This window comes from Alligator mississippiensis, chromosome 1, assembly GCF_030867095.1.
Source record: "Alligator mississippiensis isolate rAllMis1 chromosome 1, rAllMis1, whole genome shotgun sequence".
NCBI lineage: Eukaryota > Metazoa > Chordata > Crocodylia > Alligatoridae > Alligator > Alligator mississippiensis.
This window is the reverse complement of record NC_081824.1, coordinates 324,934,597-325,006,685: the sequence shown is the minus strand read 5'-3', so window position 1 is coordinate 325,006,685 and position 72,089 is coordinate 324,934,597. Positions and strand designations below refer to the sequence as shown.

Below are 72,089 nucleotides of genomic sequence, written 5' to 3'. Positions count from 1 at the left end.
ATTCCAGCTCATTTATAGCTTCTGAATGGTTCTGATAACGTACAACCGCTCAGATTCCTTTTACTTCAACTGTCCTTAGACTGACCAATTAGCAGTACAAGCCTTGCATTCCTCTGATAAGGTAATTTTAACTACGCCACAGGGCCTTACTACTTCAAGGCTTTGCTAGATTTACTAGGCCTTACTTTATACAAGGCCTCACTACATCTTAAACTTTAATTAGGCTCTTAGCAACAACATACAGCTTAATATCTAAACAAATATAGAAAAACACTTGATATAATCTTCATAGAGCCTTCAGCAAGCACCTGTATCACACAGACATAATTTCAGCTGTCACACATGTATGAATATATACACAGGGCTAACTACACAGTGCTAAATAAATATATATAGTTGGGGATAGTCCTGCTTTCAGCAGGGGGTTGAATTAAATGACTGCCCGAGGTTCCTTTCAACCCTAACTTTCTATGATTCTATGATATCTCCATGGCATAATTGTAATAGTTGCTACTTACGATATTTGGTATTTTTTATGGAGCCCAGGTTCTGAACTCATGCAATAATAATTCATTTTCATTTATTAAGAAACTTCCATCTTTGTAGTCCAGGTATATGCTCTTAGATGTATGAAACCTTCTCAGAATCTGGGCTAAGAGCAGGAGAATCACATGATTTCACTCCATGTCAGGTAAAGGAACAAGGCTTGACAATCAGATCAGGAAAGGCATTAGACGTGGGGCTAACTGACACCAAGACAACACTATTTGGGTATCATAATGCTGTTTCTCATGGTCTCCTTATGAACGTATGCACCCTCCTACATATACACATGCAGACATAGACACAGATTTCTTTTACAAAAGCTATCTTAACTTTTGCAGTTATTAAAGTACCAATCTGTGAATGGTTATAAGAAAAGGTATTGTAAATGACATCCACATACATATACCCAGCATCTAGTGAGATGAAGTGGTTAGAATATTTCAGAAAAGCAACTGGTGTGTTTTTGTGGGCTGTTGCGGTGGGTTCAGTGTGGTTTATTACGTGTCATTAAAGGTTTCACACACCAGTGTACTTTTGAATAGTTTATTGTTTGTAAGACAAGAAGCCAGGATCATCATGACTAAAGACTTGTCAACACACAAAACCTTATATTTAGGTAGTGAAGGTTGTGACAAACCAACAGAAGCCAAGAAATTAAATATTAAAGATAGCTATCTGATCTTTATTCAAACATTTTGACTATGGATTTCTCCACCGATGTTAGATGTAGTTAAAATCTACACTGTTTGTCCTGGTCTGATGTCCCTTTTTGAAAACAGATACTGATAAACTGGAGAGGCTTCTGAAAAGAGCATAAAAAAGTTATTCTGGGAAACTTGGCTTGCAGTGAAATAATCGAACACCAGTTTGGTTTATCCAAAAGAAAGATAAAAGGTGATCAAAGTCTACAAGTTTCTAACTGAGGAAGAGCTCTCTGATCACAGTGTTTTTTATTTTAGCAGACAAAGACATAACAAGGCAGAAGTTTGACAAATTCAGAATGGAAATAAAGCACACATTTCTAATGGATATAATCATTAACTGCCTACTAACATGGTGGATTTTCTGTCACAAATGGCTGTGTTACACATTAATTTGAGGCAGCTCCTAAAGCTCTTAACTCCTAGATTGTTTACACATTAACACCTGAAACTAGTTTTAAGCACAGTTAGTCAGCTTAAAGTTTATGCCACTCCAAGGCAGGTTTATCTCTGATCCATACCCAGCTTGTGTTCCATTAATGTGTGGCCACTCCTCACAGATGAGCCACCCAAGCTGCAGTCTTTCAACATCCTAGGGTGCAATGTCCCCTTCTCTACCCTCCTATTTTGTGTAACAAACTTTCCACCACCCCCTCCCACCCAGGGGTGAAGCCCTGTATAAACAGCTTGCAGAGAACATGCCAGCCAGCTAGATTGCAGGCCATGGATAGGTCCAGGCGTGGAGTCTGGGTGGTAGTGGGGGAACAAGGCAGAGGGCCAGATTAAATTGCTATGAACTTAGCAGTGGGGTCCCTCAGGGCTCGGTCCTTGGACTGATACTCTTTAATGTCTTCATCAGTGACTTGGACGAGGGAGTCAAATGTACTCTGTCCAAGTTTGCAGATGACACAAAGCTATGGGAAGATGTGGACACGCCAGAGGGCAGGGAACAGCTGCAAGCAGACCTGGACAGGTTGGACAAGTGGGCAGAAAACAACAGAATGCAGTTCAACAAGGAGAAATGCAAAGTGCTGCACCTAGGGAGGGAAAATGTCCAGCATACCTACAGCCTAGGAAATGACCTTCTGGGTGGCACGGAAGCAGAAAGGGATCTTGGAGTCCTAGTGGACTCCAAGATGAACATGAGTCAGCAGCGTGACGAAGCCATCAGAAAAGCCAATGGCACTTTATCGTGCATCAGCAGATGCATGACGAATAGGTCCAAGGAGGTGATACTTCCCCTCTATCGGGCGCTGGTCAGACCGCAGTTGGAGTACTGCGTGCAATTCTGGGCACCACACTTCAAGAAGGATGCGGATAACCTGGAGAGGGTCCAGAGAAGGGCCACTCATGTGGTTAAGGGCCTACAGACCAAGCCCTACAAGGAGAGACTAGAGAAACTGGACCTTTTCAGCCTCCGCAAGAGAAGGTTGAGAGGCGACCTTGTGGCTGCCTATAAGTTCATCACGGGGGCACAGAAGGGAATTGGTGAGTATTTATTCACCAAGGCGCCCCCAGGGGTTACAAAAAACAATGGCCACAAGCTAGCAGAGAGCAGATTTAGATTGGACATTAGGAAGAACTTCTTCACAGTTCGAGTGGCCAATGTCTGGAACGGGCTCCCAAGGTAGTTGGTGCTCTCCCCTACCCTGGGGGTCTTCAAGAGGAGGTTAGATGAGTATCTAGCTGGGGTCATCTAGACCCAGCACTCTTTCCTGCTTATACAGGGGGTCGGACTCGATGATCTATTGAGGTCCCTTCTGATCCTAACATCTATGAAACTATCTATGAAACTATGAACTGGGACTTGCTTCCCAGGACAGGGGCAGTAGCTCCCCCAAAAGCACCTTCCTTCACTACTCCCACTTCCCAGCCACCCTAGGAAGCATAACCAGAACTCCCCCCACAATCCAATCCCAAATCATATTTTATTAAAACACAAGACCTTTAATTTACTTCCTCTTTATTTCTTTTTAATTATTTTAAATTCTTTTTATTTTATCCTTTAGTGGCTGACTTCCTTCATTTCACCACCCTTCCCCCACCCCATTTCCTTTCTACTTCCCACTTCATTATCTACCCCCATCCCATTAACTCTCTGCCTCCCAGCTTTATGGTTCTGCCCCCACTTGATCCCCTCCCCCCTACCTAAAGCAGAGTTAGAACGCTGTCCTAGCCCACCAGCTCTCTAGTGGCAACTCACAGCTATAGCTCCTAGTCAGGACCTTGTTTGCCAGCCCCTTTATAGGCAAGTCACAGCTGTGAAAGGGGAAATAGTCAGAGAAAGTCTTTAGCCTTAAGGTGCATAGGCGACATCTAGGGTGGCACACAGGGGGGCCATGTGCCCCCCCCTGAGAGCACTAGTGCCTCCCTCAACAGTGAGTGCTCTGGCTGGTAGGGCCCCCCCCCGAAATTGGCTCTGCCGGTGGTGGAAGAGCCGGCAGTGGAAGTGCTGGCACTTTCACCACTGCACTTGGCAACTGGCTGCTGGGGGACCCCACCCCAGTCATGACCTGCTGGTGCCCCCCCGGACTCGGGAGGCAGCAGTCGCCCATGTTAAGGTGTGACTGATCCAAACTTGAGCTAGCACTAACACTTATCAGCATTTGTTCAGCTCAAAGTGCAATGTGTAACAAGGTCCAAACTTCTTAAATCCAGACTAGATATCTTCTTCTGAAAGGTTCTATCTTAAACAGAAGCTATAAGCATAATGCAGGACATTCTGTAGCCTGTATTATATAAGAGGTCAGACCTTAAAATCAGTATATCTAAAACCTCCCTTCATGACCTGAACATTTGAGTGTAGAAATGACTGCCAGAAATATTTTATTTTTTCTGTGATACAAAAACCATAGATTTTTCAACACAAATCAGATCCATATTTTTTTCAGATTATTCAAGGAACTTCAGGCAGTTCTGTCCCTGCCTCCTCCTTGCTACACAGTCTATACATGGCTTTTAAAGCAGTCCATTATTATGAAGCAGAATAACATACAGCATACAATTATCCATAAACAAGACCTGTAGCTATTGAAATAAAATGGGAATTCACACATTGACTACAGATTCAGGCCTAATTGAGCAAAGCAAAAAAGTTTGTTGTCTGACTGGAACATCAACAACAACAAAATGACATTTTAAAAGAATGACAACCTTGATCATTCTCTTACAAAAACAAGCGGAGAAAATTTTCATCATGCTAATTTTCCTATCTAGGAATCAATTAGCAGCTGTCTCCACGAAAAGCTGCTCATAGTTCCGAAGGACAGCTCCATCTGTCTCTTCCTGTATATGAACACCACTATAAAGCTGGTTCTGGGGAAAAAGGGGACTTAGTAAATTATGGCAACTGACATTTTTTTATGATAATACAGTTTACTGAATGAGTTCTATTAGAGTTGTAAGTCCGACAAACACACATAATTATCTCATTTTTGTGTTTGCTAGAATTTTCATCTAGCCACTCAGAACTCCGCTCAGGGTCACTTAAAAGTCACAGAGCTTAATTGCTTTGCTTCTTCAGCTTTTGAATTTCTTCAGCTGCTATCTGATGTCCTTGGGGCCTGTGTCCTGCTGCTTTAACAGGGTGCTTGCAGTAGATGAACTCTTATGTGTCACAGTTACACTGAATAATGATGGGATATTACTTTCCCTGTAAACTTACTTTCTTGTGAAAGCCTTTGAATTTTAACAGGCAAAGCACCTGACAACTTGCAGTCATGACAAGCCAATCATGGCATTACTAGGGCATCAGCAAAAGGAACAATGGATTCACAAAGTTCACACTTAGTTCGGTGAGTAAATATGTATGACAAAATTTTTAATGTATTTATCATGAACCTTTAACCTCCTTGTCTTTCTTCTACCCAGTAGCTTGGGATGACCACTGTACCAGTTAATCACTGGAGAGGAAAACCAGGCACCAACACATTATTTGTCAATCCAAATAGGATCTAAACTTGCTTTATTGAATTCCCAATACATGAGATTAGGTCATTATATTTCCATTTTGCACACAGTGTTGCATGTAGACACTTATTTTTGCAACTGACAATTTTTAGTTTCCAAACTAAATGCAGTGGGATGGGTCTAAATGCCTCACAAGCAAATTGAGTATACACAAAACACTTTTATACCATCTTCCTGCCTGACTTCTAAATGGCCTGTACTTCATTTGAAAGTAGATGAGCTTGGTTATCTTTTCAGTTCATGAGTTGCATTCAAGTGTGACAGCAAACTTCACACTGGCGTGGCGGCCCTGCATACATATTGCATATCTGTTAAGAAAGTATTTGATCACTTTATGTCATGTCATAATTTGTTCAACTTGTTTTCTGAGGACCAAACAGCCAGATGGTTAATTCCACTTAAAAATGTGTGGGAGGGAAGGCCCCAAGGAACTGTGCTTCTCACGCAGCAGGCTGAGCCGCTGTGCAGAAGTTTGGATTGTTAACCCAGTGAATGTGCCCAAAGATCCTTTTCAGTAACACAAAAACCACAGTTTCTCTATTAGCATATCAGAGGTGGAACTGTGGTGGGAAATGGTTCAAGAAACAAAGGATGTAGCTCCATGTCATTGTCTGACTGGGGCTTACAGAAGCAGAAAAAATGATAATTGGCCATTTGCCGTGCAGTGATAGACAGATGTTGACATTTTTTTCCTGGGGTGATCAAACCCCACCCCTCTGTCCCAAGTCCAGAGGAATGTTTCCTTGTGTGCTGCATGAAGCATTTATATGGGGAGCTTTCAAAGTGAGCTGGTGTAAGTGACAGCATTTGCCATTTACATACAAACAGGTACACCACAGACTGGGAAACTGACTGAAGAGAAATTACTTTTTTTGGACCCACGTTAACTCATGCTCCAAATAAGATTTTAATTCAGATTTAAAAGGATAGGTTGCATATGTCATTTAAAAGCCGACACCCAGATTGCATTCCCTCATGAAGACTCTGTGGGAAGGGGTCAGAAGGGCAGGAAAATGCTACAATTTCATTCACTGATTTCCTTGCCAAGGAGAGATATTTGGGTCTTTGTCGAGGCAGTCTCCTGCAGATCTGAGCTGAAGGAATTCCTTATCTTAATGGAGGCAAGAATCACTAAGTATATACTGCCACTCAGCTGTGCCCTCCTTCTCCCTCAGTGTCACTGTTGTCTGAATCCCCTCCTGATTTGTTCAACAGTAGCCACCAAGGGCTCCAAGGGATACTAAAGGAATAAGCAGCTCCGGGAACAACAGTAAACCCAGCTGGGACATTTATAGACTTGACAAGAAGACCTTTGTGCCACTACCCACTTGCTTCCCAAACTATGCATCAGGACACGCACGTCTTCTGTATTGTCAAAACATATTTTTACCCACCATCAATTTATCCCATTTTCATTTTCTTCACGTTTCAGATTCTTTGCATAATACAAGGTCTGAATGGAACTATATTTGGACAGCAGCTGTTTAGCTCAGTTAGAGCCTGGTGCTAATAACACCAAAGTTGCATGTTTAGTCCCTGGTTGGACTAGATGACCTCTTGACATCCCTTCCAGCTTACTTCTCTATGATATCCAGTTGAGTTGCAATTAATGTCTTTCTACACCTATGGATCTTAAAATCTATTGCTTTTTCATAATTCAAAAAACTTTCTACTTCCACAGTTGTTATTCAGTAGCCATATTATAGTCAATGGCCCTTTCATAGCAGGAGTCTAAGTCATGGTGTCAGGACCTTGAATCAAGAAAGTCTGAGTGTTGCTGATGAAATGTATCTGGGATACTTGCACTGTTCACAGAATTCAAGTATAGCTTAAGCACTAGGGCTGCACAAAATTTCGCTGGCAGTTTTGTTTTGACGCTGTTTCGACTCATTTCAAGCTTGAAACAGCAAAATCAAAATGAAACAGAGCTTCAAAACTGCCTTGAAATGAAACGCGGCAAGTCGAAATGTTTCAAAATTTTCAAAATGTTTCACATTTCAAAGCTTAAGTTGGGCTTGCCTGCAGGGAAACAGAAACTAAAGTAAGGAGAGGGAGGTGGAAGTGGGGGGAAGGAGTGCTCTCATTGACTGTGTAGCTGGTCAGTGACTCTCATCCTTTCCTGAGGTCCCTTTCCATCCCAATGCTCTGGGGGAGGGATGGAAAAACTGCATAAAAGGCAGCATTGTTTGAACTGCCCTGCTTTCTGCCTTGGTATCAGTTGAGTGAGGGTGCACCTTAACACACACAGTGTCACCCACCCATGTCATGACTGTTGCCTGTCAGCAGATAGAGATGCAGGGCCCCAGAATCTAGACTCCCCCTACACCTATCTCCTTGACAGCTGGCAGGCTTCATGGCTGCAGCAAGGTTCCCTCTAAGGTGCATGTGTGAGTGGCCACGCACAACTAAAAGTCTGGCTGCACACCAACTTTTCAAGGCCGTGCACCGGGAGAGCAGCTGAAGGTAAGCTCCAAGGTGAGGCAGGGGCGGGGGCCTGGCATGGGCTCCGCTGGCTCCGGGGAACTGCTCCACTCCCCCGCATCACCTCGGGGAGTGAGGAGGCACATGGCATCAGGGCCAGGGAGTGGAGCAGTTCCCTGGAGCTGGTGGAGCCCATGGAGCAGTTTCTCAGAGCCAGCAGAGCCTCACTCAGGGAAGGCAGTGGCCACTCCCCAAGGTGAGGCAAGGCAGGGATGGAGGCTGAGGCTGGGGGCTGGTGCAGGCTCTGTTGGCTCTGGAGAACTGCTCTGTAGGCTCTGCCGACTCTGGGGAAGTGCTCCACCCCCCAGCCCTGATGCCACATGCCTCTTTGCTCCCCGAAGTGATGTGGGGGAGTGGAGCAGTTCCCCAAAGCTGGTGGAGCCTGCACCAGCTCCTGGCCTCTGGCCCCAGCCCCCAGCCCCAGGCCCCAGCCTCCAGCTCCAGCCCCCAGGCCTCAGCCCTCAGGCCCTAGCTCCCAGGCCCCAGCCTCCAACCACAACCCCAGGCCCCAGCCCCCAGGTCCTGGCTGCCAGCCCCAGCCCCCAGCTTCCATGCCCCAGCCACCACTGCCTGCCCCAGGTGAGGAGTGAGGAGCTTACCTTCGGTAAGTGTCCCATGCCACACTGAAAAGGGGAGGCAGGACTGAAGTGGTGCACTCATGGACCAAAGTGGCATGCAGGAAACATTGCTAGCAGGCCTGCAGTTTTCACCCCCCTGTACCCCAAGACAGACACAGTCCTACAAGAACCCATGTCATGAGTTTTGCCTGTCAGCAGCTAGAGGTGCAGGGCCCCAGAACCCCCCTGTACCCATCTCCTTGACAGCTGGCAGGCTTTGTGACCTCAGCAGGGGCTACCATCCCTGCAGCTTTCACCCTGCTGTGCCTTAACACACACAGCGTCACCCATGTCATGAGTTTTACTTGTCCACAGCTTGAGGTACAGTTTGCCCCAAACCCCTACCTACACCTATCGCCTTGAAACTTGGCAGGCTTCATTGCCTCAGCAGGGCCTAGCAAGCCTGCAGTTTTGACCCTGCTGTGGCTTAACACATTTGCGTGACATGAGTTTTTTGCTTTCAAGACTTTGAGGTGCAATTTACCTGAAACCCCTGCACCTATATCCTTGAAACTTGGTAGGTTTGTTCCCTCAGAAGGGGCTATCATGCCTGCAAGTTTCATCCAAATCAGGCCAGAAATGACAAAGTTATAGGCTGTTTCCAGCTTCCCCATTATAGCCTATGGGTGAAATGTCAAAACTGTTTCGATGAAACAAAACAGAACAGCAGTTTCAAATCAAAACGAAATTTGAAACAAAATGCTGTTCTGTCAAAACGTCGAAACACAAGTCAAAATGGAACAGTGCCATTTCGCACAGCCCTACGAAGCAAGGCTAAATAAAGAAAAGATCAAAACCGCATGGATCCCACTTTCATGGTTCTGTGGGGGTGGGCAATTCTAGGGACTGTACAATGCAGATATCACAATCAAAAGGAAAGCAACACAGACTAGCAATTTTGGCAAAGATTCTCAGATATTACTGATGAACTAAACAAATATTTGTATTTTGCTATGCTATGTTTTGACATAGCAACACAAAATGCAACTAAGCAATCTGTATCATTTGAATGTGGTCATTTGATGTGTCACAGCCCTAGCTCTGCTATCGTTTATGATGTGACTCTCCACATGCCATGCTATCCTTCAGGTCTTGGCTATTGCAATCAATAAATTCTCTTTTTTCTTTTCTTAACAGGATATATGAAAATGACACTTAAGTAAACCTATTTAAAATGCTTATGAGTGCAATAAGCCTATATTGCTCACAGATGGTTGCAGCATTACCTGTAGAAAGAAGTCACAAATGGGGACACAGTTTAGTGCCTGGATTTTAAGTATCCCCTCACACAGGTCTGGGGTGCTTGTGTTCAAATCATTATGGAGACAAAGGATTGAACTCTCAGCCTGAGTGATGATAAAGAGATGTAAGGTGGCTGCTGTGGTCAACCCTTAGTAGAAGAGAATTCTCAGCTGGTGAAAAGACATTACAGTAAGTTTCTATCACCAACTGTCCATAAGTGGCATGTTTAGAAGAACAAATTGGGGTGCCAAGGACTGAGGAGGAAAACCATACCCAGCTGACCCAAGGCTTATCCAGAGCTGAGAAAGGAGTTGTTTCAGAATCAAGGCTCTGAGATCACTTCTTCCCTTTTCCCTGTGCCATGATATGCTTTGTACACAACAGAATCTGTGAACTCACTATGAAATTCAGATTCAAGTTCAGGTAATTTGGAATGGTGAAAGTTCTTAGGAGTCAGGGCTTTGGTTGAAATCTGCCTTCAGCTTTAAAGATTTGTGAAGAGCTATCATATGCCTTATTATGTACAAAAATACACTGTATGAGTATAAAAAGGGGTTCAATTTGTTGGTTGAATTATAATTAGCCTGTGAATATAAAGAATCATCATTTTTCTCCCCAATCTTATAGGGGAAGGGGAATAAACAGTTGATTTACTTCATATACATTTAGCTCTCTCACACACTGTTTCTGTTTGTACAAGTAACCCTTTCTGCTGATTTGCAAGTAAAACTTTGAAATGAGCTCTCTGTTCCCCCAAATAAACATTAACCATCAGTAATACTGAGGGTCCAGGGAAACTTTTATATTCTATTGCAGGTTTAACTCCTGCACATTCCAGAAGCTCATTATTTCCTATCAAAAAATCCCACTCTGAGCGGATGCATCTACATATTGCTGTACGATGATGTTGCTATGGCACCGTGCTTTAGTACTTCCTTTTGGAAGTACTAAAGCATGGCACAATATGGGCAGTTACTGTGCTGTGTACATAGCGCATGGGTAGATTTCTCCGCTACATTGCCATAGTGGTGCACTATACCTGGGGAGCACAGTGCTACAGCGACGTAGCTGGCAATCACATGTAGACAAACTGCCTATTTCACACTTAGGTATGGAAGAAAGGTACTGGATGGTAGAGGCAGCAAAACAGCCTACCACAAGGGAATATGCTCCCAGTAATACTCTTCAAAATCTATGGAACAATCCAGCTAGACTCAGAAAATGTCATCTATGTCAGCAACCTAAGTATCGCTGCCTAGATCGAATCCACATTAACAGCAATTCTGTCTGGGCTTTCAGGGTCCCTCTAGATGTTCAGGGAAAGATGTGATAAGATCTGATGCAAGACCCACAGAGTCATACCTTCTGCTATGTCACACATGCATGGCAGGAGGCCTGATTGTTGGATCCAGCATCAGATCCAATCACACCTTACTGGTGGTGCAGGGGGAGCTCAGGATTATGATCCTGGGCTCGCCTTGCACTGGCTTCCACTGCTGGGAGCCCTACAGCTGATGAGGCTTGCAGGGGGGGCAGCATTCCATGCACCCCTGCAGCTGGAAGCCCCATCAGCTAATGGGGTTCCCAGTCATATGGGAGCACCTGGCCACCTGCTCAATTAATGGTGTATTAAGAACAAGCCACAAAGTTATTCCACAAAAAATGTGGAATAACTTTGTGGATTATTCCTTGTTTTATCATGCCATTAATTGATTGAACATGTGGCTGGGTCACAATTTAAGACATGATTAACTGTTATCACAGCTTAAGTGTAATGTGAAGATGAGGCTATGATCTGTTACATTAAAAACAAATATTTAGCAGCTCAGTGAAAAATACAAATGAGTCTCTTCCATCTATGGAGCCATGAGGCCAACATAAAATTCAGCATTGTCTGGAATGAGGCATCACTACCCACCGGAGAATCCTGTGCTTCTTAGAATGATACTAGACTGCACACTGCCCTTCAAGGCCCACTGATAAAGACAAAAGGCAAAGTCAGCTTCTAAAACAACATACTCAGGAAACTTGCAAAATCAAAGTAGAGAGAGGTAGTTGGCCATGTGCCAAGTCAGGCAAAAGGGTGGCACCTTGTGGCTAACGCAGAAACACTAAGAGTCACTGTACTTGTATTTGCTATTCAGTGGCTGAATATAAACATATCTAGTATGGGAAAGATCAGGTCATGAAAAGAAGTGAAGCCTGTACTGACTGGCAGGTGCCATTGCATTACAAAATGTCTAAAATCAACAAACATTTATAACCTGTATTAAACTTTCTGCGGTTGCTCCACTAGTCATAGTGAGAGTGATCACAAGCAAAATGGAACAGTCACAATAGGTCAGACATACCAAACATCCACCATATGGTCACATTGTGGCTGTTTGCTGGTTGAAATTGTAAAACGGCTTCTTAGCTGCAATAAGAACACTTACAAAATCACGGGTGGCTATGGAGCTGGACATGTGGGCTATGGAGCTGGACAAGTGGGCAGAAAACAACAGAATGCAGTTCAACTAGGAGAAATGTAAAGTGCTGCACCTAGGGAGGAAGAATGTCCAGCACACCTACAGCCTAGGGAATGACCTGCTGGTTGGCACAGAAGTGGAAAGGGATCTTGGAGTCCTAGTGGACTCCAAGATGAACATGAGTCGGCAGTGTGACGAAGCCATCAAAAAAGCCAATGCCACTTTATCGTGCATCAGCAGATGCATGACGAATAGGTCCAAGGAGGTGATACTTCCCCTCTATCGGGCGCTGGTCAGACCGCAGTTGGAGTACTGCGTGCAATTCTGGGCGCTGCAATTCAAGAGGGATGCGGATAACCTGGAGAGGGTCCAGAGAAGGGCCACTCATATGGTTAAGGGCCTGCAGGCCAAGCCCTACGAGGAGAGACTAGAGAAACTGGATCTTTTCAGCCTCCGCAAGAGAAGGTTGAGAGGCGACCTTGTGGCTGCCTATAAGTTCATCACGGGGGCACAGAAGGGAATTGGTGAGTATTTATTCACCAAGGCACCCCCGGGGGTTACAAGAAATAATGGCCACAAGCTAGCAGAGAGCAGATTTAGATTGGACGTTAGGAAGAACTTCTTCACAGTTCGAGTGGCCAAGGTCTGGAACGGGCTCCCAAGGGAGGTGGTGCTCTCCCCTACCCTGGAGGTCTTCAAGAGGAGGTTAGATGAGCATCTAGCTGGGGTCAGCTAGACCCAGCACTCTTTCCTGCTTATGCAAGGGGTCGGACTCGATGATCTATTGAGGTCCCTTCCAACCCTAACATCTATGAATCTATGAATGTGGCACCCAGGGTTCACCACACTCAACAAAGACAACAAAATCCACATGTTTCCAAATACCACCCTGTAAGCACAAAGAAGGATTGGGTGACCTGGAAATATTTTAAATACCTTACTTATGAAAAAGAGAGGCAAGGGATTTTTTGTGATATCTTTTATTGGGCCAACTGTATATTTCCTCCTGTGCATTTTTTGGATCCATCACAATTGCAACACTCCAAACCTGCTTTGAAACAAAAGTGACCATGATGAAATAACCCATGGAGCATCTACTGCTCTGATGGGTTGTAAAAGAACTGTGCACATGGAAGACCATGGCAGGGTTACAGGTCAGGGCACATTATGTGCTTGATACTGGAAAATTCTATAACTGTGGTAGCAGGACATGGGAAGAGAACTAGCAGGGAAAATCACACAACCCTAACTCCTCAGTATAACCCAAAAAGGCACTTTCTTACTCAGATGACCTATCCATGTGTGCAATCAGTCTCACTTCTGGTTATTTTGCAAAATACTGGAAGTTTATCTTGCTGTTATGTCAGCTTAGCCCTGAGAAGCCAACACAGCTAAGGAAAAAGGGAGATAAACCTTACTCTTCTGTGTCATGTGTAAAAATGTTTATTAGGTCTCAAGCACTTGTACCAACTGGGCTGGCACAGGCAGCACTGAGGGTCTAACTTGGCCCTGGAGAGCGTTTATGGTGAAGAAGATGGGAGGGGAAAATAGAACAGGCTGTTTGAAATTTGCCTATCCTTCCATTTTAGAATAAGGAAAAAATAAGTGTCATTGTACACATCTGCACATGCAATTAACGTGCCTGAATTTTCTGCACAGAAAATTCAGGCTCAATAAGTGTTCCTGGCCACACATCTGAACATGCACCCATTGGGAGAAAATTTTCCCCCCAACAGGAGCAATTCAGTCCAGGGCTGCTCCTGCCCTGCTCTGCCCCACCATAGCAACCAGAGGGAGCTCCAGGCTCCCCTGGGTGCCAGCCCTGGGCTGGCAGGGGGCACAGGAGCTGGTCCCAGTCTCCATGGGGTGGGGGGAGCTGTCCCAGCTCTGGGGGGAAGTTGCTTCCCAGCCACATGGGGATCAGTACCCATCCTGAACTCTGCAGGACAGCTGTTTCCCAGCCATGTGGAGATTGGGACCCGTCCTGGTCTCCATGTGGCTGAGAGGCAGCTACCCCAGCTCTAGGGGTAGCTGCCTCCCAGCCACATGGAGATCAAGACTGGTCCCAATCACCACATGGTTGGGAGGCAGCTGCCCTCAGAGCTGGACAGCCGTCTCTACCCAGACATCTGGACAGGTGACTCAGAGCTGCTCTGGGGAACAGGCAGGCAGCTGTCCCTAGCTCCCCACCCATCCCAGGGAGCTCAGAGCTAAATTGTGGTCCCCTGCTGCCTGGGGTGACTGGGAGCAATTTCCTCCCAGTCAGCATCTACATGTGTGCTTTGATGCATTAGTTTAATGCACCCTTTTCTAGTACCTGTATCTACTAGTACTAGAAAATGATGCATTAGACTAATCTACTGTGCAGTACAGGAAACCCTCACTATTCATGGGTTCGGCATTCGTGGTTTCAAATATTTGCAAATGACGAACCTGCATTTTAAATACACTTTATACACTTACAGGAGTTCCTCGGGAGCTTTGTGCTTGCTGCCGCCAGGCTCCCACTACCTCCACCAGAGCCGTGCCCCCCACCCTACCCCACCCCCCCCAGCCACCAGGGGCACTGCGTTCATGAATGCAGTGCCTTATTCACAGATTTTGCCATTGGCGCGGGATATGAGAGCATATCCCCCGTGAATGGCAAGGGTTGCCTGTAATTGCCACACACCTGTTCATGTTGATGCTTTACTGTGCAGTAGATTAGTCTAATGCACAATATAGCATCTTGTATAGATGCACCCATTTAGAACTAAGCTTATTTTGATATTAAACCATCACCATCGCCTATAGTGGACCCATACACCACCCATAATCCTTTTTTATGGAGAGTTTTCATAGAAAAAAGCTAGATCTACACATTATGGCTGAGTCAGTTTACAAAGAAGGATTTGAATTTATACTCCTTACTGGTTTTTTCATTTGGCTGGAAATATTTTTTTTAAATATATAGAAATATTTAGAATATTTTAAAATATTTATTAAAAAATCTTCAGAAAAGTAATTGTTAAAATGATAATAATGAAATTATTATGAAACAGACAATACACTTTATATCATAAATTTCTTAAATATAAATCCAGATCTGAATTCAGATTCAGAGAAGGATGCCTCATTTTTAAAAACAACTGTAAAAAATTTCTCAGATCAACTTACTTAGTAATAAGAATTCCATTTTAAGATTAGGCAATGGGCAAAACTTAAAATGTAATTTAAAATGTGGCTGCTTTTACAGAGCTCATCTAAATTATGTGAACCAGCCACTCTGTTCTTACCCAAACCCGTGTTTCTTCAATCTCTGCCTCCACCCCGTCTGTAGTTTTGCTGACTCTCAGCATATGGGAAAAAGGCCAGTGGGCCTGCTTTTACCTCTTATGATAGGCCCTCTCCATTTGCCTACGCCTCTGGCAACAGCTCTCTTCTGTCAGGGGGTTGGCGTGGCAGCTTGCTTCTCTCACATATAATTTAGTATTTCAATCACATAAAAGAACAACTGAGATAAAAAAAAGCAACACAGGGCACTGCTTATTTTTAAGAAGATTGCCTCAAAATGTTTGACTCATGCACAAAATCATATGTTTGTATTACAGCATATGATCACTTGTAGGATTATGGCTTGGAAACCTTTTTTTTTTAATCTGACCTGCTTGTTCTGAGTTCTTTACTAGACAGATGATGTCTGGGGTATTCCTTTAAAGACACAGGGTATTTCTTAAAATATAATAAGGCTAGTTACTCAGAACAGGGCAAGGTGCAGAGGAAAAGAGGGAAAATAAATATCTTGCCTCATACTCAGCTGTTAATGCCTAAAGTGGTCCACTATAAATAAGTAAATGAGATTCATTTCTCTTTCTGAGATTCTTTGATCTGAAGGGATTGTGGAAGGGATCCTTCATGTCAGAAAGTGCAGATTTAATGGTACATTCTTGGACTTCCTATGCCTACCTCCAAATGGAGCGCAGATTTCCGCTTTGGTAGACAAAACCTGTGGAAGGGAACTTCTGAATGCTGAGTCCCATGCACGTAACTGAGTCCCACTGCAGAACAGCAGGAGTACAGACATTGTATGGTCAAGCTATAAAGAAAGAGACCAGCTGCCAGCAGACATGTGGGGCATACTACTCTGTTCTCCTTCCCTCGAAGAGCAAATAAGGAAGACATACCCATAGCAAAAAATGTGCAAACTGCCAAGTTTTCAAATGGAAAAGGGGATAAATATTTGAGGGCAGATTTTGTCCACCTCCATTTGCCATCCCTGCTTTGAAGTAATTCTCAAATCTGGCTTTGAGGCATGATGGTGGTGAAAAATGTGTTCCTAGTTCTTTTTGAATTTAGAAATCTTTCATACCTATTTTCAATAGAATTATGTCAGGCTGTGATATGGGATATTTTAAATTCTATGACACTGAACTATGAAAAGCAGCAGTGCATGGGAGAGAAATGTTAATAAAACTGCATTTCCTTTGGCCAAATCAGTGAGGAAATGAGACTTGTGTTTGTTTTATGCGCTGCAATTCTTTTGGTGCCTGTGTGATGTCAAGTGTGCGTGCAGGTTCTACTCAGATTGCCTTTTGAAATTCCAGCCAAATGAAAAAAACACTCAGTAGAGCTGCTGAAACAGCCCAGTGAATCCAATTTCATCTGCCTTTATAGCAGTGTACTCTAGGAAACACAGGCAAAGCTGAATCTGAAGTCAGAAAAAGAGCTAGCAAAAAAAATGCTACCCATTCCTTAGAAGGTTTGACTCTTAGCAGTTTCTAGAAGAAGACATGTTTTAATTCTCATTTTGAATAAACAGGAACTGAACTTTTCAGTGGAAAGACTTTCTACATCACCATGCAAGACTGAGCCGTGATTTTTAAAGCGATATGGAAATTTGCCTGACAGCTCACGAAGGAAGGGATGGGAAAAAAGAAATTACTGAATGATGGCCTCAGATGCCATAAGCAGGTACTGTAGCTCCAGGGCTAATCTTCACTTAAAGGAAAACTTGTTGCAGTATGAATCAGTCAAGCTGCTTCCACAACTGCTGTGTGAATCTTTCCTCCTAGAATATAAAGCATTTTCCCATTTCTTTTGCTAAGCACTGCTCCAGGATCAAAATGAAAGGGTTTGGTTTCACACACATATTTTGTGCAAACCTATCTTTTCCTTAAATATACAGATCTATTCAAACAAGCTTTTCTATGAGTGTTTGTGTACCTCTGGTTAAACCCTACATGGGTTTGGAAAAATCATTTGAATGTACAGATTACAATGGTGCTTGGCAAAGAATCAGCGCTACTAGCATACATAGCAGGTGACAGAACATGGGACCTCCAAAGCATTGCAGCCCATCTGTCTACACTGTATTTACATATGAGGAACGGTAATGTTTTATGCTGATCCAGGAAGCAGCCAAGTCTGTTGGTATCCTGTTAATATGTGATCCACATGTGTGGATCCCGCTTCTAGAAGCCAGGTCTGAATCACTCCGCAAGCAAACCACCAGGCTGGTAATGGTATTGCAGAGGTGAAATGTCTATAACTTTGATGGGAACACAGAATATGTGAGCTTGCCTGATGTTTCCCAAAGCCTTCAAGTATCTTGATGAGTGTATTTCATTGCACAGCAGGTATGGAACTGGCTACTGAGTTTCATCAAGATAACTCCAAACACACTGAAATCTTAGGCCAGAGGAATTCTTTGGGACTTTTCTGGGCCCTTTCAACCTGCTTGCAGTACTGAACATTTGGTATCCTTATCCCTGGAAGATAAACATTCCAGCAGCATTCCTGTCACCAAGGAATGACACGGATAAGAGGACTCCTGTCCTCCTGTCCTGTCACCAAGGAATTACATGGATAAGAGGACTAAATAGCATTTCTTCTTTTGCCCATGCAGAAAGGACTTCTACTGATGTTCCATCTTATAGTTGGTCTTGTTACTATGTCCATGAATAGGACTCAGACGTGTTCTCGCTTGTCAACAACAGCACAGCACAGCTTAACTCATTCTAACTCTGTCAGTACCAAATGAGATCACAGCTGGCTTGAATCTTGAGTTCTCACTATGTGCTTAGGAAATGCTCAGGGGGAAAAAAAAGAAAGAGTGGTGAAAAGAGGAATCCAGAGAAGCAGAACTATGCTTAGAATGCCTTATTTGGTGAACACGCTGAAACAGAGACTTCAAAGAATTGCCTAAAAATCCAAAGTCGAGGCTAGACATATGTAATGTCACTTTACACCAAAAAATGAAACTTCTATGTTCAAATAAAAAAGATCCAAAAACCAAAAAAGGAAACTAGTATTTTAAGTTATTATAAGAAACTGATCTGTGAGAAAAATTACATTTTAGCTTGTAAAACGTCAAGTGTTACAATTCTGTGTTAACTTTTCCTTTTTTTATTGTGTTTATAGTGTTTTCCACTTTCATCCATTTAGGCAGTGAAACTAATCAGTTTATGTAAGTATCTCTGTCTATTTCACTTTCAATTGCCCTGAACTAGCAGAATGTTGATGAACTTGGATTGTAAATATGCAGAGAGAAGTTTGTTCAAAAAATTTTTTTCACCAAGCCTGGAATCATGGACAAATTCAGGAGCAGGACAATGAGGGTGTGAGCTCACTGTTGTGAGGTGTACCTGGAGTCCCTGCTTTCAGACCTGGAGACTGCTGCTGTTTTCTCTTCCCTTTCCCTTCCCATACCCCCCTGCCAATTCAGCAGCTGTGGAAAGGATTAAATTAGTGTCATCAGCATACAGACCCTGGACTCTGTGTAGGTAGGGCTGGGCACCACTGCTGCTGCCACTCTTCCCCTCCTTTTCCCTGCTGTTGAATTCAGGGGTCGGGGAAGAGGGAGGGAAAGAACAAATAGCAGCAGTCTCTGCAGCTGATTGAAAGTGCCAACCAGTCAGTAAGACTCACAGCACATGCAAACCTTCCCAGAAGGAGCTCCATGACATGTTGGTGGGCTCTAAGACCTCACTGCACATACACTAAATAGCCAAAGGGAGGGTACAACTACACCATGGATTTGCCTCTACTTGGAATGCTTAACCCCAAAGCAATTGTGCATAAACAACCCTGCTTCCATATGTACAATATGATATAATCTCTTACTTACAATTAATTTGATAAATGTCCAAAGACCATAACTAAATTTTCTAGTATTCTCTCTTTCAACATAGCTGCCCCATCTCCCTTCTCAAAACCCTATATAACTCTTCAATAGATCACCTCCTCTTACTTATCTTCCAATAGATTCTCCTTCCCTGCTCTTCCTCTTTCTAATTAGTTCATGGACAGAAACTTCTTAACTATAGAAACAAACCACAGACTATTGGAAGTCATATTAAAGAAATAGCAAGGAAAGCCCCACCTGGCTTTCAGCTGATGGGTTTTTTTCCAACATCCATATAATCTCCCCACCCCACAGGGATACCTAAATCACATAGGGGTGAGAGGCCACTGATGTTCCTAGGATTCTCCCAACTCTCTTGTGCAGTCCAGGTGAGAGGAGTGGGTTCCTTTAGGTGTCACATGACAGAGAGAAGAAACTCCATTGAACAGTGTCTTCTTAGGATCATAGAGTGTGGTGGTGGACGGGTCATTTTTGACCTGGAGGGATGTGGGCAGTGGGGTTCCCCATGGCTCACTCTTTGGGCCCGCACTGTTCAACATCTTCATCAGCAACTTGGACAAGGGGGTGAAAAGCACCTTGTTCAAATTCGCGGATGACACTAAGGTGTGGGGAAAAGTGGGCATGCTAGAAGAGAGGGACAGGCTACAACTAGATCTGGACAGGTTACAGAGGTGGGCAGATGACAACAGGATGGGTTTCAATACTGACAAGTACAAGGTATTGCACCTGGGGAGGAAGAACCAGCAGCATACCTACAGGCTGGGGAACTCCCTTCTAGTCAGCACAGAGGCAGAAAAGGATCTTGGAGTCACTATTGATTCCAAGATGAACATGGGCCGCCAATGTGGGGACGTAGTCAGGAAGGCTAATCACACCTTGTCATGCATCCACAGATGCATCATGAGCAGGTCCAAGGAGATGATCCTCCCCCTCTATGCAACATTGGTCAGGCCGCAGTTGGAGTACTGCATCCAGTTCTGGGCACTGCACTTCAGGAGGGATGTGGACAGCATCAAGAGGGTCAAGAGGAGGGCCTCTCGCATGATCAGGGGGCAGCAGGGTAGGCCTTACGAGGAGAGGCTATGGGACCTGAACCTGTTCAGCCTCCACAAAAGAAGGCTGAGAGGGGATCTGGTCGCCATCTATAAACTTGCCAAGGGGGACCAGCAGGCAATGGGAGAGTCCCTGTTCCCTTGAGCACTACCAGAAGTAACAAGAAATAATGGCCATAAGTTGACTGAGAGTAGATTCAGGCTAGACATCAGGAGGCACTACTTCATAGTCAGGGTGGCTAGGATCTGGAACCAACTTCCAAGGGAAGTGGTGCTCATTCCTACCCTGGGGGGATCTTCAAAAGGAGGCTAAATAATCATCTAGCCAGGGTCGTTTGACCCCAGCATCTGTTCCTGCCCATGGCAGGAGGTTGGACTTGATGATCTGCTTAGGTCCCTTCTGAGCCTACCAACTATGAAACTATGAAACTATAGGAAAGTACGGCTTCACAAGAAGAGACCTCACAAGGTCATCTAGTCCAGTCCCCTGCTCAAGGCAAGATGCTGTCTAATTAAATTATCCCAGCCAAGTCTCCGTCCAACCTGCTCTTGAAAATGTCCAAGGGGCGGTGGAAGGAGGGTGGAGAGTCCACAACTTTTCAGGTAGCCTGTTCTAATTCTTCACCACCTTCATAAAGTTCCTACTAATTTCCAACCTAAATTTCCTCTTCTGCATCTTGAGGCTATTGATCCTAGTCCCATCCTTTATAACCACAGAGAAGAGCCCATCGCCATCCTCTCTATAACTGTCCTTCAGGTATTTGTAAACTGTTATCAAATCCCCCTGCAGTCTTCTCTTCGCCTAGTTCTTTCAGCCTTTTCTCAAAAGACTTGCTTTCCACACTTCTAATCATTTTTGTTCATCTCCACTGGACTCTTTCCTGTCTGTCCATATCCTTTTTGAAGTGTGAGGCCCACAAATGGACATGGCACTCCAGATGAGGTATCACCAGTGCTGAACAGAGAGGAAAAATAATTTCCCTTAATTTGCAAGTGATGCTCCTGTGAATACAGCCCATTATACTGTTGACCTTTTTAGCAACAGGAGCACACTGTTGGTTCATATTCAGCTTAAAGCCTACTGTAACCCTAAGGTCCTTCTCTGAAGCCTTGCCAGTCATTCCCCAGTCTGTATTTGTGCATGAAATTATTCCATCCCAAGTACAGGGCTTTGCACTTGTTCTTCTTGATTTTCATCTGGTTGATTGTGAACCATTTTCCCAGTGTATCCAGATAGTTCTCAATTCTATCCATGCCCTCCAGAACGTCTGCAATTCCACCTAAACTGATATCATCCACAAATTTGCTAAGTGTGCATTTGATCCCATCATCCAAATCATTAAAGAATATATTAAACAATAACAGATCCAGACCCCTGGGGAATCCCATTTGATACCTCCTCATAACAAAACATTGAGCCATTGATGACCATTCATTGTACAGTTTGATCCAGTCAGTTATACATCCATCTTGCAGTAGTCTTTCATCTAGTCTGCATTTCCTTAGCTTCTTGCTCCTGACAATCACTCAGGTCCAGAAAGCAGTCCAAAGCATTGAGGACTGGTGACAGCAGAGCTCTCAAGCTCCATCCCTCATGAAAATCTTGGCTTTATATGGGTGAAAGTGAGAAAGGGGTGAAAACAAGGAAGGCCTGACTTCTCCTTCCACTTCTTCTGCTGTCAACCACTGCCCCTGAGTCTCTGTTTCATGGAAGATAAAGAAAAAAGGAAACCCCTTAAAGAGTAATTCCCCTGAAATTCCATCCAAGATCCAAAAGCACCTTATAGAAGTGCGCAGAACAATTAAATCACTTGAATCACCGGTGTAACGCAGACACTTCTGGACTGGAAAGCCACAATAATTTAAAGCATATAGCAACAGGAAGTATATCCTAATGAAACTGCAAAGGGAATTCATTGCAAGTTTTGATCATGTCTTTCCCTTCTGCTGTAAAAACTGCTTTTTGCAAAGAGCTAATATTTATCAGTGAAATTATTTCTGCAACCCAGTTTGTTACAATTGGAGGGGATAGGTTGTGAGAGTCTGACCTGCACTTCAGACCCCTTCAAAGTTCTGTTGCACTTAAAACGGGAGGGTTGTTTGGGCTCATATCTGCCTGCATATCTGCCTCATATATGCCTATTGTTAATTCAGATGTGGAAGATTCTGAGGTGAACAGAATCCTACAGCAAGAGTAACATTACCATCTGCCGATCTAAAGCCAAAGGCTATGGTCTGTATAATGAGGTAGGTGTGGTATTGATGTCACAATAGGACTTCTGGCAAAGAAAACAATTCTCTGCATTAGAGCATTCTACCAGAAAGATGCTTAATTTTCTCTTCAGATGTTTCTGCTATCAAGTAACATTGTCCTAAATAACCCTGAATCCCAGTTCAGAAACTCAGCATGGGCAATAAGGATGAGGGGGAAAGGTGGGATGGCTTTGCTTCCTCCGCTGAAAGGAATGTCATGCTGTTCAGCTTTGTTCCATACTGAAGTAAAAGAGATGAAGACAGGTGGTCTTCATTAGTGACTCTTTGTTCTCCTTTGAAATTCCTCAAGTACTTGGATCATAACTTTGACACACACAGAAGGAAACATGGGACAATTGGTTTCAGCTTTGAGAAATCCAGATAGACATGGGCCTGATCTTATTTTGTATGCACATGGAATAATTTTTAACTTTCTGAACTAGGAAAACTAAGTGTGTGTGTGCGTGCACATGCACATGCACACATATAAGTCTATTGCTTTCCTCTGAAAGCTAAAGCCAAGAATGAACAAGGCTTTTTAAAATTACAAACATTAAATAATAGAATATGATGGTTATAATTGAATTGCTCTATATGTATATGTGCTTGCATATGTTCCTTTGTGGTCCGAGGAGTGCTTTTGGTCTCCAGCAAATGGTCTCCTGGAATTTGGAAATGTTTTCAAAAGAAGGACAAGAGAGTAAAAAGAGGATCTGGGATTGATTTGGCAAACTAAAGCTATGGATGTTGATTTCTGCTCATTAGGGAACCATGTCACAGAATTGCTGTCAGATCAGCGTCTGGCATTTTCTCATGCTTTAAAAATGTGTATCTTTTTTCCTTGCTGTGGACTTCATTCTTCAGTAGCACCATTTGGTAAAAGCCTTACTAAAGTTGCATGCATTATTTATACATGTTGGGCCCATCAAATAATGGCATATAGATTTCCAATTCCCTTAATTTGCAATAGCACATGCATGGGTTTCTGTAGCAGAAAACAAGTAGACATTAGTGGGTGGATCTACAGGTGCATGAATACACTTTTCCAAATGTTCATTAAATTTAGCACCTCCAATGTGAGATACTAAATTAATGTGCATTAGGTTGCTGTAATGTACAGTAAAACAAAGGGATGCTTTTTTGGTGAAGCTTGTTATGCAGAAGCCTATTTTACTATGCATTAGCATAATAGCATGGGTTTTTACGTGCCACTTTACTGTGCCGTAAAATAGGCTACTGTACATTAAAGCACACATGTGGATGTGCCCATTGAAAGATAAAGAATATTAGCACCAAAAAAGTCAACAAATAAGATGACACCAATCAAAACATAGAGGCAATTTGGGGTTTTTTTTTCCCTATGGTTAGTGGAAAATAAAGATATTTCATGCCACTGGAAAAAAAGATATCTTATTATGGTTAAGAAAAAAATTGTAGGAACATTCCTTTCATCACTTAATACATTTTTTGGAAAACTGATGAACTCAGATAGCTTTGGTTCACAAGTAGTATCTTGAACACATTAGATAATGGACGCTGCTTTAATTAATTTCAGTTCAAAAGGACAGCATTGCTAATCCACTGTGTCATCCAATTAACAGCAATGACAACAACAATAATGAAAAAATGGCAGGAGTCAGTGATGAAGAGGACTAGACCCAATGAAAATAGAAACAGAAAGAAAATTATCCCAATCAGCGTCAGAAATGGCAGTTCTTTCAGGTCAGGGATTAAGAAAATTGTAAAAAATCAGTGTATGGGAGAAACTTATCCCTATGTAGTCAGCATAATAACTGCTGAAGCACTGGTATTTTTACCCCATCTGAGAATTGTTATTAAAGTTAATGGAAAAACATTAGCGTTGCAGTCTAATATTGGTAGCTGGAAGTTCCCTCTGTGTCCTTGAAATCCCTTTTAACTTGATGCTCACCTCTTCCATTCCTTTTATATTAACTATAATAATAAAAGCACTATTTGGCTATTCAACTGTTTATCTAATGAAGCTTTAAAAAAAATTAATGATGTATGAATTGAGGGAGGGGGAAGTTATTACATAGAGATAGTCTTTCCTTTGGTACCATGTTTCTTCACATTTTTGGCATGGTGTAAGGGCATTTCACTGCCTCATCCCCACCCTGTTTGATGTCAACAGGGAGCCGCATAACATTCTTCCCACCCAAGATTTTGAAAACGTGAGGGGTTGTAGCATGGTACTAAATTAAACTGTATGAAATTAAGTTGAACCTTTAAGAAAAATCTGGTTTTAAACAAATATCTTTGTGTATATATGTAACAAAGCACACTGTGCTCTGTTACTTGCAGGGGTGTAGTGGCAGCAGCAGGGCAGCTTGCAGCTGGCTGCAATGCCAGTCAGGCAGGGCTACCTGATTGGGAACAGGGCCCAGCTGTTCTTTATAAGAGTAGGGCCCTGAACAGCCTAGGCAGCAGTTTACTGCTACAGTTGAAGGAACAACACTGAGCTGAGCTGCTGCCTCTGGAACATCTTTGGAGGTAAGAGCTGGGGCTATAAGGAAGGAGGAGGTCCCATGGTCCTGGAAATGACTTGAAACTGCACCCTGCCAGGGAAAGGTGGCCTGGTGGGGCTGTTCATAGCAGAACAGTCCTCCAGAAATGCCAGGCCAGTTACCTCCTTGGTAAAAGGTGAGTATGGGGTACTTTCTAACCCCAGCCCCATATCCCTGGTGGGTACCAACACTAAGCAGGGGGATCCCAGACTCACTGTGAGTCTGAGGCAGGGCCCAGGTTGGGTGGAGGGACCTGAGGCAGTGCTCACACTCCTGGTGGAGATCTGAAGCTGTATAAAAGGAGCCAGAGTGAAGCTCCAGGGGCCAGGGATAAAGGGATCACCCAGGGAGGGCAAGGGGATGAGGCTTGGAGCCCCAATCCCATAAGATGGGCTTGGAGGCCCTGAGTGTGCAGGCTTGGAGTCCAGTGTGTGGGGCTTGCAGCCCAGGTTGAGGCCACTGGGACCATGAGCTCTGGTGGAAAGTGAGAGTCCCAGTGAGACTCCAGAGTTTGGGTCCCAGTGTGAGCCACCAGAGGAACATCTGTGAGGCATTGGACATAAGGGGAAGTAGGAGTCATGCGTAAGGCCCTTGTCATCAGGGCACACAAATGGACAGCCTCTCACCTGATTACATCAGATATATATTAACATCAAGGCATGGCAGAAAAGTTAAATGGGTAGCTTGCCCAAAGTCAAGTGGGTGGACCAATGAGTGGACCAGCCATGGGACACATACTTGTTACAATATATAGAAATTGTTTCTGTATGGTTCTCATTGCACTCCCTTATGATGCAGAGTCTTTGATTGTTTCTACATGTGAAGGACAAAAGGTACCCCTTGACAATACTGGGCCTTAAATACACATTGTATTATTGCTTCAGAGTTGCTAGAAAATCCAAAGTACTAGAACATGTCAAAAGGCAGTTTTAATGAGCGCAGTAAGTTTCTCTATTCCTTGAATATATTTATTTGTACTACTCATGAATATATTCATTTATACCATACAGAACTAAGTCAGGAAAATCTATACCAATAATAGCTTCCTGAGCATAATGCATTAAGGGAAAGGTTTCATGAGATTATGGATGGGGAGTCAGCAGTTCTGGATGCATTCCTTACTGCATGATTCTGGGCAAGTTAATATCCTGTGACTCAGGCCTCGTGTCCAGTGCAGCATCTTTGACCCTGTTCTGTCAGCAAGACTTTGAGCACCTCCATGTCCAAACCTCCTCTGCAGCAGCAGAACTTTCCTGTTTCTGATAGAGCTAAACCACGTTTGGCAAGTAAAATAAGGCTTCGCCTGCCAGCCAGCAGCTGCCAACAGGTGAATGGAGATACTTTTGCACCTTCTTCTGGAGCTTCTCTCTTCAGCAGTTGCTACCTTGCCTGGGTGAAGAGAAAATATATTTTTTCTCTAGCTCTATATAAAGATATGTATACTATATGATACTATACAGATAAAGACTGAATCTATAGATATATAGATTCAGTCTTTATCTATATAGTATCATATAGTACATATACACATACAGAATCTCTCTCCACATATTATATCTCTATAGCTATATTTCCTACCTACTTACTCTGTTTCACTCACAAGCTTTTCAGAAAACCTATCATCTCTTCCATTTTGTTTATCTATATAATTGTGGATGTGTGCAATGGAGGAGTGTAATGGTAACCTATAACAATTTACCAGGGGATAAAAAGAGGTAGAAGTTTTTCCATGCATCAGCTGGCTCCATGAAAAATGTTTCTGTGCACACTCTTACCACATGGTGAGTTGAAGTTAAAACTGTACTAACTCACTCTTCTTTTATTAAACCATAGTAATTCGATCCTTATCTTACAATAATGTAAAAGAATACTAGTGACTTCTGAAAATTTAGGCCCTGTAACTTTTCCTTGTTTAAAATCTTCAATTTAGAGTTGTATCATGTACAATAGACTTATTAAACAATGTGCCTTCTCAGGCATTCCTTATGCCTTATAATGCATTAACTTCTTTGGTGCTTCAGGTATACCAACAATAACAACAACAACTACAATAATAAGTACTGTACCACAATTAATATATTTTATTAAGATCAGAGTAATACAAGTTTGACTTTTAATCCAGAGTTGTTTTTTTCCTCTGTCCCATTCATCATTTTCTATAGTGTTTATCATATCACTTTAGTTGTTTCCCCACTGAAGGTAAAGTGATTCCAATCCTTTTAGTCCTAACAGGTTTACCATGCTACACACATTTTCACAGTCTCTACACAAGCCCCCTCCAATATGGTAATTAGAGACAGTGGCCCCAAAATGACCATGGTATTCCTGATGAGTGGGTATAGTAGCATTTATATTTTCCATTGTTTGGGGCACATTTAGCAATGGTTGCTGTAAAAGCTACTCACAATAATGACCAGGGGGAAAATTATCAAAAGCACCTAAATGACATTGGAGACCGTCTCATTAATATTTTTTCTAAGCAAATTATTTAGTCTTAAAAAGTTGCCTTATTAAACCATTATATTCTAAATCGTTTTTCTGGTTTTTTCCTGTCAGATGTTTATCACAATAATATCAAGAAAAATAACCAAAGATAGTAGTAAATATAAATATAGGAGAACCTGATTCTCATTTGAAAAAAGCCCTTTACACTAAAGTAGAGGGGCCCTTTCGCAAGTGAGATTTCAATGACATAGTTGAAGAAGTAGGCATATGAGAGAGAGAAAGCAAGCATGTAGAGAGCAACAATTAACTGTACTCCAGCTGTATTTCTAATCTACCCTGTATAGAAACTGTAGTGTCTAGATACCCAACCTGAAATTCCTTCTTTTTAAATTTTCCAGGAAAGGATTTAACATATTTCTATATTTTAAGCTGCATTTCTGTATGTTCAACATTGGTAAAGGTGACTTCACATTAGCTTACGACTACAAGAATATAGCTTTGTGAACAATACTGTTAGCCCTTTTGACCTGACAGGTTAGAGAAAAAAAACAAGAAAAGAAAAACAGGGTCCTGCAGGGTCTTTTGATGAATAGATACCTTTGATGCACTCCTGCTTGTACGAAATCTTATTTCCTTGAATGCTGCAGGAAGCAAGTGGCAAAAGGTCATGCTAGCAACTTTAAGTCTCTTTCTAGTCAGCTTTTTGTCCATAAGTTCCCCATCAGCTTTTCCCTAGGCCACATTCCTGATGCTTATTCTGACTGACTGTTTAGTACTCACTTACTGCCTTTGCTATATGGGTCTTCTACTTCTCTCCATCTCTGTCTACTTCTCTTTGGGGTATACCCATGCTGCTTCCATGATGCTGTTAAGACTCCTGAAAAAAACATTCGGCCTCTCACCCCCCAATAATCCCCACTCACCTGCTTGCACAGTCTAAATCCAGAACTGAAGAGATGACAAAATTTCTAGACAAACCAGAGATGGAGACCTTGAGAGTGGCTTCAGGGGCATGTACCCAGAGCATCCTCCCCACCTCAGCTCTGTATCTGGAGGTTGTGAAACAGGACAGTGCTTGCTTATTCATCAGTCTTGAAAGAAGCATGGAGGTAGTGTAGACATGCTCTTTCAGACAGTTTAATTTTATGAAAGCTTTGAATAAGTGAAACACCTAGCTCCTCAAAGTTGTTTTTTTTTCCTTGGATGATGACTTGTGCCTGTGTTCAGGGGATAGGCCACTAGTATTATAGCTATTTGTTAACATAAAGGAGTTTAACTATTGCTTACAAACTTCTCAGTCACAAAGCAGTTTTTACACCCCCCATTTTCAATGAGAACTAGCCCAATCCATAAGAATATATTGATTATATTCAGGGCCTAACGTCCATAAACCAGCAAATGAAAAAGACAACTCTGCTGTACTCTCTGATGCTGTGTACAACAGAGCTTTTGGGGGATGCAGAAGGTATTTATGCTAACAGCAGGCTGCAAAGGAAAAGATTATTCTGTGATACCTATAGAAAGTAAAATGCAGAAGAATGTTCACAACCAAACTTCTATACAAGAGTTTCTCAAATGGTGCCACAGCACCCTGGGGTACCTTGAGAACCTTTCAAAAGTGTGGTGAGGTGCCAAGCAATGTTAGCACTGTTAAGCATGCAAATGTGAACCACAAGATATACCCAGAGATTTCACATAGGAATTAATAGCATTAAATACAATCTGACTAATTGAGGGTTTTTTTGTAACAGAAGAACTGCTCTATTATCTTTCTGCAATGAAAAAAAAAAGTGAAAATTATGAACAGGGATTTTCCAAGGGCTGTCTTGAGTCTAAAAAGGTTGAGAACCACTGCTCTACAGTGTTACTGATCCCAATAAATTAGCTATATTGAATTGCAGCAAAAAACTAATTAGGAGAAGAAAAATTCTAGATGCATCACAAGATAATGAAAATATCATTGGCCTCTGAGAAGTCCAAAAAATTTACCTGATCTGAAATCAGACAGTCTCTCTCAGCTATAAATAAGCATGTAAAATTTTGTAAGCTAAATGTCATGATTGTCTCTTACATTATGTTTAATGCAAAGGACTATCTTCAATTTTCCAGGATCAATAGAATGAGATCCAGAATGACACACTTGCAAGTAAACATGAGATATGTTTCAACTTAATTGAAATATAGTACATTTCATTTACCTACATTTATCTTTGACAAGATTGTTCCCCCCCCCCCCCCCATTCTTACAGTTGTCATATTTGGAACATTCACTGCTTAAAATGCAAAGGAAAAATATTTGAAAGTACCTAGAAGCAGTCTCCTATAACAGACCATCTTTGGCTTCTCTTTGGCTTACGGATTGCAGTAATATTGAAATCAAGCTTCAGTGATTCTCCGAAATACACATAGCTCTCTTCCCATTAATAACATGCTCAAGGTTTATATCCAGTTATAACAACTGAAAATAGAAGTTTCCATGCATATTATGGCCTTTCACAGAAAGCTATGTACACACTTCTCTTTTGAGTACATTCCACAAAACACAGCGAAAATGAGTTCACTGATACAAATGTCTGTCACAACAGCTTTTTAACAATGATTTTTAACAATACTGCCCAGTATTTGCAGAATGTAGATTTTGCATTCAAAATTGATAGCACACATCAGAAACCTGATTCTAGGACCGGGGTGGAAAATTATTTGTGCCCAAGGGCCACATAGGGAACTTTGATATAGCTGTCACAGGCCAAGTTGGCACCCCCCCCCCCCCCACACACACTTCCTTCTGCAACAACTCACCAAAACTCCTCATGTGGCTGTGGGTGTCTTGGGAGCAGTGTTCATGGGCAGGAGAGTCTGGGATCACATGCCCCTGCCCTGTGGGGAGGGTGTGGGGGTGTGTACATCTGTGTGTGTGGGGGGGGGGGTGCTAGGTCCTGAGTGCCTACTGTGGGTAAGGGAAGGGAGGGGGGACAGGGGACGCATAAAGCAGAGTTTCCCCAGGTGGTATGGTTTGTGCTGCCCCATGTTGCTCCACATAGGGCCAAGCCCCATCTATTTATGCTTGGACAGCCTGCATTGTGCTCCCACCAGTGCCCATGGCCCAGATGGGTGCTGCTCTGTGGCCCCTGCGTCTAGTGGCAGCTCCTGATCTTACCCCTGCAGCTGTGCATCATGCAGCTCTGGGTGAGCAGCTTCACCCATCTCCTGTCCCAGGACGTGGGGCTCTAGGTCCAGTGCCTGTGAAGGTGGCCAGGAGCTCGAGCCAGAGCCCTGACGCTGGGGCAGGAGCTGTCTGGCTGAAGATGCTCACCTACCCACCCAGAATAGCATGGTGCAGCAGGGGTAGAAGAATCTTCTGGCAGGCTGTTCCCAGCACAGCTGCAGCTGGATGAGTGCTACTTTGCAGCCTATCGCTCCCTACCTCACTTCTAGCAGCAGCTTTTCCTCCCACTCCTTCTGTACCACCCCTGGTGGGTACATGGGGCTCCTGCTCCAGATCCTGGCCACCTGCTACTGGAAGGCAATCAGGAGCTGAATCTGGAGCCCCACACACTGGGGTAGGAGTCACCCAGCTGAAACTGCCCCTGCCATCCTGTGGTGAGCAAGATCAGAAACAGGAGAGACCACTGGAGGTGGATGGTACAGAGCAGCACCCGGTTGCCGCTGCACCAGGAACAGCCCTGCCAGAAGCTATACACTAGCTGGGGCCTGGGCCAGTGGGTGCTGATGGAAGCCTAGTTTAGGCTGCCCCAGCTTGACTGGGCAGGGCATGGCCCCATGTGGAGTACCATGGGGGCAGGCATAGGCCAGATTCAGTCACCTGGCCATATTTTGCCCACCCCTGTTCTAAGAGAGATGCTCATCTAAATTGGTAAACTAAAGCATAGCATGTGACCCCCATATCCAATCAAATTGGCTCAGACACTGAAGACTTGCCAGGGACCAATTGAAAACAAAGAAATTAAAATTAAAAATTGGCACATAATTCTGAACAACAAATAAGAGGAAAATTCAGGGATTCTGCAAACAATTTGCAACCAGAAACAGAGACACAATTCAAATGTGTTATTCATTATTCCTCATCTGACTATATTTTTATATTAGCACAATTTAAAAACATCTTGTTCTTAATTAGCATTAAAGCAGAAATAAAGGTCAGTTTACTTTGAGTTCCAAGGGCAAAGCAATCCTAATTTAGGTAATGGTAATATGCGTTCAGTTCCAAATCTGGTTGAGACTGAGGTTAAGGTTCAGTGTTTCACTGTAAAATGCATCAGATGTGTTAGATTAAGATTTAAGAACTTTGGCATTCACAGGTTTCCCTTGTAAGATTTTGGGCTCAGATAATCATAGTCTGACAAAATCAACGTATTTGGAAATAAGATGGTGATCTCATGAGTTTAGTGGTTTTGGTGAGATTTTATCTGCATTCAAACACAAATTGAAATGTAGGTATTTCTGTTTTGAGATCCCACCCATGTTGAAATCCTAAAAAATATCTGAGAAATAATAGCTCTCGGGATTTACAGTGGTTTGGATTCAAGGTTCAGATCTTGTTACATATATTTTAAAACTTAGTTGTCATCAACATGTGTTCAGCAAGAAATAGATGCACAAAGCAAACACTAAACAGAGGGAAAAAACTAACTCTGAAATCTACTCGGGGCTAAATAAAGGTCCCTTGAGAAGAGAGTTGGAAACAGATTGCTCCTACACAAAACCTACCTTAAAATGACATCAGGTACTGACATGAACACACAGAGGCCTCACAGATGTGACTGGGTAAGAACAGGGTATACAGTGCTGTACTACAGGGATATGACTGGCCACCCCTTTTGTAGCAACACAGCAAGTCTCAATTCCCAAGCAACCCAATGGCCCACTTCTTTTTTTTTATTGTCTGAATGGAAAGAGAAAATGAGCAAGTTATACACAAAGCAATAGAAAAGAGCAAAAAGGAAGAAAGGTGTGATGTCTGGCACTACTGTTATCAGCAGAAGGGAGTAGAAAACTGGGTCTGCAGGTTGTTCACGTGCTCTGTGAAAACAGTGGTAGCTAAGACTTTCTGGAAAGGAGACATGGCCAAAGCCAAAACCCACACCACCATATTGTTCCCTATTCAGAAGCAACCCAAGGGGAGTGAATGCAGTGACCACATTACTCACAAAACTCCTCGCTTTTCCTCCTGAAAACACAAATAGACTCTCCTATATGCATAGAGCATCTGCAGTCCTGCTCTGGATTAGTATTCACTGTGAAAGCAATGTGCCATCAGGATGAATTGGTTTCACACTGCTAAGTGTTTGTTTGCTCCTGGATGCGTGGCACTGCTTCTATGACTGATTCGTCTCCTAGTGCTGATTACATCTCTTGCATATATGATTTCTGGTTCTTAGCTACTGCCCGTGATAACCAAATAATTTTTTTATTATTTTTTTCACAGCACAAAATGCATGTCTGTCTTACACATTCCAGATGCTTTTCTGCTGCTTTGTCCTGTCCTCAAAAACTAGAAATGTGCCCCATTAGACTATGGGGCAATTTATGAGGTGCATTAGAGTATATTGAAGTAATATCACTTCACAAAGAAGCGGTGGAAGAGATTTAGTCAGTATTAGTAGAACCTTCCCACTCAAGCTGGACACTGACAAGTCAGCAATACTCCAGAGAGCCCCTTTGCTTTCCCCCTCAAAATGTAAACATGTGGCAGAAGACAGGGCAGGTTTGCTCCTTGTCCTTAATTATAGTGCTTACTTATAGATAGGGGTCTACTGAACTTGAGGCAACAGCTGCCCAATTTTTCAGGCAGATCCAGGAACCACCAGCCACTTTCATGGGCAAAGTGCAGTAAGCACCCCCCCATGTCTCCAGCCAAGGGGCCCAACAGGCCCTGCCCTTCACCACTCATTGGTTTCAAGGGCTGTTCATCATACAGCCACATCCCTTGTCACTGATTGGCTGTCAGGGCTGTCTACCATGCAACCCAGCCCAGCACCACCTATTGGTGCTGAGGGGTGGGACCCTATGACAGACTTCCCATTGCAAAGTCCATTTCTTTCACCTGGCTTTCTCTAAAACAAACATACAGTAGCATGCAACGTGCACAGTTAAAAGCAACAATGACAACAGCAACTAAATCCACACCCTACCAAAGCAATCATTGCACTATAAACATATTCTCCTCCTTGAGAGAGAATGGCTGAAGGTCCTGGCAGATGTTAAATAATGGTGTGATGGGATCTGATCCTGGATCCCAACAGTCATGTGTCCTGCTATGCTGCATGTGCATAGCAAGATGCACAACTTTTGGCATCAGGGATAAAGTGTGTCAGAACCAAAACACCCAACTGCTGGCACAGGCAGTCTGGCATTAGGGACCAGTCTCCAATGCTGTGCTTCCTACAGCACCCTTTCAACTTGCTAGTGTACACAGAGCCCAACATTGTATTCCCAGGCTTTGCCTATACCAGCAAGCTGAGAGTTGCATATGGGGTAGCCCAACATGTGGCTGCACAGTGCATGGCTTTACAGGTGTTGGATGGGAGGACCCAAAGAATTTCTCCTTTTAGTAAGTGTTCACCCAGGGGTGGTCTCAATGTCTCCTGGTGGCTGCTCAGCCCTTGCCAACCTGGTTCCCTTTGGGTACTCCCCCATTTACTTGTCCACCATGCCTTGATGTCATTAACTTCTGAGGAAAAGGAGGCTGACCCAGGGCTTCCCAAGCCTGGAGTTATTCTTATGACCACAGGTGCCTGTGGTCATTGCCTATGGGCTAATTATGTCAATCTTCAATCATGTCAATTATGTCAATTGTCAATCTTCCCCAATACCCACTCCCAAACCTTGCAGATTATATGCTAGTATCCTGGGCTATGGGCTCCCAGTCCTCACTCTTCCTGGGCTGTATGTAAGGGGGTGTGGGAGCCAACAGTATAGGTTTAAACTTGCCAGGCAGAAGGAACACCCAACCTAGCACTTTTAAACCTATACATGAGGGCAGCCCCATGCAGGGGTACATAGTGTGTGGCTTTAAAGTTGCAAGGTGGGGACAGCCCATCAGCTTCTCATCACACATTCAAGTTAAAGTAATACAAACCACCATAAAGAAATTTCACATGAATTGGGGAACATTTTTGTAGCTGGTTTGCCATGCTGTGGCCCAATAAATTGATTGAAGGTGTGACATGCTACTGTTAATCATGTAATAAATGTAACATCTGCCAGAGGCCTGAGATAACAAACAATGTGACAAAATCTTAGTGTCAGCAAATCAAAGCACTACTGAAAAGTACTTAGAAATGACAGTGATAAGGGAAGGGCAGGGCAGGGCAAGGCACTGGATGGTATACAGGGGTGACCAAGATTCAGCCTGTGGACCCATATAATTTGGCCCACAGGGCTCCCCACCAGTCTAGAAATTTGGCAGCAGGGAAATAGTTACAGTATTGATTGCTATAGCTCCAAGATCTGCAGCAATTAACTCTGTCACCTTTTTACCACCAACAAATTTCTGAACCCATAGGAAGTCTCATGGGCCAGAAGACCTGGTATTGTGCACCAAATTAGGCTGGTGGTCTGAACTCATTCTACTCATTTGGTTTTCAAGGTCAGATGAGCTGAGTACAACCTCTGAAGCAATGATCTGACACATGTTAAATCAATCAACAATCCAGATTTAAACATAAATCACAGGACTTCAGAAGCTAAAGTTTTGTTTTAAAAAAAAGACATAGACCATCTCAAAATTCATGATAAAAATCAAAAAGGATGGCAATGCTGAAAGCCTGGCCTTTCACCTTCATGGACAAGGGCAAGGTGAGTTCTGATCTGGACCATTTCTTCCCAATCTACACACAAAATCATTTTGTGACAGTGCTGTAAAGACAAACCCAAGCAATTTTATTAGCCCCTCCTGTCAAAACACATTTGAATGAAAACACCTGGAAATGTAATTTTAGTTCAGTATCACATCCAGTGAAATTTTATTACACTAATAAAAAGGTTCTAGCCTGAAATAACATTTGGATGATACAGCAGGCAGCCTTGAGAAGTTAGAAAGTTATATGTATGGTTTTTAATTTGAAAGATTATATTGCCAGGCCACTCATCCAATGGTAGTGAGATGCAACAGAGTCTGAATCTCCTTCTCTGTTTCCAGTGCCATGCATTACAATAAGCTATAGTAAATACAGCAGAAGCACTCTTTTCAGTCATGTAGTAATGCGCTCCTTGAAAATAAGGGTGTTTCTCCTTTTCTCTCCTTTTTATTGCTGCAGCTGTGTGCACAGGTTTCTTGCTTTCTGTTCAACTGGTGCCGAGTTCTGTTAGTGGTTTTGTGCAGCCAGGCTCTCAACACATCTGTTGTCATCATTGTGCATTTCAGAAAACTGACTGACTGGGCTCAGAGCAATATGACATGCATAATGCACTATGTCAACTGCATAACAGAAATCAGAAACATTTGAATGCAAAACTCCAACTGCTCTTACTGAAATTGTATATAAAAGCTCCCACCTGAGACACTGGAATGTGAAACTTGTGGGAAACATCATATATTGGCCTGGTGTCTTCCAGCGAGTGTGAAAGCCTCATTATTTTGGGAGAAACTAACTAACTGATCCTAGGCAGAGACAGACTAATGCAAACTTATAACACCTACAGAAAAAAAAGAAATAGCACACAAACCAATAGAAAAAAAAAAAAAAAGTATTTTATGTCCCATTACATGGGGATTGGAGGTATATAGAGATGCACATTGCTATGAACACCTGCCATAAAAATAAACCTTAGCAATGCAGGATTTCCAGTACTTGTGGCTGAAAGCAGTTGAGCTATGCTACTATCCAGTGCATCCACAGGTGGCAGATAATGGGATGACCTTCAGGGAAGTTTAGTTGCATATTTAAGCAGGGTTAACTCTGGTGAATAAGCAGTCATGGACCAAGCAGTGGCAGTACCATCAAGATGCAGTGGGGAAAGCAAGTGGAAGTGCTCTCCCTCCTGAAAAGCCACATACAGAGCTGTCCCTAGGGGTGTGCGGGGCCTGGGCATATCAGCCTGCATGGGGCCCGGGGGTGGGGAGCAGCTGGAGCTGGCAGATTGTGAGGTCTCGAAGCTCCTAGTCATGAATTGGCAAGAGGGAGGCAGTTAAAGGTCATCTAGCACGTGGATTGGCAGGAGTGCAATTTGACAGCTGTAACTGGGACTCAGCAGCCCTTTTTAGGGTCCACTCTGCTCACGCCACATGGAGAAGGGGCTAGAAAAAAGTGCCCTAAACATACCTACTCACTCTTTTCCTGACTGGAAAACTGCATCAAGTGCACAGTTATTTTTACTGCGGTAAAAATCCCAAGTTGCAACAGAACCTCTCGATCTCAGATTGGCCTTGTTGGCCATCTTCAGCCCCATAGATAAAATGATCATGGAAGACAATCATCCTTGACTGCAAGGGATTGCCAGTCATGAAAATGGTTGAAGCCACAGTATGCCCAGTTCTCTGAATCAGCTATTATCAGAATGTATATGATGCTGACATCTGTAGAGTTGCACTGGTTTAAATCTAAGTGACATCAGAACCAAGCCCTGAACCTCTAGCACACAGTAATATTAACTTTCTCATGTACACTTAAATACATGGTGCACTGGAGAGTTATAAGAGGAAAATGACCTGAAAAATCCTATTCACTATCCAAGCACAAATCTTTGCACCAACAAAAGAAATTGTTTTTTTTAAAAGACCATCCTGCATTTTATACAAGTCCCTAGATAAATTAGGATAGAAGGTATGCAATAATCTGGCTAGTTCTGTAAAAAGATGCCTAGAAAACTGGCTGCTCTTCACTCCAAACTTAACTTGAGTGAGAGCACAGAGACTCCATGTTTTCATTAACTTCTCTGACATGAAGCGTAAGGACATTGTGGTAGAAATTTAAGCCATCTCCATCCCCAAACAGGAGGACTTGCCAGTAAACAGAAACACAGAATATACTCTACAGTTTAGTTGCGAATTCCACCTGGGTCAGCCTAGAATACATGAAGATAATTACAATCTACATATGAATACAATATAGGCCACTGGCCTTTACATGTGACATCAATTTTGTATCAGGCCTGGCACCCGCAAAATAGTAAAGGAGTAACATTAATTGACACAGGTTATACACCTCATCCCCCCAAAAAAAATCACAGCCCACCAAAATGAACAAGCATGAATATTCAGCTATACTGTATTTGCAGCTCCTAATGATAAGCAGTAAAAGCAAGTAAGAATTCATTCATATTAACTACTGCTTCATACGCACTGTTGATTGCCTCTGTGTTTGACTGAGTGCCATACAATTACTGATGAGTAAGTGTTTCCATGGAGCAAGAGCAAGTATTCTAACAGCATATAATTCCAATGCCAAATTCTATTCTCAGTTACACTTTACATAACCTGACCAAATTCAATAGGGTTGCACAGGACTTTTGTCTTCTTTGGCAGAAGGTATGCTTTGAACAAATCTTAGCTAATTCAGACAGACAAACAAACAAGTTCCCCCTTGGCCAGGCATGGACATTACACTTTTACTGGTGTAAGCAATTGGAAACTGGTCTATACTTCTAAGAGAACAGAAGTTCAGCACACAGAATCAGCCTATATCCATAACAGGACCAAAGTTTGGCACACATGTACTTGAATTTACTGCACCCTTTGGTGCCCCCCTTGGGGGCAAGTCTTAGGCTGGATTCTGCCATTTTTAAACAAGTCTATTTACGGCATAATAAAATTCAGGTACATTAAACTGCTCCCGGACACACATCTACATGTACACCTGGACTGGGAGCAAATTGAGCCTGACAGGAGCAGCCTAGTCCAAGGCTGCTCCTGCCCTGCTCTGTCCCCCTGCAGCAGCTGGAGGGAGCTCCAGGCTTCCCAGGGTGCCAGCCCCAGGCTGGCAGGAGTCTCTGGGGGCAGCCCTGAGCTCTGAGGGGTGGGGTGGAGCTGTCCTGGCTCTGGGGCAGTTTCCCCTCCCCACCACTTCCTGGAGCTCAGGGCTCAGCCAGGGGGCAGTTTTGGTCAGGGTCTGTGTGTGCTTCAGCACATTAGTTCAATTTTCTAATACCCGTATCTATTGGTACTAGCAAATGGCACTTTTAATTAATCTACTATGCAGTAACTGCTATGCAAATGTAGATGATGCTTTACTGTGCATTAGATTAGTCTAATGTGCAGTAAAGTGCACGTATAGATGCTCCAAAAGTCAATCTGTTTGTACTCTGTTCAGAGAGGAATGCATTCAACTATTATGGAACAAAACTATTTCCTTATAATATTCAGGTCTGTGTAAAATTGGTAGACACTTACATTTTGAGTTCAAAGGAACTACATAGGAAATTCAAAGAATTTGGGCCCAGCTATAAGTTTAAATGCTAGTTTACATACATACATCCAAATCAAGGATGTGCCCTTCTGCACCAATGGAGCCAAACTGTTCAGCGGGCATGCTGCAAGTTAACCCTATACCCTCCCCAAATGCCACTCTTATGTTTCCCCTACCCAATCATTAACCCAGAAAGGGAGAGTCATTCTATAGCGTGTAGTTAGGCCATTCATCTGGCCATGTCTGTGCATATATGTGTGTGTGTGTATAAATAAATACCAGTGTAGTTATTAGACTAGAAACTACAGTTTCACAGGCTAAAATGAAAGTTATATCATTACCATGCTGATAGGCATCAACTGAATGTAGCTAAGTAAGAGAAACATGCCTCCCTTCTCACGCTGACACAACGTTTGCATGTCTACGGCACCTCTGTGCCATACCAGGGAGCACCACTAAAAAAAAAAAAAAAAAAAAAAAAAGACTTACCACTTACACCATAGACAGATCTAGGATTTTGAAAAAGGGGGAAAACACATGGTGAGGTGCATAATCACATAATATATTTTTCTCCAGGTAAAAAGAAACTAGAAGCTTTACTAATATGCTAGGGGCCTAGGACTATATTATTCTGTTTACAGTTGATGCAAAAATAAATATGATGGGCTGTGATTTTGGGAGATGAAGTGTATAACCTGTGTCAAGTAATGTTGCTCCTTTATTATTTTGTGGGTGCCTGGCCTGGTATAAAAATATAACATTATTGAAATGAGTTTAAAAACATTCTGCAAGGCTGTGAAATTGGAGTTACATTACCAGGAGCTGCTAACAGACAACAGAATTGCAGAAGAAAGGCCAGCTTGATAGGTGTAACATCAAGACCATTAAAAAGGAGAGAGGCTCATTAGCACCTGTGAAATGAACACCTCAGAAAGAATCAGGTATATTTTAATGAGCCATCAAGTCAATTGACACCATCACTGCTGCTGTTCGGGCAGAAACTTGATTTTAAAATTTGGGTGGAGAAGGAATTAAAGGTAGCTGCAATTGCATTAGTGCACTCCCTTTGGATCCACCCTTAATCTACAGCCTCCCACTCTATGTTCATGAAATCTCACAAAATCTGTTTATAATCCTTATTATAACCTTGATTTTATACCAATTCACATGCTTAAGACAGAGCCTAAGAGAGGTGTGCTGAGCCCAAATCACAGGGACTCTATGGCAGCTACCTTGCCTTATTATTTTGGATTTAGCACGCCCAGAGCAGGAGCAAGTTGGTGGGGTGTACTTTATAGCAATCCGAGAGGCAGTGTAGATATGCTATGTAGCACAATTAGGTAAGAAAACGTGGGAGAATCAAGGACTATTCTTTGTCTGGAACATGCAGTACTGGCTCTTGTCCCATTCAGGCTATTGACCTAGATGGGAACATTGATCTATTTTGGTTATGAAGGAGTTCTACTCTTTTTCATAGCGTGGATCATGTCTTAAGCGAGACAGTTTCTCATATACACTTCCCATTCAATTTATGATTGCAGAACATCCCTATGGCAACCTCAGCAATTGCTTACTTAGAAAAGTATTATTAGGAAAATATTTGATGTATTTTTGGCTTTTTGCAAGTTCAGTTTAGCAGCTAGACAGAAGGAGATGAAATCAGAAACATGCAGTGCCAGCCAGCTCTTCATGGACCACCAGCATGCACTCTGCAGACCACATATTGAAAATACCTGAAACACTAGAATTCCCCTAAAGTCATGAAGCTAGTTCCAAAGAGGATAACTAGGTTTTACCTGTGTGAAATCTGTGTTAGAGATATCTTCTGAAAGTGTTTTTGTTTTATTGTTGTTTAGTAAGAGCCCATCCCCAAGAGGTCTCTTTTCCTAAATGAGAAAAGTAATTAAATAACATCTTACCCGGTAAACATAGTTAACATTATCATGACTCAGGAAAAATATGTTGTTTAGTTCTCAGTAAGTGAATTATAATACATTTTATGCTGCTACCCCAAAAATGTCAGACTACTGCTTGTTACTGTACAGTTTCTGTTGTGCTGAAGTTTTAGGAGCAGTAATGGAATATTTGATATCTTCACTAGGATTTCCTGATTTTGTAATGCTTGACTTATAAACTGAGGTTTCTTGCCATTTATCATGTTGAGTGTAAATGTTATGTTTGATGCATATTGGCTTTAGTGACATACCCCAAGGCAAAGCTTTAGAAACAGGAATTGCTTCAAACCTACATGGTCATTAATCTAAAGGGTCAAAACAGTAGTATAGCTAGGACTATGGGGAATGTTAATTGGGGTGTTTTGGTGCAATAAATCAACCAAAAAAATTCAAACTGAATTTAAAAGTGTTAAGATTTTGTCACCAAAAACCAAGCAAAATGTTTCACTTTGGTCAACACAAGATGCTCCACTAAAACATGACTAAGCATTCTGTTTCTAGGCCCTCATAAGAAATGGAAAGAAAACAAAGAGCTGCAGTCACAAAAATACTCAGGCAGGAGCAGGGCATGGGACAGAGCAAAGGTGGGCAAAATGCAGCCTGCTTGCAGCCTGCCAGGCCATTCTATCCAGCCCATGGGAACTCTAAAAAAATTTAGAAAATTAAATATTTATCTGCCCATCATGCAGCCCTCGATGGCTTGCGAAAACTCAGCAAGCAGCCCTCCACCTGAAATGATTGCCTGCCCCTGGGACAGAGCTTAGAATACCCTATATACTTAGTTGTGAAAACACTTATCATATTTCACAGTGTATAAGTCGAGGTTAATAATAGCCAGTTCAAACCCAGACATAGTAGGGATTACAGAAACGTGGTGGGATTCATCCCATGACTGGGCAGTTAGCATTAGGGGCTATAGGCTCTACAGGCGGGATAGAGAAGGAAGGAAGGGAGGGGGTGTGGTGCTCTATGACAAAGAGCAGTACACATCCTCTGCTAGCAAAATGGAGTTGGAAGAGGGGCAAGCTGGAGTGCTTTGGGTCAAGATACAAGGGGGTCGTGGGGAGAGGGATTTAATGGTGGGGGTCTACTACAGACCCCCCAGCCAAGGGGAGGAGCTGGAGTCCTTTTTCAAATATATAGGGAGGATGAAGAAGGCGCTGGGAAATGTGGGGCCCCTGCAAGATACGCTGGGCAATCTGGTGGTTGCGCCAGAGGAGAAGGCAGACCTCTTTAACAAATTCTTCACCTCCATTTTCTTGTGCAGGAACCAGGACTCCCCCACTGTGATTCAAGATGGACTTGAGGGGAACGCCTCAAGACCTAAGATTGAGGAGGACCGGGTTAGAGTGCTTCTGGAGGGGCTGGACATGTTCAAATCAGCAGGTCCAGATGCTCTCCACCCCAGGGTGTTGAGGGAGCTAGCAGGGGTTATTGCTGGACCCTTGGCATGGCTTTACAAGCATTCGTGGTGCTTGGGCCAGGTGCCGGATGATTGGAAGATAGCCAATATGGTCCCCATCTTTAAAAAAGGGAGGGAGGACCCGGACAACTGCAGTCCCATCAGTCTTACCTCAATCCTGGGGAAACTCTTTGAGAAGATCAAGGAGCACATATGTGATGGGCCGGCATCAGGGGTGATGCTCAAGGGCAACCAGAATGGTTTCATTAGGGGCAGGTCATGTCAGACCAACTTTATTGCCTTTCATGATCAGGTCACAAAAGCATTGGATGCAGGTGTCGCCGTGGATGTAGTCTTTCTGGACTTCAGCAAGGCCTTTGACACTGTTGACCACCCCATCCTCATTAAAAAAACTAGGTGATTGTGGCATCGATGCCTACACAGTCAGATGGATTGCGAATTGGCTGAAGGGTCATACTCAGAGGGTGGTGGTGGAGTCATGTTTGACCTGGGGGGGAAGTGGGCAGTGGAGTCCCCCAGGGCTCGGTCCTTGGGCCCACACTGTTCAATTTCTTTATCAGCGATTTGGATGATGGGGTGAAAAGCAACCTGTTCAAATTTGCTGATGATACCAAAATTTGGGATGAGGTGGTTATGTTAGCAGGAAGGGAAAGACTGCAGAAAGACCTGGATAGTAACGAGCAGGACACTTATAAGATGGGAAACTCCCTTCTTGAGAGCATGGAGACAGAAAGGGATCTTGGAGTCATCATTGATTCCAAGATGAACATGGGCAGACGATGTGAGGTCATGGTCAGCAGGGCTAACCGGACCCTATCGTGCATCCACAGGTGCATCTCGAGCAGGTCCAAGGAGGTGATCCTCCCCCTCTACGTGACACTGGTCAGGCTGGAGTACTGTGTCCAGTTCTGGGCACCCCACTTCAAGAGGGATGTGGACAACATTGAGAGGGTCCAGAGGAGAGCCACCCGCATGATCCAGGGACAGCAGGGCAGACCCTACAATGAGAGGCTACGGGACCTGAACCTGTTCAGCCTTCACAAGAGAAGGCTAAGGGGGGGGGGACCTGGTAACTGTCTATAAACTCACTGGGGGGGGACCAGAAGGGTTTGGGGGAGACCTTGTTTCCCCTAGTGCCCTCTGGGATAACAAGGAATAATGGCCACAAGTTGTTGGAGAGTAGGTTTAGATTAGACATCCGTAGGAACTACTTCACAGTTAGGGCGGCTAGGATCTGGAACCAACTTCCAAGGGAAGTGGTGCTAGCTCCTACCCTGGGGGTCTTTAAGAAGAGGCTTGATGCCTATCTGGCTGGGGTCATTTGAGCCCAGTTTTCTTCCTGCCCAGGCAGGGGGGTCAGACCTGAAGATCTACAAGGTCCCTTCCAACCCTACTTCTATGAGGTTTAGAGCCAAAATATTTACCCTTAAATTTCCACCTTGACTTATACATCATACCAATACTTTTGACCCCCACCCCAGCACTACCCTGGCCTGACCTTGGCTCCAGCCAAACCCCAGCTCAGCCCTGGCCTTACCCAACTGTCTTCATCTACCAATAGTGTCCCTCTTGCTGCAGGCAATGGGGCTTGGGCTCCGCCCAAGTGCAGCCTGCAAGCCTTGCCATCACCATGGAGATGCTGCCTGGCCAGGCATTAAACTCAGTCCCGTCCCCTGTGGGTGGTGCTGCCTGGGCTCCACCAGGTGAGCGCTGATCCTGTCCCTGTCCCCTCCGAGTAGTGCTGGGCTCGGTGCGTGGCTGTTGCAGCCTCATCCCCTGCAAGCGGCACCAGCCTCGGCACTCGGCTGGCACACCCCAGGCAGTGCTGCTCACAGGGCATGCGGCCATACCAGCTGAGCTCCAAACCCAGCCCCATCCCATGCAAGCAGCACTGCGGCATGTGTTCACTGCCCAGGTACCCAGCCTGCAGTGAGGGTACTCAGGGGTCAGTACAAGTCAACCCCGTATTTCTGATCCAAAAAGTTAAGTCGACTTATACACTGGATCTACGAAACCCCTAGCTTTTTAGTTCAGAAAGATGGGGTTGACTTATACATCACATCAGCTTGTACACCGTGAAATACAGTACCTAGAAAATAAGAGATGTGGGTTCAAATCCCCTTAGGCTTAGCAAGAAACTAGACCCAGATTTCTGAAGTGCTAACCACTGCTCTGAACATTGAGCTAGTGGTGTTGACAAGAAATATCACCATTGAGTGATGGTAGTACAAGATTTTTCCAGGCAAAACTATTTAGAGAATTTTACCTTCATGCATAATTTCTCAAGATAATTGAAACTGCAGTTTCCAGAAAAAAAATTATATATATTACCCTTAAAATATATGCATTTCACCTGAGTGAAACTTAGTAGACTGAATTGTCTGATGGGTGGATGCTGATAAGAGATGGTTTTTAACATGTTCTTCTTGTTACATTGTTTGGAATATACCAATGTTTATATACTGAAAAATAATGCACAGCACCTGCTGTCAACATAAGCTCTTTAGGAAAGAACAGTGACCTAACGGACTTGAACAGAACCTAAATATTTCTATATCCTGTTAATTACAGAGTAGGGCAAGTCTCCCACTTCCTCATTTCCATCTGCTACTGATTTGCTAGCTCCACATATTATGAAAATGTGCCAGACAGAAGGTCTGCCCAATATGTTTCATGTTCACAGTATCTAGATGAAAGATGGTTTAGTATCAGTAATTAAAGATTCACCGGCCTTCATTTTAGCTCAATATTTCTTTCATGGAGATGAAAATCTCCAGTTCCAGGGGAAAAAAAAAAAAAAAAAAAAAAAAAATTATAATGGCTTTGCAGAGAATGTATAGCAGAAGGAAAATTGTTTTTCGTCCCCAGTATGGCTTGCAAATGCATGCTCATGTTGTGCAATTCTTTCTTACATACTATAGTAAGATAGTTTCTTGAACCTCCTAGCAGTGCCTAGGGGCCAGATCCAGTTTGGCCATATAGGCAAATACACTCAGGCCCCTGACAGATATTACATTTGTGATTAACCGGTTAACTTGTTAATCACATCTTACAGTGTCCTGGCTACACATTCAATCAATTAATGGTGTGATAAAATGAGGAATAAGCCACAAAGCTAGTACACAAAATAACTTTGTGGCTGGATCCTATCATGCCTTTAATTGAATGTGTAGCCAGTGCTCCAAGCCTCTGCAGCACACAGGAACCCTTCAAGAGTCCCATGTGTTTCAGAGGCTGGGAATACCCATCAGTTGATTAGCACTCCGCTAGCTGGAAATGCCCATTAGATGACACGGTTATCCAGCCAAGGGAGCACATAGAGGCTTTGGCTCCCATGTACTCCCTAGCTGGGAACACCCACCAACAATAAACACGTATTTTGAACTACATATCTGAAAGTAGCAAAGAAACAACTCAGTGCGAGTAAATGAGAAAATACAGAGGGAAGCATACTACTGTATTTATCTGGATCCAAGACAACTTTGAATTTAAGACGACTCCCCAGTAATTAGATCCTATACGTGGTAATTATAAATTTGTTATAGCTTTGTGTATAGAATCCACTTCGCAGAAAATTGCCTTGAATTCGTCATCCACCCCCACCCCGACTCCTTCCCCTTGTTCCCCTGCCTTCTACCATGAGGGATCCTGGACTCTTCAACCTAAAGAAAAGAAGGCTGAGAGGGGACCTGATTGCAGCTTACCGCTACATCAGAGGCTTGGTGAACAACTGTTCACCAGGGTGCCCTGGCAGAAAACTAGAAACAAACAGCCAGAAACTCCTGGAAGATAGTTTCAGGCTGAACATTAGGGGAAACCTTCTTTACAACTAGGGTGTCCAGACTATGGAAAAAGGTCCCCTCAGAGGTGGTACAATCATCTACCCTAGAGGTCTTCAAGAGAAGACTGGATGGTCACCTGGCTGGGGTCATCTGACCCCAGATGTCTTTCCTACTCCTGCAGGGGGCTGGACCCAATGATCCTTCAGGGTCCCTTCGAGCCTTATGAGTCTATGTGCCCCCTGCCATGTGTTCCCCTGCCACCTGCTCCTCCATGTTTGTGTCTGCTCCCCACTGACTGCCCAGGCCATCCTATCCCTTGCCTCCCATGCCTGTGTCTATCCTTCCCATCTCTTCCTCCCTTACCTGTTGCCCCCTGTACCCTGCCTAGTCTAACCCCTGCTCCCCTCCTGCAACCCGACCCACTACTCCTTGCCCCCACCATTACCTCCTGCTACAGCTCTGTTCCTCCAGGACAGTCAGCCACAGTACAGCCTCACCCCAGCCAAGCCAGGGAGAAGCAGTGGTAGCTCCCAGCCAGGTGCAGTCACGACTAGAGATACCAGAGCAGGAGCATAACATAAGAGGAGAGGGGGCAGACTGGGGGGGAAAAAAGAGAGCAGGGGAGCTAGGCACAGGCATGAATGGTACAAGGGGTGGGAGAGAAGGCTTCAGCTTTCACCCAGACATACCCTGCAGACTCCTCCAAGCCACGCCCCCCCTGCAGCTGTATGCCTTCTTCCCCACCCAAATGAGCCATTCCAGCTCAGGGTAGGCAGTGGCTTAGCTCCAGTTTTCACTCTGAGCCTGGGCCTCAAAACTAAGATGAAGCTTTTTTTCCCCCCCCATGGTGGCTGGGGGGAGGGGCTCAACAAGAGCCACTTCCATGTAGTGATCCCTGGTCTAGAGATCTTGAATCAGCAAAAACACCAAAGCACACAAAGATAAAGATATGGACACTGTTTCTGTCATATGGAAGAACCTGGGGGAAAAAAGACCTCAGCTTGGACTAAGTATGATATTTTGAAAGCAATAACATTTTATAATGCAATATTCTTTTTATATGACACTAGATGGCATGCCCCAAAGTCTATACTTTATCATCTAATTTCAGTTTCATCATCTTAAAGTAATATCAGGTATCATTAACATCTTCCCAAATACAGATCTTGCATCTTGGTCACGCAACAGAATACAAAAAGCTCTGCAGAACTGTAGACTCTACAGAATAAGCAGGAACAAGCTACTATGAGGGTAAGCTGGAGTTCAAATTTACAGCATGTTACCCATGCTGTCAGCCACATCTAGGCTCCAAGTGGTGAAAAAGCAATCCCCGAGATCCTCCCCATCATTCTGCTGCTGTGGAAGCTAGGATCTCCAGGTTTTTATTCCCTACTATAATAAAATAAATTCTAAATACCTAAAAACACCCAAAATCAAATGCCAAAGTTTAATCATGGAAAAAAAAAATAATAATAATCAGAGCTCCCCCTGCCTCCTTCACTCACCAGGATGCAAGTCCAGCTGCAGCTGTCCCCTTTCACTGCTTTGTGGTCCTGAACAGCCCAGATATGCCAGCGCTTTGCCTATGCCATTGCCCCTCAGCCCTGCTGGTGCCCCTCACTCCTGACCCACAGCCTTCTGACCCTGCTGGTGCTCCTCACTCCAAAGCCACAGACCACCAGCCCTGTCAGTGCCCCTCACTCCCCACCTACAGCCCCTTTGGCCCTGCTGTTGCCCCTCACTCCCAACCCACAGCTGCCCCAAACTTACCAGTTCCCCTCGATCCCAATGTACATCTGCCCATGTTCAATGTATAACTCCAGGTCTGGAAAAGCAGAGCTGCTCCCCCTCCCCCAGGCTATTTTTAGGTCCCCACACCCCCATTCCTAGATGGACAGCCCCTGCTGAAGACCCTGAAGACCTGCTAGCCCCGCCAGTCTCTCTCAGACCCAGCAAACCTCCCCATGGACCCGCTAGGCCCTCGATCCTGACCACTCCGACTTACTTAGACTGAGTTCCTGGCACAACTCCAGAACCAGAAAGCATGTACACATACTGCACCCCATCTCTGATCATATGGCTACAAGCAAGCCACATGATAGTAGAGCAAGCACAGCAAACGTGCAAATCCCCAGAAAGACTAGAAGAGGTCAGAATCTTTTTCACATTATAAATTCTTTTGTGAATCTCTGGGTTTTTCTTGAGATTCATGTTTGCTTACTTAACAGTGCTAACATGGTGTGGCACCCTGTGGCACTCCTGAAAGGATCTCAAGGCACCCCAGGTTGCTGGGGTGAAATCAATTCCTGATGTGGCTCTCCTAGCTATATAGTTGTCACCTAATTAGCCGTCTCAATTTGAGGAGTGTTAATGACCTAACATTGTATATACGTCTCTCCAGTGAAAACAGCAGAACAGCTGCTTTGCACAGTGAAGCAAAAGCACCCTGCCTTATTCACTGACTGTAATTGGATTACTCACCTGAAAAAGACAAGCAGAGCTTGAACCTGTCCTTAAATAAGTTAAGAGCTCAGCACCATCTTCTTAATGTTCTTTGTTTGGACTTTATCAATTCATATATAGGGGTTGAAACTAGACTACTTATTTCATAGTATCTAGAGATAAAATCTGAAAACCATGAAACACAGGCTTCTGAAGTTATAGTTTCAATCAGCTGCAACAAATTCCCTGCCTCACTGAAACCATTTCCATTTCATTTGGTGTTCTGAAAAAGAAAATCAAATTTAAAGACATCATTTAAAAGTCTCCTAAAAGTTAATTGATTGTGAGTTGCCTGGATTTTATCTGATATTTTGTATGGTGCATCTTGTGGAGAACAAGCCAGGACTTTTCTAGTAGAAAAGATTGATCTTACTAAAAATCTTCAAAAAAATTAATTTTAAGTTGTTTTGATCCCACAAGAAATATTTTGTTGTTTGAATTGGCCCCTCTTATTTAGTTCTAAATAATTTTTAAAACATCATAGTAACTGAGCATACACAAACACACTAGGCTGCATTTTCTATGGCAGGGGTGTCAAACTCACCCAGGCCACAGGCCAGATCTGGACCACAGGCTCCTCCTGGGACAGATTTATTGGACCAGTGACAGCTACAGTGGGTCCCATAGTAGCGTCCAGAGTCTGGTGCTGGCAACGGAGTTAAGTAGATGCAGGGTGAGTGACAGTCGCATCTATTCACATGTTTCCTTCTGCCCCACCCCCACCCCAACATTGATGTCCATTGGGCCCAGGATCAGTTCACTCTCTCCTTCCCTGCCCCCAGCTTCTGGGCGCCTGGCAGGCCAGACAGAATGACCCTGTGGGCTGGATCTGGCCTGTGATCCATATGTTTGACAGCCCTGTTCTATAGTATACTGTTTTACAGGAGTTTAAGTTTTAATGCCCCTTTTTCTCCTAATGGTTGGGCTCCTGAAGGAGTACATCTGCCATAAAGCTGCAAAATAATTTTATTTTTAAAAGAGCTGCTTGACACATCATGGAGATCTCATGATTCTGCGTTCATTATAGAAGAGGTAGTCCAGCCAGGAAGGCCTACAGGGTAAAATATCAACTGAAACTACAGTTCCTACAAGACAATGCACAGCAGTATTCTAGAGTTTCAAACTGCATTGACACGACGTGAAGTTTGAGTCATTCCAGCAATGACCATGTTTCACCAGAGTGAAAGATCCTGTTCTGTTTTTTAAATAGATGTTTGTCAGAATTTCTATTCCAGGGAAACATTTTGGAATTGGATGTTATCCCTTTTCAGAATAAAAATACACATTGCAGTAGTTTGTTGTTCTAAATAAGAGTCATTTTAGTTTTTTTACCCTGCTCTAATCATACATACTATCTTTTGTACTATGCTGAAAAATGTTCCTGGCATAATTGCAAGGACCCTCATATCAGTAAAAAGAGCAACATTCTGATTAAAAAAAGTATGCAGTATCTCCCAGAGGGGTTTATTTTAGTTACTGTCAGCTAAGCGAAACTCATTTACAGCTTCAGAGTCTTGGCTCCCATGTACAGTCATCCCAATTGTAAATATAATTCACTTAGTTAAAACAAAGCTTCTTCGTAGAATACACACATTCTTTGTTCTAGAGCCTGATGTTACCAGTATAAAGGCTACATTCAATACATGTTGCCTTTTCCAATTCTGCAGCTGGAGAAACAACCCTGGAAAACTACTCTCTGGCCCATGGCCAGCACTAGATAATCTGAGCCTATGCAATACAAGGCAGTAAGATCCAATCCAGAACTCTCTACGTAAGCAATCACCCTTGCTTTTTTAACATAAAAATTCTTAGCATCCATCTGTCTAAAGTCCACTGCACTCCATCCAACTTAACTCAATGGTAAGGTTCCCTGGAATGGAAATCAAATAAGTAGTAACCTGAGTTATTTCAATAGTTCCTTAGATGAGGATGTCTAGCCTGGGGTTTGACATTCCCACTCCATACCTAGCAAACAGCATATTCACTGAAAAATGCTGTTTCTTTTGTCACTAAACTATATGAAAAACATGGGTTGAATTCATTTTTATAGTGTCAGACAAATATGAGAGAGAGGAAACTAAAAAGTTTCAAAATATTGAAACAGCTTGTTTTGACATTTCCAAAATGAAACATTTGGGCTGGCGGGATGGGAAAGAGGAGGAATGTATTCACAATGGGATTTAAGTAATATCAACAAAACCAAAGTGAAAAGACATTGTACTTGTATACAAGCAGTTCCGGGATGCCTCTGGGATACAGAAGACCCAAATTCAAATCTTCTCTCTCGCCAATTCCAAGCAGGAATTTCAACCAAGCTCTTCCCAGGAGAGAGTGCTCTAAAACTTAGTTCCAGAGTATTCTGGAGGAAGACACTTCCTACAAAATCTGTAATATTTGTTGGAACAGGGACTGAAACTTAGCTAGCCCATCCCAGGTGAAGACTGTAGCCACTGGCCTAGAAAGATCATAGCCTAATGAAATTATTCATAAATGTATACATTATTTATGCAAAACATATTTATTATAAAATAATTTATAAATTTATGCAAAGTGGAATGGATTTTTAACCACTGAAAGTTAAAAACCCAGCTCTGAATAACTAAGAGACTTGTAATGGGAGTACTCTTGGAGCAGGAATGTGAACCTAAGCCTCATGCATGCCCTGTGAGTATCTTAACTACTGGGCCATAAAGCATAAGAGATTGTCAAGCATCACTTCCTGTTACCCACTGACTCTGTTTTGAAAAAATGCTAAAAAACAACTGAACAAGACATGTTGATGGCCCCACAATTTTTCCCCCCACTTTGCCAAAACCTTAAAAAAAAAAAATTATATATAAATAAAATTTTATTTGTTCATGGGGCTGAGAGTATGCTACAGTCAGATGCTAATGCCAGCCCAATATCACAACAAAAATTGTGTTAGAGAGAGGCACAGAGAGGGGCTAATTATTGTGTCAAGAAGACATGGGCAACGCAACAAAAATACAACAGATTAGGAAATAAATCAAACTGCAAGAAGCAGGTTCCAGAATCAGATGTTATGTGAATAAGGAATCAATGAGTCTTCTCTTCTGGAACATGACTCAGGTGTGTGTGCAAGCTGCACAAGGGCCTTGTAAACTATGTGAGACAGGCTTCTTTATCCTACACAGAAGAAGTAATTCCCCAGAATATCTTTAAATGTAATTCTAAATCTTCTTAGATTAAAACTGAAACTATTTAACTCTTGCTTTCACATACCCCTGTATTTCATACTCTAATCACAACCTGAATTGTCCCATTGTAAGAATCAAGCACACATGATGAAGCAATCAGTGTTACAGCACCTCAGTTCTTCTAGTGGATATAGTACCATTAGGTTCCAGTAAGTTGCTTGCTTCTTTTTCCCAGTTTTGGCACTGGCCTGCTGTGAAAACTTGGGCAAATAACTTAATCTCTTCTGAGCCTTACTGCCCCCTCAGAACCCTTATTAATCCTGCAAATTTAAATTCCAAGCTTTCAAAGCCAAAATTGTCTCCATGTAGCTGAACATTACTTTGCACAACAGGGGCCTGTAACAGGGGGCCTTCTTGGGGCCAATTTAACCATGGCCCGCCCACCTGTTTCTGGGCTAACTACCCATGTTCTCACCCACCATGCCTTGTTGCTAATTAATTAGTTAAAGATGTAATTAAGTGGGAGGCTGCCCTTTTCCTACACCGATGCCAGGGGTGCTATCTGCAGCTCCATTCTTCCCCTACACCAGTCAAGCCTCACAGATGGCATCCAGTTGTTATCATCATCACCAGCCCCTACACTGGGCCCCAAAATCCTCCTGATTGAACCCTGCCTGGATTCCTCTCCTCAGGCAGTCTCATCCACCTTCATACTAGGCAGCATAGCTCCCTGAACCACTTCCCCTTCTGGGTGTGGTCCCCCCGGGACCTTTGGCTCACTAGCCCTGGCCCACCTCCAGGCTAGTCAGAACCCCAGGTGCACAGCTCTTGGGCGTTCCTCATGGTGGGCCCCCAGCCCTTTGACCCTTCCGGTCCTGGCCCCAGCATGGACCAGTTAGGGGAAGTCTAGACAGGTCTGAGTCTATGGCCTCACTCTTTCTCCATGGGGTCTGCCTTCCAGACCCTCCAACAAGGGGTAACCCACCCAGTTGTGGGGGCTAGGGGTTAAGGTGCCCCAACCTGCCTTTCACTGGGGTGGTAACTGGCCTGGCATTTCCTGGGGGCTCCCGCACCACTGAGAGCCCCACCAGGGCACCCACTCCCAGCAGGGTGCAGTTTTAGGTCATGCCCAGGACCATGAGCCTCCTTACCATCCCCTACAGCTCTTCTCTTACCTCCAGATGATACCAGCAGCCCTCCAGCCAGGCAGTGTTGTTACCTGGCCTTCAGCAGCAGAACTGCCCTGTTTATATGGGCAGCCCTAGGCTCAAAATGGCTGCTCTCATCAGGCACCTGGCAGCTGCCAGCTCCAGGCCCTTGAAGTGGCAGGCACAAACAGTGCCCTGCCACAGGGCCTCATTTTAGTTGGGGCTCTTAAGCGCTACTGAAATGCAAACAAAAATGTTATCACACACAAAGGAAATTTTTTCTTCTTTTAATCTTTATTTACATTTGTGCTGGAGGATACTTCTAGTGTTTTTTTATTTGCATGAATTGTGGATAAGAGTGAGGGATAACCATGGCAGTAGGGTTGATTACCTTAAAAAATAGATACATATATAACAGATTGAAATTAATGCCATTCTGTCTCAAATCAATTCCTCAGCACTCAATGGGTTTTTTTAAAGGAATATTGACTATTCAGCAAGACAGTAGTACATAGCATAGGTCATATAAACTAATCTCTATCAAAGATTTAATAGAAATTTTTAGTTATCTCATAGACAAGAAAAAACAACAATAGGCTGGTGGGAGGATGATCCAGTGGAAAAAAAGGAGAAAATTAAGCACCAAAGACATGCAAGAATAGACAGACATGCAAGAATAGACAGAAATCTGTATTGTCTGTCCCCCTATCAGACTTCATCTATCAACTCTAATGTATGAGTATTAAGCATGAAAGGGCTAAGCAACACCAGAATGTAAAAATATCATACACAGCGCTTAAACATGCAATGTAATATAAAGAAAAAATGTGCCAGTCACTTAGATTACAGTAATCCAGTGTGTTCAAGCTTAAGAGAAACTAAAATTGTTTTTCCTATTTGAGAACCATATTTTAATTTCACTTCATGATATTTAGGAGTTTTCCAAGGTTTATAATGCAGATATAGAGGTTAACTTCAATATGAAAGACTGGCTCCCATTTTCTAATTCAGTGTAATAAGCTCAATATCCAAAGTTATAAACTCTTTATGCTAGCAGTAAGCGGTAGGTGAGATGGAAGGATTATACATGAGATGGCACAAATGAAATTATTAAAAACAAACCCAGCACAAAATATGTACCTTATTATGTAGAAGGAAACAATAAACAACAGCACCAAAGTTTGAGGAAGCTGTTTCTGACCCATTAATGCAGCGGTTGGCAACCTCTTAAGAGCAACTGAATTAATTAACAGAGCTCTGACCTGGCTTCTACCACTGATTCCCCCACCACCTTTTTGCCCTGCTACTAAAATATAAGCTTTGTGGACTAGATTAAATTGCCTGGTTAGCTGAATCCAGCCTAAAGGCTGCAGGTTTTTGACCCCTGCATTAGAAATTTCATACCAGATACAGTGACCTCAGTAATACAGACTCTAACCCTAACAGATGTATAATATATATTTTTAGTGGAAATTGGAATAAGCTAGTGATAATTTTTAAAAAAGCAAACCATGAAAAGGGAGGACCTAGGAAATAAGAGACTGGGTACTGTAACTTCCATACAAGGAATGATATCTAAGCATATTTAAGAATTGTTTAATAAGCTTCTAGAGGAAAACAAGTTAAGTAAGACCCAATAGATTTGTCAAGAGCTAATCATAGCTAACCAACCAGACTTCTTTCTATGACAAAGTGATTGGCTTTGTGGATTGGAGGGGAAGCAATGGATGCAATTTAGTTCAGCTTCAGGCAGCCTTCAACATTGTCTCTCAACATTCTCATAAGCAAACTAAGGAAATATGGTTTAGCTGAAACCATTAACAGGTAGATGCATAACAGGTTGGGCAATTGTGCTCACACAGTAGTCAATGTCTACTGCAGGGGGAGGTATCAAGTTAGTTCTCTGGTGAGTCCTACACTGTTCAATATCTTCATTAATGATTTAGAGGATGGAATTAAGTGCATAATTATTAAATGGGTGAAGGACACCAAGGTACATTGGAGGATGAACTAAATTTGACCTTGAAAGACTGAGAGAATGGCTAGATATAAATTGGATAAAGCTCAATAGTATATTGGTATGTATTAAGAAAAGGATTGCATGCAGGTCATGGGTAGCTATTATTCCCCTAGGTGCAACACTGAAGAAGCCTGTGTGTCCCTTTTTGGGCACCTCACTTCAAAGGAGATGTGGGTAAATAGGGAAGAGTCCAGAGGAGAGAAACACAAATTATTAAAAGTCCAGAAAACATGATTTTCAAAATAAAGTTGGAGGAAATAGCATTATTTGTCTAGGGAAGAAAAACTAAGAGGGATTTGATGCACCTTAGTGTGAACACCTAAGCTGCCCCTACCTCACCCACTGACCTGGTTGGGGCCCACTGATCTACCCTTTGCCCTCCCCAGAACCCCAGATCCCCACTCACTCCCCCCCCCCACTTACTTGTGGCCACCCACTGTCCTGGTGGGGCAGGCAGGGAATCTTAAACCAGGTTTAATCTGCCTGCCCAGCCCTCACTGACACCCCTGCTGAGCTGCTGCTCTTCTCCCAGATAAGCCCAGCCTAGAGAGCGGCAGCAGCAGTGGCTTGGCAGGCAGGTTAACCCCACCCCGGAAGCCACAAGTATATGTGGGGGAGGGGTGGAACTGAGTGGGGCTCTGGGGTGGTGGGGAGGGCAGAGGGGGTGGGGCAGTGGGCCCGATCCAGGCCAGTGGGGGAAGTGAGGACAGCGGAGGTGTTCACACAAGATAGGCACCTAGTTACCTTAGTGTTATATGAGTTGGGTAGCACGGATCAAGATAATCCTGCCCTGGAGTGGCATAACTTTGCCCAACAAGAGCATAAAATTAATTTCAGATGTTAAAGTTTGGACAATCCATGAATTAAGAGCTATAGAAACCACCCAAAATTACCTTATAGTAAGGCTTTTACAGTCCCCCTACTATAGTCTAGTGGGTGTGAAGGATAAGGACTATGATCACCCCACAGAAAGGATGTTCTTTTCAGCTAAGTACAGATTGTCAGAAAGCTTAAGAATGAATTGATTCAATCTAAGCGTCATAGACTGAACCAATAAGCATGTGAATAAACCATTCACTTTTGATTCTGGAAATGGGGGTTGTGGGGCAGATGCAAAGCATCCTGGGATGCTGAGGACCATGAGTTAACTTGAATCTGGAAATCTGGGACAGAAGTTCGATAAACCAATTTAACCTAAATCAGTTAAGGCTGATACCACATCCATCCAGGTTTATCTTAAACCAGTTTTGGCCATTTAGAAATAGGTTTATGTGTACTGAACTTCTGTTGTGTTACAGATTTGAACTGGTTTCTGATCACTTATCCCTGTCTATGAGTAATTTCTGTCCCTAGCCTTCTTGAGCAGGAGGTTGTACTACAAAACCTCCTGAAGTTCCTTCCAGTTCCAGGATTCTGAACACTGGAGGAAAAACTTACTTCTTTTGAAAAATGACAGGTTTCAGTTTCAGAAACTCCTTATTAATGATATCTTAAGATAAAGTAATAAAAGTAAGATAACATGACGTTTGTCTATGTTTACAGGGGCAAATGAGTGAAAAATATATGTCATCCCTGATTAATGACTGGCTGACTTATAGGGCACTTGTACACGTGTTTTTAAAAGCTCCAGGCACTGCGATGCATGCAGTTATATAAGCGGTGAAATGTGCATCACTGCTGAGAAAATGGTGGAAGCAGGCTTTTGTTCAAAAGCACACCGCTGCCATTTTCTGCATACTGACACACGTTTCGTCACTTGTACAACTGCACACAACGCAGTGCAGTGTGCGTCTGCTCCGACCTCCCAGATCTTCGGCATGTCACGGGACAAAAATGTATATATTTAAATGCCCATATATTCAGACCTGTAGAAAACAGGTACTAATGATGAGGTTAGTTAGACACTACTGAAAGCGAGTAGCCTAGACAGCTGAACATAACTACACTTCCAGGGACCCAAGAAGTCACTGGCTACATTCTCAGGCCAGAGTACCATCACCAATTTCCCATCTTGGACCTATCTTGCACCAATGTGTGCCAAGTTTACCCAACATTGCATCTCTAGATCTGCAAGTTTTTATCATAGGAGTAAGTTTTAGAAGATCAAGTGTGTCCTGACCTTCCTGCTCCCAGTTAAATAGGACTTGCTTGAGTTATAATATTTTTACTTCTTTGTTCATAAAAGAACATTTGCAGCAGCAGAACATAAAGATGCTCAGACACTTGGGGGGGGGGGGATCACCGACATGCAGGAAGTGATTAGGTAGGGATGTGAAGTCTAGATGTATCTAATAAGCAAACTAGAGAGGACTGCTACATAAAATCCCACAAGAGCTGGGGTTAGCTCTGATTGATTGAGAGATAATCTTGTTAGTGGGTAGGGACTGAATCTTCTGAATCATTTCAGTAAGTTTGCCTTTTCTGTTATAACAATGAGAGGCTTTGGCAAATTGACGCAAATAAAACATTGGCAATGCTTCAGTGTATCTTTTAAGAGAGAAAGGTCTGACCCGAGTTGAGGCACTTAAGAAGGATAGAATTTGCAAGTCCACTGACTAGTAGTAATGCATACTCTTTCCAGTTAGTCTTAGTCATTGTTACAGCCCTGGCTGAGCTCCACCTGACTAGATACTCACTAGGCTCCTGTAGCTGGAACCCAACAAGATTGACCCATATTCTGCATTATGTACAAATGTCTTCCCTTAGCCTCTCTTGGACACTTTCTGGAAAGACACTATCTTTGCTACCCCTCACAGAAATGGGATGGTGGCTTAGACGCATCCTTTCTGAAAGTGACCGGGCATTTTAGATTTACAGCTCCCCCTTCATGGACATGTTGTAGTTGAAATATGGGGCACACAAGAATCCCTAAGTACAATTACCTTTTACTTTTGTCTAGCTCTGTAGTTCACTAAGCAATATTCACCCATATGTGCTTTCCCATCTCAGCTTCCTAACCCCTCAACCATTCTATGATCATAGTCTTCTAAGGGGTCCAAGAGATTGCACATGGCTTTTTCAAAATGCCCTCTCTCAGTCTCCATCCATCCCACCTGACCTTCAGTAAAGCCAACTTCCTTCTTCCTTTTCTGGACTCCTCAATATCAAAAGCAAGTCCCTCTGCCAAATCGACCTTTGTCTGCAAGTCTTCCTGCCATATTTTTAGCCTTTTTTTTCTTAAAAAAAAAAAAGACTGTGACAAATACCTCTGAGGGAAACTTCATTTCTTAAGACCCAGACTTCTCTCAGAGAGTCTCCACCAGCCCATTTTCACCATTTCACAGTGTTTCTACTACACCTTAAAATGTCAGTACCACATGGTGGTAGAAAAGACAGAGAAAGTATCCAGTCCCACACTGAAAAGGCACCTTGCAGTCCAGCAGAATGCAATATTAAACTAATAATTTGGAGAGTCTTGTGATGGGTCTCCTGCTCAAATTAGTTAAAATCATGTCTGATTATTTTAAATGTATGTTGCTGCAATAAAGAAGGACCAACCATAAAAAAACAAAAAAACGCAGGCACTATTCTCCTGTTCCATGACCAAAACAAAACCCCACTTGTTTAAAAGCGCTGTGGTCTAATTGAAAACTCCAGGCTCCATGCTTCAGTGCTGATTAGTAGTGATAATGACCTTACCAGTGTGGTACTTGCTGGGATGACTCAGCACAAGCCAAGCATTTAGTTAATGTTAGGTATGGTTTGGGTTTCTCTGATGTTTGATAAAATGCTTCAGATCATTTTTCAGTTGAACCATGACAATTGTGCTGTTCTAAAGCAAAATCAGGTACACTTTGAAATATGAGATTCTTCAAGTCAAGTATATTAATTACTTCAGCAGTTGCAGAGGGAGTATTCAGAAATGGCAAGTTGGCTATATTTTTAAAGAACCTCCCTTTTAATTATACATTCCCACAAAGTTAAATAACTTTCAGACTATTCCGTGCAGTATTAATCTCACTAATTGTCACTAATGTGAAAAAGAAACTCTCTGCCCCATTAAAGAAGATAAAGTGTGTTATTCAGGGACATTTTCATTTATATACATGCTCTGGGAGTGAGAGGGGGCACTTTAATTAGAGCAGGTCCAAGAGCCGCTCTAATTAAAGCTCCCAGAATGTCTCGTGTATCAGCGTCCCCATGTGGAAAAATGGCGGCAGAGGTTCTTTAACTCGTCAAACAAGCTTTGGCTAAAGCACCCTTGTCACCATTTTTCAGCATGGGAATGCTAATACACAAGACTCTAGAGTCTGCTGGAGTGTGCTAATTACCACACTCCAACAGACTTGATTAATCGAGTCTGCCCCAACGTGTTGTAATTACAGCAGGTCAGAGCAGCCCCGCTGCACGTGTATAGGCTCCCATTAAATATTTATTTGAATTTGTGCCTTTTCCAACACTCTAGGCCCCTTAGACAGCTAAGTACAGAATGCTATATATATAATGTACATACAAATGAACACTCTGTATACATAGAACATATAGAATGTAACGTTCACAGAATGCAGTGCAACATATGAAACACCATTTCAAAGTTTGCCCAACCCTACTACAATATAGGTATATTGTATTTTAAAAGGTAAAGAATGCCACCATTTGAAAACTGGTCCAACAGATGGTCCTGGTAAAATATTAATGGAGAGAGTGAGAAATGGATGTCATTCTGTCTGATGTACTAAAATTCCATTGTAGCACCTAGAGATCCCCAATTGAGGGTGCAGGTACACTGTGTTAAGCATTGTGCAAATATATGAAAGTGAAGGCAACTAGTGCCTCTCCAAAGCCTGCAATTAAAATAGATAAAAAGACCAAAAGTGTCAACTACGAACTTCCTGACATATAAAGCCCACTGGACTAATATCCGAGAGTTCCTTTGCATCATCAGAAAAGAGAGGGGAAAAAGCAGTGATACATATTTGTACAATGCCTAGTGTAGTGTGGCTCCAGCCTAGCTAAGGTGCCTAAGCACTAGTATGAAAATTAATACAACTAAATCAGGGGTAATACGAGATGATTTTTCAGGAGGGAAATATGACTTTATAGTACTCTTACCTTTGTGGATTGTTTTCCTTTCATATTGTTTCTCTGCTTCATACCATAAAAAAATTAAGAAGTCCTGTATTTGGGGACTTCCTTACAATTTCCTTTAGTCCTGTCCCCATCTTCCCCCCCTCCCCCCCCCCCCCGCTGCCCCATATCCAACCTTTGTGGTTTTGTAGTTATTACACAGTTTTTGAAGGACTCTTTTGAGTCAATCACACAGAATCATACTTCTACCATGCTTCATGTCCAACAGCATGATGATGGCAGAAGTTATTCTGACATAATGCAAACCCCTCTAGAACAGTGGCCAGATCCAGCCCAGGGAACTATGTCATCTGGCCCACAGGGCTCCCCAAGAGTCCAGAAATATGGTAGTGGAATGGTGGCAGTGTCAATTAAAGCTTAACCCAACTAAAGCTGCCACTGCTCATATGCCATTACATTTCCAAGTCTGTGGCGAGTCCCATGGGCCAAATGGCATGGTCCCATATGCTGGCTTGGATCTTGTGCAGAGGATCACTCCCTAGCTAAATCCAGTGCATACCGTGTTGAATGGGGCATGCACAGGGTAAGACCTGGCAAGTGTGGGGTTGCTCTGGGGTCAGATCTGGGCACATGGGATCAGGCCCAAAGACAGACCTCATGGGATAAGGCCCACAGATTGACCCCACAGTACTCATCCAGCCTGCAGGTCAAATGATTAGGCACCACTACTCTAGAAGTTCCATAAGCAAGATCTGGGTACGAAGATACAATTTTCTTCTTACATTGTTACAACCCAGTATTGGTAAATCACCAGTTCAAGCCTCACACACAAATGAAAGAGCTGGCTAATGTTAACATGTTAAGACCATGTTAATGTTAATAATGAATTTAGGATATAGGGAATTCATCTAAATTCTGCAGGACAAACTCAGATTTATAAAGTAAAAATCAGACATATGATTGTGATAGTTAGAAAGGATCTCTATGTTGGCAACAGCTAGCAAGGTTTTCCTTGAGGGAACTGCAATTGCACCATGGAAGACAGAAAACATCTTGAATCATAATACAAGTTCCAGAGATGCTGCTGAGCAAATTCAGAGGCATCAAGAGCAAATTCTTAACTTCTGTATAACTTTTATTAATTGGAACAAAATCTTTGACACCATAAGCAACCTACACTTCGGTGGCCATATGGAAAGGCTTTTCTGTCCAAGAAAGTGCGTCAGTCTCAAGGCTGTTAGACTCGACTTGAGACAGCGACAACATAAAAGATGTGTGAATGCACCACTGAAGCCCCCCTGAATCTGCCCCTGACTAGATACTATTCATAGATGAGATTTGAACAGATAGCACATTTGGACAGAAGTGCCATCAGAGACATTTTTATTCTCTACTCTGAGGGATGTGCTATGACAAGTTGGCCAATGGCAATGTCCCACAACATGCTGATTGCATATTCATCAAGGCACCCATAATGAGGACCTGCTACAACAACCCAGATGAACAACAGATAAACACAAATCCAGCTTCTAGATAGTGAACTGGAACATGAAAAGTAGCAGTATGACTGTTTCAGGAAGGATGCTTCAAGGACATCCTAAAAGGCACATTCATTTAAGTGTAACATATTAACTAATGATTTTGAGCTCACAGTCATAAATGTCCAGTAATGGAAGGCTGAATGAAGCAAGGCATAGGCCTTTTTGAACAGCAGTGGCATGCCTCTGGGCAAGAAAAGTGTGCAAGGCAAAGTCACTGCTTCCATCAGCAGCACCAGCAGCATTCTAGTTCACACACTGAGTGGCACTGATAATTTATGCAATAGGTCTTTTCATATATTAGGCCACAAGGTGAATTGGACACATACTCTAACAGAGTAACACCTCGCCACACACACACACACACACACACACACACACACACACACACACACACACACTGATAGTGTTACCCCCTACTCTACAGAATTCACAAATGACAGCAAAAGGTATTGGATTGGTTTGCAAATAGCAAATGGGATGCATTTTCAAAACTAATCTGAACAAGATTTTTGTAGCATATTTCAGCCACTCATAGCATACAGCAGAATAAAAAAAACGAACACAGAACAAACTCATAACATTGAATGCATTTTATCTTTGGCATTTACAAAATGACCAAAGCAGTTTTATCTGTAAAACTGGAGGAACTAAGTGAAGCTATTCTTCTAAGTTTCAGCCAACCCTGCTAAAAATTATCCTGTTTTTTCTAGAACAGATACAGACAATCCCTTTATAACTGGGAAACAGTTCTGCTGTTTTTGTTGCCAAGAAAGCTGAGGAAAAAGGTCATTTTCCCCTGTTACGCTGTTATTTATTCTTTCACAATAAATATTTTAAGTCCTGAGTACATAAACAGTAAGAAAAAAGATTTTAAAAAAGTACGGGGCGGGTGGTGCAGGAGGGGGATATTTTTCCTTGAAAAGGGTATTGGGAAGCAGTGCTGCCAGAATTAATTTACTTTAGGGTAATATCAGAATTTCACATTTGTTGATTTTTGTCCTGCTGTTCCCTTTCCTGTCACAACAACTGAAACTGGAAATCTCAATTATTTCCCCTCTGCTTGACATGGATTATATGCTGCTCAAAAGACAGGAAAAAAAAGAAGCAGTCTTGAAATCAAAGTAGCGTGGCACACATATGGCAGCTTATATTTGGCTTTATCTGAGGTTATATTACCACTTAAACCTATCCAATGTTAGATTATGCACTGCCAAAGGCCATTTGGCAGAAGGAACAGTCATTAATTATTGTTACAAATTAAAACCACAATGAAATTTCAGTGGAAACTAAATGCTTTATTCCCCTCTCATCACTCAACAGGTTAAAAGTGAACATTAAAAAAAAAAAGCTTTTTTGCAAGCAAAAGAAGTATTTTTATCCTTTTAAAAACATTCAGACCTAGCTTCTGGCTCAAAAAAAAGAGATTGTATTTTCTGGCTCTCCTTATCTATTAAGAAAAAAGGAAAAGGGCAACTGCTTTTCATTGATCACAGCCCTCAGCATTTAAGTAAAGACAAAGTTAGTAACCATAAATAAAAGCAACTAGAGAATCTAGGAAGCCAAAGGTACCCACTTGCCTCCCTGAACAGGCAAATTATAGACCCTGAGCATATGATTCAGGAGGCTTATGCTCTTGTGTTGTAAAACTCTTTCTGTGGTCTGGTCTTGAATTAATCCTTTTTTTTTTTTTTTTAAATAAAGAGTTGTTGAAAACCACAAAAGATTATTTTCAGTGTTATGTTTTTTCTTTTAAATCATACTGCTCTTCCACAAGGTGCTGAAAGATGTGCCAGCCCCCACTCCAACTCATGGTGTTTTATATAAAGCGCCATGAGTTAGAGTCCCCCCCTCGACCCAACAGAAGTTTGCCTGTTGGGTTGGGAGGGGGATCGAGACTGCCTGCAGGAGCCTGAGGAGCTTGCCTACAGCTGAGGAGCTTTCCCTCTCCTCCCACCTTGCCCTCTCTCCCTCCCAGCTCTGGAGTTGTCAGCAGGTAGAGAGGGGGGAGAGGGAGCAAGCTGCTGCCTCAGGTTTGCCCAGCCTGAGCTGAAAGGGAGGTTGGGAAGGGGGCATGAGGTGGGGGACTCTGATCCATCTACCCCCCTCAGCTCAGGCTGGGCAAACCCCAGCCTACAGCTCTCTCTCCCTCCTCCCTCCCTTTCTGCTGACAGCCCCTAGGGCAGGGCTGGGCTGCATCAGCTCAGCCCCAACCACACAACATATTAACCCTAGGGAAAACAAGTTCCCTAAGGCACTCTAAAGTGGAGCATCTTCTCCTGATGCCTCATTTGATGAGGGTTAATTTGTCACATAATCAAACATTTTAAAAAACACTCTGCAGCTGTGCACGTGTCACAGGACAGCTGTACAGCATTTTCACAGAGCCAATCTCACAAAAAACGTAACTTCTGTCTGCACCCACAATGTCCAGCAAAATTAGGTTACCTGAAAAGCTTTTCTACATTGGCTACCAAAAGTGACTTTATTTAATGAGACTGATCCAACCCTGGAAGGCAGGCAGGGGGAAGAAAGTGACTTGAAATGTGTCACTCTTCCCTTCCCCCCACCCACAAGCACTTAACACAAATGGACATTTCCTAAAGCAATTCAGAGCAAGATTGTCATCCCTACCCACCCCCACCCATGAAAGTTACACGTCTAGTGGGTCCCTATAGAATAGCTACCTGGAGAAAGTCACTACCCCCTGGCTACAATCCTTTTGGAACTTTTCAGAATTAAATTTTGTATTCTTCTCCCTCACAAAGAGGTAAAAAGGGAAAGCTGTTGAACAAAATAAAAGTAATTAGGTTTCTTTCCCTTTTTTGTTGTTTGTTTTTTTAGAAACCCTCCAAATGCTGATGGCTCATTCAGTCTTCAGGGGAATAGGCTAGTAGAGACACTGTTCACGTTTAAAATAGTGCAAAATCAGAATTAAACACAGCAGAGACAGGACCTAAATACAATTTTGGACACAGATGAGCTAGAAGAGAGAATACAGAAATCCCGCCCCCAAAGAATTCCTCATACACCATTACCAGGTAAATCCTGGAAGAAAGATGGTATTTGGAAGAAGGGGGGGAAGTTGTAAATCTGCTTAACTAAAAAAAATCAGGTTCAGTATTTCAAGTCCTATAAACCATGCAAATTTAAGTCACTATCGCTGTTTTATTTGCTTTCAAATATTGTACATAGTCTTAAGGCTATATGCAATATGTCTTGATTTTTTAAAACAGATGTGGTACAGGTAAGAAACAGAGCAGACAAGATGACCGACATACATTTCATCTTCCCATACTTAAACAGAGCAGTTGATGGAGTTTGGGTTAAATAGTTTAAAGAGGTTAGAGAAGCTGAACGTATATGGCCTCATTTTTTTTCCTTCTATTTTAATTTCCAGATCACTTAAAGGCTAAATAATTTTGACTGAGATGAAATCAGAGACAAGCCACAGGTCAAGGATTATGAAGCTATTAAAGTATCCATGGGAGGGCATAATCCCCAATGAAGCCCTGCAGAGAAGATTTCTAGTTCACCTACAATATGCGATCACACTAAACCTCTCAGGGTTCTCAACCTTTATTTAGCTCAGGCAGTTCTTTTAACTCTATGAGTAATTTTATTTCCGTTAGACACTAGAACACGGTGTTCTTATAGGAGCACAAAGCCAAATAACAGCAATATACAAAACAAGCTGCACTGAAAACCTAATATAAATTCTGCTTTTATTTCTGTACAATTATGCCTACGAAGTCAGATTAACTTATGGTGATCTGCATAACATTATATATACCGGTACTGTGCAGATATTACATATCTGAATGTTTAGCTTTCCTTTTCACATGGTATCTTTACTGTGTAACTCATGCAATTTACCAGTCTCTGACAACCTGCAATTAAGCAAATTCATGACTCATAGTTTAAAGCAGTGCCCATGTTGAAAATGCTTAGCATATTGCATGCTTTTCAAACCAAAATATTGAACATGAAAAATATAGACTTTGGTCAGGATATTATAGGCTCAGTCTTCAGTTCTTGATCCAACTGTTTTGTCATGCCTCAACAATACAAAGCAGTCCTAAAAGAGACAAACAGATGAACATTCCCATTTGGGAATTCCAAGGTAGCATATGTGGATGTATGCTTTCTTTCTCTGCCATTAGGATATGAAAGGGAAGGAGAGAAAGATAGGCTTTGCTCAAAATAGAAAAGTTAAAATGGAACACACAATCTTGCATTGAACTTCAGGCAGCATAGGATGTTTGTACAGTTTGCAGTGTAGATACCTGAACTAGCCTCACAGGACCTAGATCAGATACTGGAAGAAGTCTAAGCACAAGAGCACTGAGCTCCCCACAACAGTCTCCATATTGCAGGGTTTGGCTTCTTTGTTTGTTTGTTTTGTTTACTATTCAAGTCTGTTTGTAAAACTGGACTAAGTTAAGTCCTTTGTCCATGTGCACAAGCTCTGATACACCCTATCTTGAATGCATGCACTGTGTGGCCACGTCTACACAAGACGCTGACTGCGCAGTAGCTCATTACTACTGCATAGTAGTGCTCCATGGCACAAAGCATGACACAATGCTACTGTGCAATAGTAATGAGCTATTCTGCAGTCAAAAAGTCATGTGGTGGTGCTACTGTGCAGTAACTTCAGTTACTGTACAGTCATTTAGTACTTGGCTATGCAAGTATTAAATGGCTGCACAATAACAGCTGCATTGTCGGTGTCTCGTGTATATAGGGTCATCATATAAGAGAACCAGAGAACCACATTGAATGTATCACCCCACTCATACAAAACAGAAAACATAGAGCTTAACAAATGGTTTGCAGGATATTTTGCTTTGCAAACATGAAGAAGTTGAACAGCATTATTGATCCCTCTTATTGCAAATAAAAGGCTACAAAAATATCCATGGTGCTAGGTAGCCCTGCCTCATTTAGATACTTTGATATACAGTAAAACTCAGGTTTTAGAATGAATATGCCATTCAACAACCACCCATTTGTGAATACCAGGACAGTGTCACATCCAAAGGACATGGGTGGGTGGTGGCAGGATGTCATGGTACGTCTTAGTAGGCATGTCTACATGTGAACAGTTACTACACAATAATTTAGTTTACTTTATAGTAACTGAAAATTACTGCACAGTATAGGCACATGTCTACACGTGTGCACTGGTACTCTGCAGTAACTATGGTGACTTATGTTGACTTGGGCATAGATTTGCTACCTGCATGATGCAAATTTATGCCCGAGTAGTTACTGTGCAATAAGGCATGTGTAGACACCTTACTGAGCAGTAACCCTGTGTGTGGGAGCTAACTTTTATTCCCAAATCAGTCCACACACAGTGTTACTGCACTATAACATCTGCACATGTAGACACTGGCATAAAAACTGCTTACTACACAATAACTTACTCCACAGTAAGTTACTGTGCAGTAGATGCACATATAGACATGTCCTATGTGTTTACAAATAAGAGCTTGGCACACTGAAACCCACTGCACTAGTATATCACTCATCTCTTATGTGTCTAATCCAAATCCAATTGACTTCCTTAGAAATTAGATGAAGCCCCTATTCCTTTTCTCCCCCTCTACTGTTCAGTTATCTATTGCCTGTTCATTGCTACTTTAAATCTTTTCCTTCTTATTCTTGTGTCTTTTCTGTTTGTAACCCTCTTCCTGTTAATCTAAACACTAATCAACAAAATAATGTTGCTAGATTAATTAGAACAGCAGGTCACACACAAAAAAATGAAAGAGAAATTATTTATGATAGCAAAACCTCTGTAATACAGCAAGTTTGTAAAATGACTCTAAATCACTGGACAAGCACACATGCTGATGCAACAATGTGAAATCAGTAACTAGCAAGTAGTTTGCCAGATTGTTTTGTGGTAAATGTGAAGGTCACAACTAAAGGAAAAAAAAACTTACAGGTCCTTTCACTCTTACTGGGATGAATACATTGAATATGCTATTGGCAGCCAGATGCATTTCCAGTAAAGGCAGTAGGAGGTTTGACACTGGATTTCTTACTGAGTGATAGTAAACATGAAAGGTTACAGTAATGGTAACCTCTTCAGGACAGGTGCCATGCTGGTGCCACTCACTGCAACTGTAACAACTGCCTTTCTCCTTGGACTTTCCTTCTCAAATTCCATTTGATTCCTGTTCCTGCTCAGAGCCATGAGTAGAAAGGAGCCTGTGCAGCTTCAGAATGAGAAGCTTAAGCTCCAGAGGTGCAATAACAGAACAGGGCACCTAAGGCAGCTGTCACACAGAGGCAGCAGTGACTTCTGGTTGCTGACACCACCACTTGTGTGATTATGCAGCCATGGCAACAGCTGGTTTTATCCACCCCTCCTAAATCTGTGCCCAGGGCAGCTTCTCTGGTCTTCCTGCCCAAGCTGGGCTGAAATCCAACTCCCCTGTGGGCATGTAAGTAGCCTATATGCAGCTAAAGTTGGTCATGAAAGGGTGAGATTATTACAGTTAGACCATGTTAAGAACACTTAAAACTTGAATGATTACAGATTGAGGCTCATTCAGGCCAGCTCCTCGGTGGAGATGCATGGGTAAATGCCTATTGTGACCCCAGGAGCCAGACCCAGACACCACTGACCCCCCAGCACAGAACCAGGAGGTAAAGGAACTGGGAACATGGAGAGGGTGGATGAGTGCAGGGGTGCTCAGGGGGTGCAGGTGTGTGCATGTGTGCCTGCATGTGAGTGTGTGGAGGGCTGCGCCAGGCAGGATGCACTGGCTGAGTGGAACCAGGGAGGGGAACGGCCTCCCTCCGGTCCTTACTTAGCTCAGGCCCCCAGGGAGCCCCGTGACTGAAGCTGCATGAACAGAGCATGCAAACAGGTGTGGCTCTGCTCAGGAGTTCACATGGAAGGTTGGAAAGAAGGTGCCCAGAGGGCTGGGCTGAGCAAAGAGCCTGAGGCCTGAATCCTGAAGACAAGCTGCTGGGACCAGGTAGGGGTGTGGACACACTGTTAGTCATGGTGGAGACTTCTTGTGCCTGCAGGCCTCCTGGCACCACCCAGATAGAGCCCATGGCTCTGGCCCCCACCTAGATGGAGCCCCTGGCTCTAGGCTGTGGGGCCTGCCTAGCACGGCTGCTGGCAGCTGGGCATGGGGGCACCCCCACTTGTGAGTTGTGCTCTCTAGTGGAGTCTCTGGAGGACTGGGTACAGGAGCTTGAGGAGGAGGTATGTCAGCTATGCACCATCAGGGCCCACAAAGACTACATTGATGGCTACTGCCAGGCTCTTCTCCAGAAGAAGGAAGAAGAGAAGAAGATAAAGAAGGTGACCAACAAGAAGGCTGGCTGTAAAGACCCACCCGGAGCTACGTGGATGAAGTTTATCTCAGGCTCCAGGACATGCAGAGCTAGAGCTACTCCTCCGCTGGCACTGCACAACAGGTATACTCCCCTCACCATGCATGAGGAGGCTCTGATGGAGACACCAGAGGAGGAGGAGGGTAGACAGCGAGCTGCCACCCCCAAAAGGAGACGTAAGGTGGTGGTGGGGGACTCCCTCCTGCTGGGCACTGAGGGACCTATCTGCCATCTGGACCCCCTAGTCCATGAGGTCTGCTGCATCCCTGGGGCCCGCATCTGGGATGTTGTGGAGAGGATCCCTAGGCTCCTCTGGCCCTCCGACCACTACCCCATACTTAACATCCAGGTGGGCACGAATGACAGATTTATAGATGCTAGGGTCAGAAGGGACCTCAATAGATCATCGAGTCTGACCCCCTGCATAGGCAGGAAAAAGTGCTGGGTTCAGATGACCCCAGCTAGATGCCTATCTAACCTCCTCTTGAAGACCCCCAGGGTAGGGGAGAGCACCACCTCCCTTGGGAGCCCATTCCAGACCTTGGCCACTCTAACTGTGAAGAAGTTCTTCCTAATGTCCAGTCTAAATCTGCTCTCTGCTAGCTTGTGGCCATTATTTCGTGTAACCCCCAGGGGCGCCTTGGTGAATAAAACCTCACCAATTCGCTTCTGTGCCCCCATGATGAACTTATAGGCAGCCACAAGGTCGCCTCTCAACTCTCTTTTGCGGAGGCTGAAGAGGTCCAGGTGCCCCAGTCTCTCCTCATAGGGCTTGGCCTGCAAGCCCTTAACCATACGAGTGGCTCTTCTCTGGACCCTCTCCAGGTTATCCACATCCCTCTTGAAGTGCAGCGCCCAAAACTGCACGCAGTATTCCAACTGCAGTCTGACCAGTGCCCGATAGAGGGGAAGTATCACCTCCTTGGATCTATTCGTCATACATCTGCTGATGCACGATAAAGTGCCATTAGCTTTTCTGATGGCTTTCGTCACACTGCCGACTCATGTTCATCTTGGAGTCCACTAGGACTCCAAGATCCCTTTCTGCTTCCGTTCCACCAAGCAGGTCATTCCATAGGCAGTAGGTATGCTGGACATTTTTCCTCCCTAGGTGCAGCACTTTGCATTTCTCCTTGTTGAACTGCATTCTGTTGTTTTCTGCCCATTTGTCCAACCTGTCCAGGTCTGCTTGTAGCTGTTCCCTGCCCCCCGGTGTGTCCACTTCTCCCCACAGTTTTGTGTCATCCGCAAACTTGGACAGAGTACACTTCACTCCCTTGTCCAAGTCGCTGATGAAGATATTGAAGAGTATCGGTCCAAGGACTGAGCCCTGCAGGACCCCATTGCCCACACCCTTCCAGGTCGATACCGTAGCATCCACTACAACTCTCTGGGTGCAACCCTCTAGCCAATTCGCCACCCACTGGACTGTGTAGTCATCCAAGTCACAGCCTCTTAACTTGTTTACCAGTATGGTGTGGGATACCGTATCAAAGGCCTTCCTGAAGTCTAAGTATACGACATCAACCTCTACTCCTGTGTCCAGGTGTTTTGTAACCTGGTCATAAAAAGAGACTAGATTAGTCAGGCATGATCTACCTGTTACAAACCCATGCTGGTTTCCCCTCAGCATAATTTTTCCTGCTGGGCTGTCGCAAATGTGAACCTTGATAATTTTTTCAAAGACTTTGCCTAGGATGGAGGTGAGACTGACTGGCCTATAGTTGCCCGGGTCCTCCTTCCTCCCCTTCTTGAAAATGGGGACCACATTGGCCCTTTTTCAGTCCTCTGGGACCTGGCCCGTGCACTACGAGCATTCAAATATTACCACCAGTGGCTGTGCAATGACGTCAGCCAGTGCCTTCAGTACCCTCGGATGGAGCTCATCCGGGCCTGCCGACTTAAAGGCATCCAGTTCCTTCAAGTGACTCTGCACCATCTCAGGGTCTACGCATGGAAGTCTGGTGCCTTGCTGCTGCCTCTCTACATTCCCAGTGAGAGCCTTGTCCTGCCTCACTTAGGAACACTGAGGCAAAGAACTTGTTGAGGAGTTCAGCCTTGTCCCCCCTGTCCATCACCAATTGCTTCTGCCCATTTAGTAGGGGTCCTATTCCTTCCTGGGCCTTCCTTTTACTCCCAATATATCTAAAAAACAATTTCTTGTTGTCTTTTACTTGGGATGCCATCCTCAGCTCCATGGTAGCTTTGGCCCGTCTAACTGCCTCCTTCGTCTGTGGACTCACTGGCTCGGTTTCTTGCCAGTTGAAGCAAGTTGTTGCAACTATGTAAGCAACCTTTACAGCCTGCGTCGCGGACAAGATCCCTTTCCACTACTGTGCTGCTGAGAAGGTCCTCCGCCCGCCTGTAGATGTGCTGGTGATTCCTTCTCCCTAAGTGCAGCACTTTGCACTTGTTCTTGTTGAACTGCATCCTAGTCTGTTCTTCCCACTTTTCCAACCTGTCCACATCTGCATGGGTTAATTCCCTACCCTACATTGTGTTAACCTTACCTCATAATTTGGTATCATCTGCAAATTTGGACAGAGTGCTTTCCACACCCCCATCCAAGTCACCAATGAAGACATTGAACAGCATAGGTCCAAGGACCAAGTCTTGTAGGACTCTACTGCCCACATCTTTCCAGGTCGATACTGACCCATCCGCCACCACTCTCCTGGTGCAGCCCCTAAGCCGATTTGCTACCCACCTGACCGTGTAATCATGTACATCACAGCCGCTCAGTTTATCTATGAGAATAGGATGAGATACCATATCAAAGGCCTTTTTAAAATCCAAGTAGATGATCAAGTACATCGATTCCTGCGTCTAAGCATTTTGTGACCTGGGCATAAAAAGAAACAAGGTTAGTCAGGCAGGATCTACCAGCTATGAATCCATGCTGGTTGCCCTTCAGCATTGTTTTTCTGCTGGACTCCCACAAATGTGATCCTGAATAATTTTTTCAAAGGTTTTCCTTTCAAAAAATAGAGGCGAGACTAACTGGTCTATAGTTACCCAGATCCTCCTTCTTGAAAGTAGAGGCCACACTGGCCCTTTTCCAGTCCTCCGGGACCTGACCTGAGCACCAAGAGTGCTCAAACAGTTGTGGCAGTGGCTCTGCTATGACACTGACCAGTTCCTTCAGCGGATGAAGATCATCCGGGCCTGTTGACTTAAACATATCCAGCCCCTCCAAGTGTCCCTTCGACACTAACATTTGGTGGGCTGGTTTTCCTTTTGTGCCTGTCTATGATACAATTGAAATATTTGTCCTGATCCATGTTCAGGAATACAGAAGCAGAAAACTCATTGAAAAGCTCAGCCTTGTCCCTTTATCTGTCACTAATTGTTCTAGTGTGTCCTGTAAGGGCCCTATGCTACT

At 43.4% G+C, this 72,089-nt stretch overlaps 1 long non-coding RNA gene across 1 annotated transcript; it reads right to left on the bottom strand.

Annotated features, from left to right (window-relative positions):
* Window positions 1–25,327: 25,327 nt before the first annotated feature.
* On the bottom strand, window positions 25,328–52,844 carry LOC132247751 (uncharacterized). The gene is made up of 3 exons (XR_009459143.1): window positions 52,784–52,844; window positions 28,346–28,471; window positions 25,328–26,366 (listed from the first exon to the last, which is right to left on the bottom strand). It is a non-coding gene; the product is annotated as an uncharacterized LOC132247751 (long non-coding RNA).
* Between the last annotated feature and the right edge of the window lie 19,245 nt (window positions 52,845–72,089).